Genomic DNA, 72,089 nt, shown 5'->3' on the forward strand with positions numbered 1-72,089 from the left:
TCTCTTTCACTCTGTTGTTCCCCACTCCCATGTTTTCCAAGAGAAATGAATGGTAAATCTTTGGAGTATATGAGTACCCTTTAATTTGCCAAGATCCTTAACACTGAATGATTTCATTACTTTAGTTTGGCCCTTAAGCTAGACCCCAGGGAGTGCATCACGTCAATAGGGAACACTAAGTCCATGTTTGTTTGACTTTAACGCACAATCCCTGATCCAAATGTACACATATACCACCACTGCACCAAAACTCATTATCAGAGCATGAAATCTAAAGTTTAGCATCAAATTAAATGCATTAACGATTTCTAATCCAGTTTATGGTTTGTCAGACAAAATAATAGTAACTTGAAGGTTAAAAGATACTTGCGCTTTTAAGATCTCACATTCACACTCTTATTCAGAGAATGGCCCTGGAACAAGTAGCATCAGTGTAGATCATCAACTACAAGATTCCATTTAAATGTCCACAAATCGTTTTCGGACCTGTGAGTTGAGAAAGACACACAAAAAGATTTGCGAACATACAAAAACACTTTCTCCTTATCACCAGCAATATGGGTTACACATATTGTCATAAAGGTTAAAGTTATATGTTGTGTTTGTATGTATCAGTAGTGATTTATACAGAAAAAGTCAAGTCAAATCTCAAAGAGTTCAATAATGATAATTCAAAAAACACACCAAATGCAGATTTGCCAAGCAAAGTAAACTTGAATATTTTAGCCGCAACATAATTTTCCAGAAATCTGTATTGCTTCCTCAGGATAATCCCCAGACCTCACTCCAAAGTATTCTTAAGGAAGTATTTCCTTTCAAATGTAGCAAATTCTGTCCACAGAAAGGGCTGTGAATTATCAAATATGACAAGGGCCTGTTTTGGGAACGTTCCTTTATTCAAATATAATTGTGCAATACTGTAAGGACCATAAATAATCGTTATGATTGAATTATAATTCCATTTACCTCGAATGACCTGTAATGGGATGTCAAAATCAAACGCAAGTACCCTCAAAAGTTCACATTTCTTTAGCTGATACGGCCCTTTAAACTCTCAATGTATTGCTCAAAATGTAAAAACATTGTTTGATTGATAAACATTTATATCTTTGTTGTGTATCCAGCTCCACTATAATGCACAACCTCAATGACATAATTCTTGCAGGAACCTTTAATAGATAGATAGAATCGGAGGGATGAAACCCTCTTTAATGGTCACACATGCAGAGCCCACAGCACACACAGTGACATTTGGCCTCTGCATTTAACCCATCCTAGTACCAGGAGTCTAGTACTAGGAGCAGTGAGCAGCTAATGGGAGTGGGGGGGGGGGGGGGAGGGGGTTGTCCGGTGCCTTGCTCAAGGGCCCCACGGCAGGGGCCCAGGAGGTGAACTGGGACCTCTCCAGTAGCAGTCCACACTCCATATTTAGGTCTGTTCGGGGACTTGAACAGGCAACCCTACGGCTCACAGTCCAAGCCCCTACTGACTGAGCCACTCCCTATGATGTTCTGTCATCAGCCAGCTGAAGAGGAGCTCTCGGGTCAATGAGGTCACTGGAGTCTCCAACCGAGTCACCATCAGCGCCAGCAGCATCTACTGGGCTCTTCCCTCCCTGTGTAATGGCTTCCAACTCTTTCAAGATTAGCCTTTGGAGAAGTCCTGTCAGCATTTCCACTGATCCGTGATCATTTCCATCTCTGGATCCCCACAACCGTCCTCTCTCTATGGCTTGAGATCAGAGAGGTTGAATCTGGAAATCTACAAAGAGAAAATGTCTTTTTCAATTGGAATACAATAAATATTAAAAAGAATTGTACATCAACACTAAAAGCCTAGCATGTTTGATCTGCAACAGATATCTATAAAAGCAGGGCTGCTAAATCAAAATCAAAATATTTCATGTTTCGGCGAAGCCAAGACTCCTTGTGAGAGAGATGGATCCACATCTGATCATAGTTAAAAGAGATAAGTCATTTGAAATGGACATGTGACTAAGGCGAGTGGTGTAGTGGGAACATTTGGTAAACCAGGGTTTAATGTTCAAATGTTCAAATGTTCATGAGAGATTTGCTGATTCATTTTGCAGTTTCTTCTGTAGCTGACTTTATGTTTGTTGCTTAAAAGGAAGAAAGGAAAAGTAGGATTTCCCATAGAGAAGCTATGATGTATCAAGCTATTTCTTGTAATAAGCAAGTGGAAAATCCTGGGTTTACTTGAGAATAGCAGCATACTTAACAAGGTTTAGTTGCTATTTGCAAAGCTTAATTCAACCCAAATGTATCTGAGGCTCAGGAAAAGGTCAGAGACTCCTCATGCAGCAGAGGAAAAGTTTGGAAGACATTAAGAAATGGAAGATATGATTCTTGATAGGTTCTGCCCCCTTTTGGAAGTTATCAGTACTGCATGTGTGTAAACTGCATCAAACACAATGTGTGTGATACTCTCTAACTATAATTTATTATAATTTAAATCATTAGAAATCTCTCCATATTATATATGATTATTTAAAATGACTGAGTTTTTAAAATGTAATACTTTGATTTTAGCACAGTCTATGTATACAGAATTTATTTGTACAATTTATCAAATGGAAAGATAATGCATGTTTATGTATTGGGTGTAGTTTTTCGTTTTCATTTTCTTTTTAAAAATGTCTTTCCTTTTCTTTCTTTTTTCAGCAACATTAGTAATGCACATTAACAGTATGTATTCAAGACTGGAATCAATGCATTATTGTTCCTAACTCTTATATCTAATCCCAGATGTCATGACTTTAAATACAAAATGTAATGATATCATGAGTTTGGGTAAGGGTGGAGGAAGGGTGTGGATCAACAATGGTGTAGCGTTTTTTTAATAGTGTGAAGGTAGAGATATTGGAGTCAGGGCAAGACAGCAGTTCATGTTATGCTATTAGTTTTATTTTCACAATAACATCTTTTTGATTGTGGTTCTCTCATGGTGGAACACAGTTGCAATACAATAAATAACCACAAGAGGGGGCTATAAAAAAGGTTAACAATTCAGATTGGCCTGCAAACCAGCCATTAGTCTTCAACATATAACATTATCATGAGCGTGTCAAATTGATCAGAGGGCTGCTGTTTTATATAACATTAAACACTTTCAAAAATAATTAATAAAAGCTTTCCTTTACTTTCGAGGGGGTTGACTGAAGAGTTTTGGAAAGTTTAGCAAAGCAACAGAAATGATAAAATATATAAAATTAAATCATTCGATGATAGAAGTGTGACTGACATTTTTCTTATCTGACCATCATTATACATATTCCTTAAGTAGTTTTGTGGTAGTCTTTATTTTACCATACCAGTTTGTGAGAAAAAGACCTGCTCCTCAAGCGGTCAGTCAATACATCTGTGAACATTAGGAATATGATGCCATCCATTTATGTCTAGATACTTCTATAAACTCTTCTCTCAACCTTTAATACATCATCTCCAACATTTTCCTTTCCAAGTAAATCAAATCTCTATGTTCTTGCTTTTTCTCTTGCAGTCCAAGTTGCTTTTCTGAACAGGGATCAGATCAATGCTTTACAAACTGTTGAAGAGCTGCTCTTTTTCAATGCTAAATCTTCTCGACGGTTTGAATTACAGTCAATCATGGTCGATACACTCCTCAAACTTTTTGCATACCAAACATCTCATCTCCAAACAACTGTTCCATCGGAGCTGCCCAGCTGCCAACAGCCGAGGACTGCAGCTATACTGGGCTGCTCCTGCAAGACAAGTGCAGGAATACTAATGTGAGAGTGTTTTTTTAAAGCTTGAATGCACCTCAAACTGCCCTTCAGCCTCAAAACACCTTTGTTTCATAAACACAACCAATTCAAACACTTCCTGTAGTATACACACTTTCATTGACAACCTTCAACCCTGATTAAGCAGCAAAGTAATCAAGAGGTTTCTCATTCCAGACAACAGCTTTGGCTCATTTCATTCGTCTTTCACCGTCCTCACTGCACACACACTGTTGGCCTGATTGTGACGGCTGTACTCTTTCCTGACAATCACCAGAGAATCAGTGAAGTGTGATCCACGCTCGGACTCAGCCCATCACCTTCTTTCACCTTCTTCCTGCAACTTGAGTACACTTCACCATTAACATCAAAGTCAGGTCAAAGTTGAAAACAAACCCTAAAAATAAAATCTAAGACCAGTGGTGTCAAGTAACTTTATAGATGTATTCAAGTCCTGTACTTGAGTATAATTTAGAGGTACTTGTACTTTGTTTAAGTACTCAAATTCTTGATTCTCTCTGTAGTTCTACCTAATACAATTCAGAGGTAAATAGTGTAGTTTTACTCCACCACACTTACTTTATACCATACTTAACAGATTACTGTTTTGAAATATAATCAACAAAATAAAGAATTTAGTTTAGCAACTCTGCATAAAGATTACTTTTGGTATTTCAAGTATTTTGATTCTAATACTTTTGTACTTTTACTTGATTCTCATTTTGAATGTAGGACTTTTACTTGTAACAGAGTATTCCTATACTCAGGTACTACTTTTACTGAAGTACAGGATCTGAGTTCTTCCATCTCTGTTGAAGACATATCTTTATTTGTTCGATTCCTTGAATAATACCTTCATTTCTGCCAAAGTTTTGTTCTAACAACAGTTCAAGTTGAGGAAAGCATTTAACATGTATCTCTCAAACTGAGCTGAAAGACCAAGAAGAAGATGTCAACTGAGATAAAAAGCTGTTGACACAACTCTCGTTCCTCTCCAGGAACAAATAAGCTTTCACAGCATACTTTAGATTTCAGGCATTATATTTGTTAGGATTTTCGCCACAGTAATTCTGAAGAAGGGCAGAGATATAAACCACAGTCAGACAATGGATCTGACTAAGATTCCACTGTCTCGAGGATGTTCAAGCCTGAATTGCTTCATAAGAATTCATGACATTCCTACACTCCCACATTAATGAACCGCTTTACTTACACACAACATCAAACCCCAAAAATCATACAAACGTTAAGGGAGGGAGATATTGGCAGTAGAACAAACATAGTGTCAAAACACACTAGAATGTGTGAAATACATTGGGTGTGAAATCAAAATTCAATGCTTATATACAGAATATGTCCTGCACATTTAAAGGCAAGAGGGGATTTCCAACAAGCTTTTCTTTAAGTAGTTGTGAGTAGTCTAAGGCATGTATGTGGTCTGTATATAGCTGAGGTGTCAGGTATGCTTTATGAGAATATTAAATGTGGGATTAGGATGCTGTCCAGAGTTGCAGCTGTCATCACTCATGCGTCAGGATAGGAGGGATTTTATAGTGTTTGGATCAGAGCGGTGGACACGTCCGACCCTGAACTGTGGAAAAACAAGGCCTTGTTTTCCTGCTGAGAACACTCATTACAAGACAGTATAAGAGCTTCCCACAAACAAGCACAACTCCTTGACCTCAGATGTGAGTGAATGGAGAGGACGAGAGCCCGCGCCAAGCCACAGAGGCTCCAAACTTCGCCAGCAAGCACCAGCCCCGGGAGTGTCAACTAGGGACACGTCGTTGTTTTTTACTTTCTCCATCCACAGGCCTTCAGTACGCAGGGAGCCGCTACAGCTGGCGTCTGTTGTGGTACAGTACTACATCCCAAGGAACACAAATCTAGTAGATAACAAGTCCCTCTTGGTGGTGCATTACTGCGGAGGGACTGCTGAGGGATGAGAACAAATAAACTAAAGTCCTCCATCCATATAATGCATGTTTGCTATCTTAGTTTCGCCGGTTAGTGTTCGTACAATTACAAATAAACACCAAACACATTGTAAACAAGTAATCTTTGAACAGATACCTCAATATATATTTCTTAAAACTTGGGTTTGCAGGTAACTTTTTCCAATTTCTTTGCTTATCGAAAATAAATATCAGTACTTGATTTAAACTGTAAACTGCTTTGTAATTTTCTGACCAATCCTCCAGCTTCTCCAGTAGCAAACATACAGTTAAGTATATTTACTGAGGTATGCTGAATTACCAGTGACAGTATAATCCCTCAGACATTTGGGGTTAACCCACGTCTGCTGAGGTCACAGACTACAGACGTGACTGTGGTGGACCAGTACACTTTGTCAAGTGGACACCTAACGGTAAACTGAGCAACAGCACAGGCCAAGGAAGAGCAGGAAGAAACTAGAGGGCCAAGGAGCTTCACTTTCCGTGGTAGCGCCAATGTTCCTAAATGGAAATTATTTAAAAGGTTTATCAAAACACCTTTGTCTTTCAATTTGTATAGAATAAACAGTTCTTTGTATTCGTGTGATATTCGAACCGGGTACTTCTTTCACTAGCTCTGTTGTTTCTGCAAATAAATACTCTTGCACCCTTGGGTCACAAAAGATCTCTTTGTTTAATCCGAGTGAGAATTTGACCGTGAGAATTAAAGTTATCCATTTGACAACACAGAGAACATCACCAATGTGTTGCTTCCCAAACAAATCAAACTTGTCTCGACAATCTTCATGGATTTTTATTGCATTTGCATATAGTGACTCACTCACAAAACAGAAAGCGGTGACGTGTTTGGTGTAAAATGAGATAAATTGCCCCCTCATTGATTATTTTATAGTTTCTGTTGCGTCACTGCCGATGAGTTGGCAGTAGACTCACACTTCCAATTACAAATGTGTGGTTAAAACTTTGAAGGGATTATAAAATGTCTTATGAGAGTAAGAATGAAAACAAGTTCTTCTTGGATTCAACATTGTTTTAGGATAGCTGGTAACACTTTACAATAAGGTACACAAAATGTGCTTAGTTACTGAGTAGTGAATAAGGAACGACTAGATAGTTAATAGTTAGTTAATGAGGAGTACCTCAGTGACTGCGATTGAAGAACTGATGGTTAGTTACTGGTTAACAGACTGGGGGGTACTGTATTAATGAATCAATCGTTAATGGTTAGTTAATGAGTTACTCTTTTTGATGCATTACTTTACTTGAAGGGACACAAACTGCTTAAGTAATGGTAAGGTAATCATTAGGTAATGGGTAACTACTGTTTTTGATGCATTACTTTACTTGAGGGGACACAAACGGCTTAAGGAACGGTAAGGTAATCATTAGGTAATGGGTAACTACTCTTTTTGTATGCGTTACTTGAGTTTACCGTACCCAAACTGCCTAAGTAATGGTAAGGTAAATAATGATGACTTAAGCAGTAACACGTGAGTCGGATCCACCTCCACCAGTCGGTCCAGTGTGGGACCCAAGCCAGCCGAAGATGGCCGGTTTAAAAGTGCCCTGCTGCAGCCGACCATTGCTTCAATCAAAGTCACCCAGGAACTCCTCATTAACTAACCATTAACGAATTATTCATTAATACAATACCCCCCAGTCTGTTTACTAGTAACTAATCAATCAATCAATCAATCAATGTTTATTTATATAGCCCAATATCACAAATGTTACATTTGTCTCAGTGGACTTCACAGTTTGTACAGAATATCAGTATGACAATACGACACCCTCTGTCCTTAGACCCTCACATCGTACAAGGAAAAACTTCCAGAGAAAACCCCACAGTTTAAAGGGAAAAATGGGAGAAACCTCAGGGAGAGCAACAGAGGAGGGATCCCTCTCCCAGGACGGACAGACGTGCAATAGATGCCGTGTGCAAATTGAAAAGATAATACATTTGCAACATAGGTAGTCCAAATGTTTTGAAATGCATGTGTGTATAATAAGAAGATGAATCCACGAGGATATCCATCCAGGACTTATGATCCAGGACCGCAGCCACGACTCAAGATCCAGGACTCGCAATCCATGACACAGGACCGCAGGATCATCCATGACTCCGGATCCCGGCGTATATAGACACCAAAAAGAAAGAAATTTGGGGAAGCTGGGTTAATCGGAACATGAGAGTACACAGGTATAGACAGAGAGAAGGAAGAAGTAAGATGTCCCCCGACAAACTAAGCCTATATCAGCAAAACTAGGGGCTGAATCTAATCAGCCCTAACTATAAGCTTTATCAAAAAGGAAGGTCTTAAGCGCACTCTTAAAAACGGATAGGGTGTCTGCCGTCCGAACACAAACTGGAAGCTGATTCCACAAAAGTGGAGCTTGATAAGAAAAGTCTCTGGCTCCCATTGTACTTTTAGAGACTCTAGGAACAACCAACAACCCTGCATTCTTGGAACGCAATGCCCTAGTAGGACAATAGGGTATAATGAGTTCTTTAAGGTAAGATGGCGCCTGCCCATTAAGGGCTTTGTAGGCGAGAAGAAGAATTTTAAATTCTATCCTGTGTTCTATAGGGAGCCAGTGTAAGGCAGCCAGAACAGGAGTAATGTGGTCCCTTTTCCTAACTCTGGTTAGTACACGAGCTGCAGCATTTTGAATCAGCTGAAGCGACTTGACTGACTTCTTGGTACACCCTGATAATAAGGAGTTACAATAATCCAGCCTTGAAGTAACAAATGCATGGACTAGTTTCTCTGCATCGTTTTGAGGCAAGATATGCCTGATTTTTGCAATGTTACGTAGATGGAAGTAGGCGGTCCTTGAAATGGATTTAATGTGGGTGTTAAAGGATAAATCCTGATCAAATATAACACCAAGATTCCTTACAGTCTCACTGGAGGCCAAATTAATGCCATCCATAGTTAATATATCTTTAGATAATTTGTTTCGTAGATTCTTCGGGCCAAGTACAATAACTTCAGTTTTGGTCGTGTTTAACATCAAAAAATTTAAGGTCATCCACGTTTTTAAGTCCTTGAGGCAGTCTTGAATTTTATTTAGATGATTAATTTCATCAGGCTTGATTGATAAATATAGTTGAGTATCATCCGCATAACAATGAAAGTTTACAGAATGATTCCTTATAATATTGCCTAACGGAAGCATATATAGGGTGAACAAAATAGGTCCAAGCACTGAGCCCTGTGGCACTCCATGGCTAACTTTGGTTTGCATGGAAGATTCATCGTTGACACGTACAAACTGAGAGCGTTCAGATAGATAAGACCTAAACCAGCCTAAAGCAGTTCCCTGTATGCCAACTAAGTGCTCTAGTCTTTGCAATAGGATATCATGGTCGATAGTATCAAATGCTAACTGGTAACTAACCATCAGTTCTTCAATCGCAATCACTCAGGAGCTCCTCATTAACTATCTAGTCGTTCCTTATTCACTACTCAGTAACTAAGCACATTTTGTGTGCATTATTGTAAAGTGTTACCGGATAGCTTATTGATGAGATATTTGGCTGCCATTATGTTTTTACGAACAGTCCAAACCGAAAAGGTTTAAATTATTGAATGTTGACAACACCTAATCATCATGCCCCAGACTTTATCTTGCATGAGGAGTTCCCATTTCAAAAGTACAAACAACACACCACAGGGAGGTGTTAATAGTTGGAGGAAATTCCCCACACTGCTCAAACTCATCTATCAAAACCACATCCAGGACAGGGGCAACAAATAAAGTGTTTGCAGGAACCTATGCAGTGTTTTGATACTGCTCAACTTCCTCGAGCAGCCAAAAGGGCAAATGACACACACACACACACAGACACACACCACTTTATATAAACACCAGATCACTGTCCACAAGTGTATTTCCCAATCAGCAATCACCAAGGTGAGACAATCACACAATTATTTCTACAAGGTGTGTCCATTGCTACCAATGCAGGCTAATGAGAGTCAGTGGAACCAAAAACAAAGCTCCAAATAAATAATAAAAAAACAAATAAACATTGTTTTATTTGCTTGAATAATATAATGTGAAACATTTGTGGATTAAAAGGTCTATCAATTATTAAAAGTCATATTTAGTTTTGTTATACGTTTAACCCAAATGTTTCCAAAATATAAAGCTAGAGACAAGATTACAAAGTGCTTAAGAAATGTACAAATTTCCCTGATAGCAAAAGCCTTACAGACAACCTACAGAGAGCCAGCAATGGTTTCGAGCTACAACTTAGAGCATATGGAATCAAAAGCACAAAAATATAACAGGGGGCCGGACCATGTCGAGCCTTAAAATAATCTTAAAATCCACTTAATTTAAATGGAACCATTAAAGGTAGGTATGAGTTAAGGGTAACCCTTGGTTTTAGTTTAAATGTAAGCAGCAGCAGTATGAAGTAGCTTAAGTTGAGCCATTGACGACTAAAGCATGGAAATTGTGTATTTTAGCATTCCAAGTGCAAAAAGGCCTTAATCTCCTTTCTAAGTCAGGAAAGGAAACGCCGATTTAATTTTGGTCGTATATCTTTGGCGGAAGTAACAAGATTTAATGAGATTTTTTACATCCACATTTTTGTTAAATGTTAAATATGGATAAAGCCATCCGTTATTCAATAGCAGCTGTCTTGGCACTCCATTAGACTGCCAAGACATGCAACATTATATGGCTTAAAGAAAAAGTGGATTTGCAGAGACTACATTAAAATGACTGATTATGTTTACCTAATGGCAGTATGTAAAGGAAAAACAAAACAGGACCGAGAATAGATCCCTGGGGCACACCACGCATCAGTGGAGCTGAAACTGGAACATGATTACAGATGGAAACTCTCATCTTTATTTGAGTGATATTTTTCAAACCTTTCAAGAGGAGTCCTTCAAATAACGACACACTGATTTTGTCTACTGATAAGAAAGCTCTGGCCACAGGTTAAAAGGCAGCACTGTATCTGAGAAGTATTCAAATAGAACATTAACCAGGATTGAAACACAGTTTTGGTAGTTTGTTGTTGCGAAATACTTTACAATTAGCTTATAATTGATAGAAAAGCTCAAAGTTGAGTTAGCGATACATTTTTAAATAACAGGAGTGGAAAAAATGGGCATTTATTATGTGGGATGTAATAAGGGATGCAGCCAGAAGCAAGGGAACAATTAATAAAGTCAAGTAAACAATAGGGCCAATTGAGGAGGGAGTGAGGTGAGGAACTGAATAGCAGGGCATGTGAGACAAAGTGTCAACAAGCTAAGCTAATACATTTGGTTGAATTGGTTTAGGACCAAAAGTTTGATCTGGAACAGTAGTGATAACAGGATATCCAATGTCAGTGACTTCTTGCTTATAAAAAGAACACATTTTCATTTTAAGATGCTGGCAATGCAGGAAGAGCAGGGTTGATAAGTCTAATCATGGTATTACATCGGAAACTTGGATCATAGTGTACTTGGTAATAAGTTAGAGAAGCGATTAACTGTGGTCGTTAGTCGTCTGCAAAGTTAAATATAAAAAATACTTAAGTAGACAAAATAAAATCATACAAAAAAAACCAACCAATACAACATTAGGAGAGCCAGTCCCACTTGTACCTTGGCCAGCAGAGAGATGTCAAACCAAGAGAAAAGACAATCCTAAGACAAAGTCCCATGAGCTTAATTTAGTTTACGACGCTTCCAAAGCTTTTGGTATTGTGTTAATTGAGAGGACCCCAGTGGCAGAACATTGAATATTGTGCCTTGTTGCTATGCAGTAATGTAGGGGATCATACCAAATTCCTGTCCATGAACGCATCCCGATGAATAAAACTGATAAGATATGTTACCTGGGAATTCATACAGCAGGCTGTGAGCAGTAACGTTGCATAACGGATTAATTTCACCGTGTGATTGTCTCGAGACATTGTGCAAGACGTGACCTCAACATGATGCAACACTCACAGCAGCTAGTTACAACTTGATCATGTTTTTTCTCTTTATGTGTGCCTATACAACATTGTTGACAAATAAAAAGCATGAGGGCGGTCATTAATTTATTATTTGATTAAGTAACTAATTCAGTGTCCTTTAAATGTCCTTGGTCACGGGGTAATTGTAAAAAGATGAAGGGTACAGCGATAAACTGTGTACGTCATGTCAGAGTAGAAACTGACAAGGTAAGAGATATTTTATTTTAAACCAGCATTGGCTTTGCTCAGTTAGTTTCTCATATACTAAAGTTAAAAGTATATAGTAAAGCATATTAAATCAGCTGATGTTGTATATGTATGAAACTAAATACGGTATGTTGTTAAACTCACCTGTGTTCTCCACAAGTTCTGTACAAGACGAGTGGAGGAAAATGTTCAGCTTACATACTTTGCAACTTCAATACATTTTCTTTTTGGGGGTACTAAGGTTATAGCATACCAGAAATGTTGTCCAATTAGTGTGTATGTATATTTGGACTTAAGACTTAAGGTAGGTTTGTTGCAACAGGCTTTTTTTGGACAATTCCCTGCACACCCACTCAGGTGATCTCAATTGCTGATTAGGCCACTGCTTTGTTTGCAACTGGGTGAAGCTGCTTGGATTTACCTGAGGTCCCTCAACTTCATGTCCAAACAGGCTCACTAAAACAAAGAGGGCAGGAGAAAGAGTTGCAAAGACATTAATTGCTAAAGCTTTGTAAAAGGGAATTTGCTAATACACAGCTCCTTATATGCTCACACAAAGAGAATTTGTGAACTCCTCGCAGCAAAAACTGCATGTTGTAAAACTAGTTGCTCTTAGGGATGTTGATGTTTTTTAATGGCAAAACTCAAAGTGCGCTTACTGGACACTACCGATTTCCAGTGTATATCTGGTTAATCTGTACAGATACACATGGATCCAGTTCAATTTAATCTAATCGCTTTATCAAGAAAAGGTCAGACATGCACAAAATGTTCTAAAATGATCTAAATTGAATCAAAACTTGTGAACATGTAATTATTTCAAATGAAACAACAATCTGATTAGTCCACTGACGACCAAACATGGGCACATGCAAAGTATTATCATATTCTAGATCTTAAAAGTTTTAGATACTGAGGATTTACTTACAGCCTGCTGCAATTTATGATTCAGTGCTAGTCAAGAAAGTAATACAGTTTTTATGTTAAGCAAGCACAACTTAGCTTGTGTTGCGATGAAGTAGCTAAGCGTTCTTTTGGGTTGCCATTTCATTGAAATGTTACAGTTTAAATATGTATTTAAAGACACAGTATTGTAAAAGAATGTGAAACAACTATGCTTGTTTGCAAACCTTTTGCCAAATGAAGGCCTTACTTTCTAAAAGATTACTTTTTTGTAAACTTGGTTCTTGGTGAACGTGATAACAAAGACACAGGAGAAAGTCAAGGAGAAAGAAAACATATTGTTGCTAAAAAATAAAACATAGGACGGGAAGCAGCTTTGAAATGAATCCTAACAGCTGTAAAAGTTTAACGTGTGTGTCGCATATGATACAGTTAACGTCTCCACAGCTCTTACTCTGACCCTTCCTGCTTTAAAACGCCACCTCTCCACCCGCCCCCTCCTCCCAATAAATCCAAAGGGAGCCGTGTGTGGAGCTGACCAACCCCCCCCCCCCCCCAGTGAAAGTGCAATGGAGTAACTCCAGATGTGAACATCCTCCCTCTCTCTCCCTCTATCTCTCTCCCACACTCTTTTCTCTCCCACTTCCACCACGAGTCCACCCCCGCCCTCCCCCAAGCAGCTACGAGTTTTCCATTTCCTTTTTTGGTGAAAAAATCTCAAACGCAGGCAGGGAGGAGGACATTTCACCCAATGCCGACAGGAGAGTCTGTGTGTGTGTGTGTGTGCTTCATCAAGGCGATGAAACAGTCGACTCAGCATAAACAACGGTGTGTGTGTGTATATACACATTCAGGCACACACACTTCTACACGAATGTGCACTCACTCTCCCTTTTTAACACTGACTTTCTCTCTCTCACTCACACAATATCCTAAACCTACAGACACACACTCAAACACTTTTTACCGTCTTTTATTACACACACATGGTTTCTCTCTCCAACACTCTAACAAACTGTTATGCCCGTCCCACGGTGCACTCACTTTCTGACACACACACACACACACACACACACACACACACACACACACACACACACACACACACACACACACACACACACACACACACACACACACACACACACACACACACACACACACACACACACACACACACACACACACACACACACACACACACACACACACACACACACACACACACACACACACACACACACACACACACACACACACACACACACACACACACCTCCAGTAAACACAAGTCAAAAGAAAGTGATGACCTCGTAAACCAGAGATTGATATTTCCCTTTAACCACACATTCACACAGAATAAAAAAAGTGCCAAGCAAAGATCAGTCAGTGTAAGTTTATTTAATAAGACTTCACAAAAAAAAAGTAACCATGTAGCATGTATCATTCTTTTTGTTATACAGTAAATCCATACTGTTTTCGCCTCAATGCCATTTGTTCCACCCTAAGTGTCCTTTGGCCAACTCTGACTCACCAGCATCAAAGCTGAAATAAAGAAATATGTATTTTTTAATGACTTCTCACATATGAAAAAATAACAATGAAAAACAAAAAAGTAACAGCGTTAAAAGCAACACAACCGTTATTAAGGCGAATCAAGGCACACATGCATACTCCTGCAAGACGTTTTATTTTAGCTTCTTTTGGGTTATACTGTACATGCTGGCTCTTTGAGCAATGTTGATTTAAAATAAAAAGATTCATAACAACAAATAAAAAAGCACAAGTATATTGAAACTTTTTGCAAGTAGTATTGCAAATTGTAACAAAAGCAGATGACATAAAAGTGGTCTGTGTGCCATGTTTTTAAGTTGTGTTTTTTATGTGCACATAACATGGTAGCAAGAGAATATCTTATCAAAAGTGCAAATGACTTTATTGATCATAACTACCATAAACTGGCTATCGCACTGTAAGCACAATCAGCAACGTTTTTTAAATGTTCTTCCTGTTTTTTAACTTTCTGACATTTTTTAATTCAAATGCTTAACCTTTCGTTATAAGAGCATTAAAACAGTACCTCCACCATACTTCGAAAAACAGACTGTAGGGTTTACATACCATACTGTATCAGTTCTCTGTATCCTCTCTTTTTTACCTGAAGTTGCAACTTTTGATATAAAAACATGAAGGTTGTTTTTGCAAAGTGACTCTCATTTTGCTTTTCTTTGGTAGGAAAGTACATAACATATTGGTAATGTTATTTTAAAGGCACTCAATAAACTTTGTTTAACAAAATCATTAACTCTTTGGTTAAAGAGGAAACCTTTAAGGGGTTCATTCAAACTTTGCAGAAATCAGACCCAGACAGTGAGCACGAGGAACTGATCTCTATATAAAAACAACCTGAGAGGCAGCATTTGTTAGCCTGCGTTACCGTCCTGGGTAATAACTCTGGGTTCTTAAAATGCTTTGACGAAGGGTGACAGGTATGTCAAGGGAAAGGTGGAGTAAAAGACTGTTTATAGGTTGCTGTTGCTGTTGCATTCGCGGCACAAGATCTTGTCTCCATCGGGGAAGAAGCCGGCGCCCACCAGTGAAGCAGAGCACTGGGAGCAGGTGAAGCAGGGCTGGTGCCACTGGCGGTCCTCAAATGAGATGTACTTCCCTCCTCCAAACCCTGGGGCAAAAAGAGCAATGACACAGAGATAAAACATTTTGGTTGCGCTTCAGAGGACTCAAGCATGCTTCAAAACATATCTAACTGGGAAAATAAGCTTTTTATTTTTGACAAGAAAAGAAGGGCTATAAGAAATGTTCCATACATTTATCGCTTCCTAGAACTGTGTGTATCATTCTTTAACTGGCTGTGTGCGTTACGATTTACGTAAATCCAGAAGACTTTGAAAGAATTCAACCAGGTTACACACAGTGTAAAATGCAGAAAGTGGCAGCCAATCTAAGTACTACAAGTATTTCTAGTGCTTAACCCTCCCCCAGTCAGTCGATCAAAATAAGCACCTGGGGACGCACAAATCAATATCATAGTGTGGAATAGTGATGTTGTCTTGCCTGTGATTGGTTTGCTGCAGGCCTCACACTTCTTGGAGTACAGGCTGCCGAAGCACTTGATGCAGTAAGGGCTCTCGTCTCTCGAGGTGAAGTGCTGACCCGCCAGCTGTGTCTTGCAGCTGGTGCACACAAAACACTCCTTATGCCACGGCTCGTCCCGATAGGTCACACCGCCTTTAGCCAGGGCCTGGAAATAAGAGAGGTCAAAGGTCAATTGGGCATCATTTTAAATCACTTCTAAAATGTATTCCCTTGCACGTGTCAGCTTAACAAGGATACATCCCACTTATGTTATCCTTCGGGTTGTTTCTGCTGACCTTTTTACAGTGTGTGCAGCGCGGGGCGAACTTCTCCTCGTAGCAGGACACGCAGTAGTGTTCATCCTTGTCAGGGATGAAGGACTTTGAGCCAATCGGCTGGTTGCAGCTGTTACAGATGAAGCAGCCCTCGTGCCATGTAGAGCCGCCGTACTCCAACTTCCTCGTACCTAGCAGAGAGAAAGAGTGATGATAGGAGGCAGGGAAGGAAAGAGAAAGATTGACTTACTGTAACTTATTTGAGTATGCAGCTTTTACGGTTCTTCATGGAGTTGTAATGGCCATTTGGGAATTTGACAGTATGGTAATTTTATTTAACTATGAACTGACTTCAATTGCTTAAAGGCATATAAAAATCATTTTGTTTTACTAAGATGGATTTCATTTTACATCATAATACCACAAGCCCCACACTTCTTTCCTACTGATGGAAACTGGCGGCAGTCCGTTTAGAAAGGGGATAATGCCATTTTCCCCTCTACTGTAAGTCCCCAAACAATCCATCTTCTATCCTTTAGCTGTTGAGTTTTTTATTATACTGGTTGGGTTTATTCTATGGTGACGCAGTGGTTTGTGTGGGTCTGACATTTTAAACGTTTCACGGCTTTAGGCTATGTGCTGTTGAGTTCTTGAGTCAAAAACTGCCAAATCTCCTGAAAAAACATTCTTGGTTACAAGCTTACATGAATTATAGTGACTCAATAATATTAGCCGTTTCTTAGCAAGTATCTGACAAAAAGAATAAAAGTTAACAAGCTGAATGTTGGGGTCTCATGAATAAGCATTCCAACTTTAAAGAATCTTGAAAAAATAATACTTTATTGAATTGGTGCACAACGTATTTTATTCATATCCTCTTTGCATATAGTCCAATTTCGAAATGCTCACAACTGTCTCTTTCCTTTTAGTGCCTTTATTCCTTCCCAGATCCTACTGTATTGTTATGGAATATATTGTAGGTTTTCAGTTTGACTTTCCTTACAAGAATTTCATTTGTATATTTATTCTTGAAAAAATAGTTTGTTTCAAATGTCAGTGTTTATCTCAAATAAGATTATTCGACAGAGACATGTCTGTCGTAGGGGTTTCCAAACTGAATAAACTGAGTTGCAAAAGAAAAGGACCATTGTCTGCGAGACATACAACAGCCTTTGTGACCAAATGTTGGTCATGCATCGGGATCAAAGTTGCAGCAATTTTATCAGAGAAATCTTCTAACCAAACATGTTGAGAAATCCAATTACACTGCGTTTGTATTAAGTTTCTTCCTTCCTTGAGTCGCCTACATAAACAACTTCAGCCTAGCATGCAGTCTTTAAACAAAGACAAGTGTGTGTGCCTGTTTTTTGAGGGTGTTCATACTTTTATATGATGACAAAGCTGCTGTTCGTCTTTAGTTTAAGGAGAGGTCACACTTTTTCGAATTGAAACCAAAGTGCATCAGAATTGTGGGTGATACAGTGAAATGTAAAATGCTTTACTAGGAAAAGTGAGGAGAAATGTTTTTGAGCTGAAAACTTTATCTAACTGTTATTCTTCTCAAGGTCTTCTCATCCCTGTATAATGCAAAAATAATGTATTTATGTACTTCTCCAAACAAAAGGGGGATTACCTACAGTTGCAACAAAGGGAAATATCACATTTTCCTGAACTCATTTACTGCTTCGTCAGGGCTGTGTAAGCTGGAATAACTGACTCTCTTATCTCCTGTTATCATCAGTCTGCTGGCAGCCCTCCAGTCCTGAGGGATCTGGCTTCAGACAACAAGTCAAGCAGACTGGCAATTACTCTGTCACATTCAGAACTGGCAGCTGCTCAATCGTGGACCCTCGCCTTCTCTTCTCCCTTTTTGAAAAAAAAAACATTTCTACATATGCTTGATCTGTTTTCATGTGTCCCTGCTGTGTCTGTTATGTCATCATTTTCCATAGTCTTTGCCTATCCATCTTGACATTTTAATTTGTATACTACATGGAAAATAACTAACTAATGTTTAGTGGGCCAGTGGAGTACCATTATATATGGCACTGTCAAATGCATTATGTGCAAGGTATTTCACATGTCACTCCCTCTTTCATTTCATTTCCTTTTAATCAACGCTCTGTTTTGGAAAACGAGTCGTTTAGAGTGCCTTATATTTTATTGCACGATGTTTTGCAGGTTTACCTGGCATGACGACTTTGTCGCAGGCTACACACTTGGAGGAGAACTCATTACAGTAGCAGTCATTGCAGAGCAGCTCGTCTTCCTGGCTGGTGAAAGGCTCATCTGCCAACGAGTGATCGCAGCGGAAACAGCGGAAGCAGTGCTCGTGATAGTGCCGGTCCTCATAGAAGAGCTCCTGGCAGGGGGGAAAAGGGGAGACAAGAAAACAAATCAGAAGTCATCATTTACGTGTATAATCATGTATTTGTATAATTTAAAGTAGGCAAATAAAGAAAGGACTGAAAAACTTTACACCATCAAGTATATCTGGTTCAACAATGAGAAGTTAAAACTGACACATGCAAGGTCTTTAAGGCCTAAACAAGCATGTGGTTACTCTGTGTACGTTATCAGACTATACTCTACTTGTGAGTATCTTCTGCATTAAATTAAAGTCTCACAATGTTACATTTATTGTCGAAAAGGAAATGAGCTATGAAAATGTTGTCTTTATTAATCACTCACTGCCCATAGGGGTGTTCATAACGTATTGGACTACTTAGCTAAGCAAACTATTACACATGCCCTCATCCTGTGAACTCTAAGTAGCTAATGTCAGTCTTAAATGATCCACTTCATGTTAGTTCTTTCCATTAAGCAAAGTTTGAATTTGAACTTGATTGTGGAGGAAAGGGAGATGTTCCCTCATGCTGCATTTGAACAATCATAGACTAAATTAGCCTGTGGACCTAGTGGAAATTGTCTGTGTAATTGCAAGTTAAATTGGTCTTTACTGTGTCTCTCCACACAAAATACATAGAACACGCCTAATTTAGCACAAATGATGCGTCATTAACATGACATAACTTCTGTTTTAGCTATCCAAGACCATGTCAAATGAAATATGCTTTGTTTGAACTGCAACGTGTAGCTCAAAGTGCGGAAAGTCTGAAGTCATACCTGCAGTTCAATCCAATGCATGTAAAAAAGAAAGACGTTACACAAATCTTTTGGGTAGAGGCCCCACATTTCTTTCTTGAAAAATGTAAGCTAGAAAATTGATTGGCTCCATGAAAAGATTTTCGCCAACAAACATACAGTATTTTGTGAGGTCACACTGACCTTTGACTATTTCTATTCAGTTCATATTTGAGGCCAGGTGGACAATTTTGCCAACTTTGAGTAAATTACCTACAGGAAATATTTGGTCATGAGAACCAGACAGAGGAATAGAAAACCTGAAAACAAAATGCCTTAGGCCTCGGCAGTAACTGTCACAGGTACATAAATATTATGTTGTTTTATTCAAGTTGGGTATTCTCTACTTGTCACTGCAGCAGATACATGATTGCATGTCTGATCATGAAAATGAAATGCCTTACCCTTGCGTCATGGCCGATCAGCTCTTTGCACTCATCACATGTGTTTGAGAACAAATTGTCATAACAGGGGATGCAGTAGGGTCTGTCATCTGACTGGATGTACTTCCTGCCGTACAAGGACTCCTTGCAGCTGTCACAGTCAAAAGAGTCAGTCATTGTAATTTTCTGTGAGCCTGAAACACAAGAAAGGAGATACTTGAGTCAACAGAATTTCAAAAGCAAACACCAACAAATCAATAAGAGATGAGGACAAGGAGATAGGGGGAACATGAGGAGGGGCAGAAAAGTCTTTAGGAATGATTTACTGTAGCCACCTTTTTCCGACACAGGGGTTACAAATCAGTGCCAATATTTACGCTGTAAATCCCTAGGCTTGTACCATGGATGGAGCTGAGCTCAAACAAAACACACTGTGCAAGTGGGAGCAAGTGGAAAAAGAAAGAGTGTCAAGGAAAATAAGTGAGAGAGAGAGAGAGAGAGCGATAAGAGAGGTGGCCCAAAATGCCTATTAACTTTTATTACTGTGTGATGAAAGTGTGGCAGAGGGAGGGGACAAGAAAGGGAGCTGTCACTTGGCTTTCTCTGGGTAACTACCAAATTATTTCCTGTCGCTGTCAACCGCCTAAAAATCTGCGACATAAATATTAAAGCGCTAATACAAACTGAGAACTCCTTGGGAATACAGCAGTGTAGGAACCACACATCATACAAACCTGTAAATATGTATGAGGAGTGTATTTGCGAGGAGAGCGTGGACCACCAACAGATACAGAAACCCGATGAAGCTTTTCTGAGCGTTTGTGTGTGTCAAAAGCACAGACACTTGAAGCTGTTTGAACATGAATCCCTAAAAAGTGTCTTCCTGTCAGCATAAGGATACAACTACAGTTACATGCATATACAGACACAGGAGGCATACTGTCTCAGTACATGGTTTTCACTGCGCAATAAGGCCCTTGATCATGAATGTTCACACAACAAAGTGACAGAATAATATTGAGAGAGCATTATGGCAACAATATCAGGTAGATTGCCAAAACATTACAGCATGGCTGGAGGAGATCCCAGTGATAGGTGATACAGCCCTCTGGCATGGTGTGCTGATGGTTGTTAATTCACACCACCTAGTAATAATAATAATACTCATCTCTGATATTATAATCAAACTTAAAACTCGTCCTGTGCTTCCTGTCTTACACACATGCATTAAAAGTCCTGCTATGCAAGTGAGAACTGTCACGCACTGAAACACAGGGTGACACAGAAAAGGGAACAAAGACTAAAAGCCAAATCACAGAGGATCCATCATCAAAGACAACATTAGTCTCAGACTCTCACGTTTCTTCTGTCTCAGCCTTTTGCGAGACCAAAAGCTCTTAATGAGCCGGGGTGAGAAAGTCAAGATCCAACAGACTTCACCTGCTCACAGTTTTCACATCTCAACCGGTGACAGGCTTTTTGCCATCACAACACCAACTCTCCAAACTGGAGACACACTTTCAGCAACCTTTGAAGACCTCAAGATGAAAAGTGTAAAAGCTTGACAGCCCTGCAGCCATGTTTGTTGGCTCGCATCACTAGACAGCCATATCTGTCTATCTAATGACTGAATAGACACACCTTTATCACCTGATGTCTCGTATTATAGTATCCATCTGGAGGTTATGGCGAAATATCAAAGTAAGCAGCTGTGGTTGGTCTGTGTAATGTACAGCAAGGTGCTGAACTCATACTCATACATACATCTCTTTACATTTGACAAACCATCAGTCAGACGTTGCCAACTGCCCGCATAACCACAACCTCAAGATTAGATCAACAAAGTAAAGAGCTGAATAAGAGCAATATGACCGTAATGTTATCTGCCGTGCTACGTAGGTATTTGCTCCCTTTCCTTGCCAGGTAAGGAAACGAGACGAGGCATGACTCACAAAGCCGGGAGGGCCAGTGCTTTGACGTCTGATGTCAGCTTTAATTTCCAGAGCATATCAGCCCGTTGTTTATTAACCCTCCCTGAATTCATATGCATCATCGACATATCCTCATAATAAAAAACTGTTGAAAGTAGGTCATGAAACATCTCAAACGCAGATGTCTAACTAGCCAATACCTTTTCCCTGAGATGAATCACTCATGGTGTCCCTGATTGTATTATATCAGTCGTGGTTAGCCTCTTCCACAACAAGTTTTTCATGGTCTCCAAAGAGATGTAGGTTTGAGCAAGAATGAATAGTTTGTGAGCAATCCGGTTGATATTAAGTAACATAACTCACTAAAGCACAGATGGAGACCTGATACTCAATTGCAAAGATTCATAAGAATGATAAATTAGTTTCAAAATCAGAAGAAGGGTTTGTTTTGCATTCCAGGTCTTGTAGCGTGTCCTTTTAAGCAATATTGGCTTTGTGTATCATTGTTTGAGTGGCCAATGCAGAGCCAGAAATGAACTCCTGATGGCACAGGCTCTCACAGAGAGGGGCATGACGTCAGTACACTGACCCCGGGGCAATAAACTAAGACGTGACCACATGAAGAGAGGAGAAGAGAAGAGAAGAGAGGAGTTGGATCTGGGTCATAATGAACTTCAGTTCTCACAGGGCTTTGTATCTGCTACTGTATTTGCCACTTCCCAGCAGAGGTCCATCTCCTTTCTGACCAGAACTCAATGACTAAGAGCTCCACTCTGGGTTTATAACGTTCCCAAATACCAGAGCTGTGAGTGAATTCAGCTTCCTGGGAAAATGTGGGCTCCATGAGTAAAGCTCCTTTGCTTCCACATAGAACAATGGTCCAGATATATTGTTTATCATTATTATCTGCTTAATAACGATATCCAGGAAATCCATTCTCTATAATGATCCATCTATTTGTCAAATGCAAGTATTACCAAAACAGATGGATGAGTTAAAGGTTGTTATTCCTTTTCTTGGGTCAAACGTTAAAATGTTAGCCACACCATGGCTTAATAAAGACCCCAAAATCCTCAGTGTGTTGTTCACAGGAATGTTGACACTCTGGGAAGTAAAAACAAGATCAAAATGAGTTGTATGTGCTAAATGACAACACATGTTTTCTTATGACATATAACCTTTGGTTGGCAAGTGGCCATAGTATAAGCAGGATAAGGAGTGGTGCCCCTCATCCATTACAATCATGTGACTTGTCCTGAGTTATCCTTACTTAGCATTGTGAGGTGTGATGACCTTAACAACTTCCCAGGGCTGCAAACATTTAGGCTTTTTATTTGTTTTCACACAGTTGTTAGATAGCGGAGGAATGTCAATGCTTCGTTCTACGGGTGAAGTGCATGGCCAATAGAGAGACACCACAGAGGAACAGACCAATGCAAGCGAGCAGGCCCGTATGTTGTTGCCGGGCAACATATTCATGGTTGGTAGATACTCTGTCCAGTCGGGTCCCACAGCCTGTTAATCCCCAGCCCAAACTTTGCTTACGCTCTGGTTGATACCAAATGAGCAGCTCGCACAACCTGCTGGGAACAAGCCTGCCAGTTCCCCCCCCCCCTCTTTCTCTGACATCCATAAGAAGAATCTGCTTGTTAGATGTATATTTAACCAAGGACAAAGAACCTGACATCATGCTACATCAACAGAGGAGAGATTATCTTGGACACAATGGGCAGAAACCAATGTACTGTACAAGCATAACTATACAGCCACTGTCCCCAATTACTTTTGCTGTCATTAAGTTCTACCATACACTATAGGATAAGAAGACTGTGTGTGTAAGTAATGTTCAGTAGGTTTGGAAAGTCATTAAAATGCATGAAAAACAGACAGAATGAAGATGTATTATCTCTAAATGTCTGGTTAGAGATTCATAGTTTGTAGTCACCTACTGTCGATCAGTTTGTGTAATACAATATTGAAGTATTATTTTTATATTGTAATATTGCATTCGGCAAACGTCTATTTACAGTAAAGAAAGTTAAACAAAAGAAAAAGAAAGTCTACAAAAACAAACAACACATTGTGTGGCTGTGAAATTGCAGGAGCATTGTGGGAATGCCATATCTTCAAGATAAGATGAAGTCACAGAGCGGAAGTGGTGTAACTGTATTCACCCTGATAAGACAGCATGACCGGGGTGGAAATAGCCTCAGTCGGCCAAATGATGTCTTGGCACATCATTTCAAACAGTTTGGTTAATTGCCAAGTGGGAGACAGTACAAAGGTTGTAGCAATCATGCTAAGAAGAAACCATTTCAATCCCAGGGCATCTGCTCTATTTGTTAGGTCTTCGTTTATTGTGATAGGTGGACTTTTATGTCCAAGTAGATAGATTTTATGTGCACAGTAAGGTCTGATTTACTTTAGGAAAGTAGCGGCAACAAAAGCCACTCAGTCACCTTTAATGGTTTGATCGTTTGGCAGCAAAGATCTCATACAAGAGGGGAAGAGTGTGGCTCACACATTACTCTGTGTCCTTGTATTCAAACTCCAAAGAGAGTGATGAAGTAAGAGTGGGACAACAAAAGACAGAGAAATAAAAATAAAAATGTTGACTTTCAGTAACTAATGAATGCTGGAGCTTAAACCGATGACATGCCTTAAATCAATTTAGAGGAAAAGTAAAAATGGCTGCGTTTGGGTAAACACATACCATCACATGGCCTTATGTCTTGTGTCTGGAAATCTTCCAGACACAGTTAAGCTCCTTGGCTGGCGTTGAGATGGGGAAAAAAGTACAGCACTGGACACTTGAGTATATCATTTGAGGGCCTGGTTGAGCATATCAAAAATAAAGCTAAATGTCAAAAACACACTTGAAAAAAAAATCATTTGTGTCTCAGTCCAGTGGCCACTTGAAAGGGGCCTGATGGAGAAGTCGTCTGATTTTATTTATTTCAGTGCCTCACGACCGTGGAAGACTTTTCCATGTGGTGACCGAAGCGAAAAGCCAAGTAATGAATTGTAAAAGACTTTTGTAATGGCCCACAATGTTTATGACACAAAGTCAGAGGGATTCCTTCATGTTTTCTCTTAAAAGACTGAACATCGAGGTCTGGTCCTTTGGTTAAGTTTCCAGATTCAAATATTCTAAGAGACTAGTAACTCCACAAGTGTTGCGTGCATGAACAACTGGTCAGCACCAACAAGATCACAATAAAACAGCTCAAGAGTTGGACATACAATTGTTCTGTGTTATATATTAGTCAAAACATTTGGTGTGCAGTTCCTGTTGGCTTTTGCTGCATCAGATAAATTAAGTCCAGTAACCGTAAGGACACGCCAAGGCAATGAATCTTATCACAGGAAGCGGAGGAAATTGCTCATGAAGGAGAGCTAATGTTGCAGCCCCATTCATAAACAGATGTGCTTAATCAAACAAGCATACAAGCTAGCAATTGACATACACAAAAAACATGTTTAGAAAGTATTTTGCCTAATAAAAAGTCCTAATAAATGGCAGTTTAGTACAGCATCAAGCTGTTTAGTGCAGTTGTTACACCGATTCCAAGCCAGAAAAAACAAAACTGCAATCATCATCATGACATTTACTGCTTTGAGTAATCTGCGGTCACCATTTAACCGATGGGGTCAGCAAATGTTCAGATGAAGTTGGTTAAAAACAAGTGGATCTACTATGAGTGTGTCATTTTGTAATCCCCCGTCTTGTATAAGAGGAGAACCTGGGCCACCCATATTCTCAGGACATTACTACATGACCATCTAACCATAAAACTACCGATAACAACTGAATGTACTTTTTTAACAACACACTGAACGAGCTGTTGCAGGGCAGGGGGGAGTAAGGTGTGGGGTTGGATTTAGGGTCGGGGTTGGTAGCCCCTGAGACTGTTTCGCTGTGGGAGCCAGGGTCAGACTTGACGATACAGAACAGGCTGCAGGACCAGACACTGGGAAGCTAACCTGTTATTGTCCCTGAGCGTTTAAACACCGCTTGGTGAAGAGTAGGAGGTGACAGAGGGCTCAATTGAAAGCCAACATCATAAACAGGAGGAGGAAAATGACTACCTGCAGCAGAAAATGTTACCGCGGCCTTTGTAATTTGTCCCTCCTTGGCAACGTATAATGACCATGCAAGTGTTTGGATATGACTTGATGTCTCCTAATATTAGCCTTGATGCTGTTGTGTTGTACACTCTGCAGCATTAGAGGAAAGCTACAAGTGAATAGCAGCTGGCCTGAAATAACTGTACGTCAAACCTTCTGGACTCAATTATTAAAAGGATTTGATCTGGTGATTTAAATGTGTTCAAAAGATAAACAATAGCACTGCACAAGTCTGTACTGAAGTATGTTTGGTTATACTTAAAACATACATTTGTCATAATCTGACTGTTACTTGGCACACTGAGATTTGAGGACGTGTTAGCAAGGAGGACTACAAGTAGATGTAGAGCAAAGCTTTCTGAAGACTGAAGCTGAAAATGTAATTGTCACAGCTCATTTGTCCCCTTCACAAGCCGCTCTCAACCCCATTGTTTAACCAACACCAAACAATAAGATTGCAATTATTTTAAATCATACAGTACTGCCCCAACCCTCAGGGAAAGCTTGGAGCTTAGGAATGAACCTGATTTTATTTTTATATCACTGTGACTGGATGACCAAAATACTACAGTTTTGGCCTACATTTTTCTTCCTTTGAAGCAAAAATGCTGCCATACATTAGTGCTTCACATCTGGTTTGCATTGGGGAAAGTATGCAGTCAACTCCTGTGTGCCAGTGAAGGTTTTGGAGAGTCACTGCCTGGAGAATGCAAGAAAGGTTGCTTTTTTTCTCTCTTTCTGTGCTGGTATTTGCCGGTAAATGTTAAGATGGCAGACAGGAAAACTGGAGCTGCAGTGAGAAAAGAGGAAGCAAATCTTGAAAGTGAGCAAGAAAAACTTGTATTGACAGCCTGCTAGCTGATCTTTGGATACACTTTGAGGCGGTAAATATTTTTGATGAGAGAATAGGAAGGTAGGGAATGCAGAAAAAAGCCAAACAGCCTTAAAGCTTGCTGAACAGAACTACACCGTCTCCACGATAAGCAGCTGTATAATAAAAGGAACACTTAAAACTGAAAGATTTCAGGCTAAGTCGCATTTTCTGGCTCACTCAGTGCTTTGGTGTGGTCGCTAGATTCAGAACTGATAAGTGGAGTAGAGTTGTTCTAAGGCCTCTGTGTGCGCATAGCATATTATTTGTCTTTGAACAAACATTCCCATTAATACCAGAGAGCCCCTTACTCCAAAGTTTCCCAGGGCTAATTTCTGCCCAAAAACGGATATCTTATTCATTATCTTGATATCCTTGTCATCCTCTACCCTGTGATCCAAGGGATAGGACATCCCTTTGAAATCTGAAGCCCGTCGCTGATTACTGAAAAGGGCAGCCGACTCTGGTCTGACACCTGCTTTGTTTTGGAGAGGATGCAGGACCTGCACATTGTTTAAATAAATGTATTCAATTGAACAATTAACATGTGTAACTCAGTCCAGTCTCCATTTATATCTGAGTAGAATGATTTCACATAGTGAGGTCAGGGAGCTTCGACTTGCAAGCTGGATGATTCAGTTACTGGTTTGCAAGCCCCTGGAGAGGATGTTGTTTTCACAAGACCAACCTCCAGGGGGAACAGAAAGAGCTTTTCGGAAGCAATATTTTTAGTAATAAAATTGAAATATCCACTCTGTCTTTGTGCCTTTGCTGAAGGCCAGGCATACACAGCAAATGTCACGTAAGACACCACAATGAAAAATGACCTCTGGACTTCTTCTATAAATAAAACAAACGTATTCTAAACTGCCAAAGCCAAGAAATGTAGAGGACAATTTGGCCTCCTTTACACAAGTCCTAAAATGGATTTGAGTCACATGCCTTTGAGCTGTTGCTAAGGTTATTTACCATGAAATATGACCAATGTGTATGGAGTGCTTTTACCTTGTCATTTCTGTTTTAGATAAGATAGCAAATCTGTCACAGACACATGTCCCTCTTTTATGCCTATTTGTTATGGCTATGACTTGTATGCTATAAGTGTTGTAGAGTGTGATGTAAATATATATATATATTTTTTTATCAGTTGTACTTTAGGAAAACTAGGAATTTACTGCAGATCTCACAGACTTAAATAAAGAAACTGGAAAAAAGGAGATTATATGGTTAAAATAGATAACAAAAAAGTTGAGGAAAATCAATGAATCATCATCATTGTTTTTCCTTCAACTTGCCTGACCACTGCTGTTTACGGACTAGCTCTGTGGTGATTAGTATCCCACGGGTACTTAAAACCAAGGCTAACTGTAAACCAAAAGACTCAAAATGGCTTCCACAGACTGGTCATTCCCAGGTGGTCTCCAAATGTTGCTTAGTCAGCGCAACTAGCAGGACATCAAGGAGCTGGGATAAGGTTTCACAGGCCGCACACTCAGCAATCTGAGCATGCCACACACAACTGTGCTGAACACACCCACAACTGCTAGCAATTATTTATAACTCATTCAGACTCTGGGCTCGTGGCTGCAGTGATGGCACCTGACCCTGAGGTTAATGCCCAGACAAGACGTTTACTTTTTTTTTTTAAAGCATGCATCCCAACATCCCCAGACATGAATATTCAGCATGTGGTCATAAGCAGGCGGAGGTTTCCAATCATTGTGTGTGTGCAGCTAATGTATTATACATTAAAGGAAAGTAAGAATAATCCTATATCCTAAAACCGCATCAGAGCACACCTCTCTCCCTGTCTGAGAAGATCGGAAAAGATGGGCACGCATCAAGAAGGGAAAAAAAACATTACATGTGCTTCAAAAAATCAAGGTGGGACTGCCAGCTGTGAAGAAAACTGGGGTGAATATCGAAGAAGTCATTTCCAGTATAAACAGCCATTTTTTCCTTTCCCAGATACATCTCCCTGGCAACGTGTAAACAGTGCCCTCATTCCCCTGGTCCATAAACCTCTTGGCAGTGACGCGTAGCTCTCCTTTCATCCTGAGCAGCGCTGACCGAGGGTACAACCCAGCATTTTATTAGGGATGCTGTGGCAATGTCAAATGTTCATTTGTTGTGCCAGAAAAAAAAACATTAGTTTTATTATTTCACCAGTGCACACGGTTAAATGTATCCTATTATACATGTATTTTGAATTACTTGACTTGGAAAATCCAACAGCGTAAAACCAGAAATCTAAAAATAGATAATGTGAGTTGACCTCTGAACATCCCATTTTCCTGTCATAAAAACCCGATGCATTCCTCCTTTAGTCTGCTTTGTGCTGCGAGAACTACATGCAGATTCATTTCCTACAACCATCCCGTTCAACAGTGCTGGGTTGATGACAATGAGGATGTCAAATCAGTATGCAAACACACTGTGCCTCTTCCCGTTACTCCAAACAAAGACTTCTCTGGGACTTCTCAGAAAAGCGATCACACACATCTGCAAACACAAGGTCACCGTGGAAAAAGCAGGCGTATTATGTCTGAACACACATACAGTCCTGCAGAAGGACAAAGTCACTGACACACAGTCACACCTGCACTCATGTGTATGAGTATTGAAAAACATACAGAAGTGTGCATGCACACACACATGTGAATACATGAAGCTGAGGCTGGATAGAGGGATCAAACACAAAAATAAACACAGCAGCCAAACTGGGGGACAATGGGTGACTTGTGCAGGAAGAGCAGACACAGTGAGCAGCTGCATACACACACCCTCGGTTTGTTTAAGTCCCTTTGTGGGGACTTCCCCTTGAGTGTAATTACTTCTAATATTCCTAATCCCCAGCTTTTCTGCTCACATAAATGGCGCTGATAAGATCAAACAATTTGATGTAGTAAGGAAATGAGTTTCAAACAAAGTGGGGAGAGCTTGATTATGACAATCCAAACACATCCAATAGACAATGAATTCAAACCAGCCTGAAGCACTGGGACTGACTCCTGCCAAGCGCACAGTCTTAGTCCTCAATCCCCCAGAAGATGGAAGCTTTACCTATTTAAACAATGATGTCACCATTTGTTGGAGAGAGAGCTTTAACATCAGTTTCCATTCAGACTCTTTTTGAGAAACTTCACATTTTCCCTTAACATTCTGCATACTACAGCAAGAAAAGGAAAACTAGCTAGACTCTCTAGGAACAAATCCCTCGACCCAATTTGTATGATCCCAGAGAGGAACCACCTCTTTTTCCTCTTTGTCACCCTCCCTGTTAGCTTTAACCTCTAAATAGTTTACTGAGGAGAGAGTCAGGAGTTCATTGGATGCCTTGGCAGCTCATTTATGCTTGTTGAGACCAAACAAACACTTATGAATTGCCACATAATGAGGAGGTGCATATGTGAGTAGCAGTGGAGGAGTGTGCAGTGGAGGTTGATGACCTAAGGGTCATTGATCCCCCTCGCCGTGCCGCCAGGAGAAGGTCCCTGCTCTTTAATGCAGCAGGCAGCCGTGTGGCTGGAATGAGCTCACTTCAAAAGGTGTCCATAAATCATGCTGCCACGCATCCGAGGGCCGCCTCCACCCTCCACGCCCCCCGCCCATCACCCACCTACTCTTTTTCTCTGCGACCTGGTAAGTCCAGGTTCACCTAGACCTTGAGCCTTTGTGTGTTACCATTTCTTGAGATTTGCAACCATCCACACAACCAGAACAGCTGAGTTTGATCGTGTTGTAACCCGAGGGTGAGCAAATCATGTAGAAATGAATCAAAGCAGAAGGAAACAGGAACAATAGAGTGATAGTTGTAGATGTAAAAATGCATTTACCTAAAATCCAATTAGCATTGGTACCAAAAAGCAATACTCCCTTCAACAAGGGATGTGAATTTCTCTGAGGTTCATTTAAGTCTCGAGAAGAGCTGCAAGTTCACAAATCCTATACCTAGTTTCTCGACTTTGCCAGAGCTGCAATCCGTCAGGTCCTTATCTCCCAGTGTCACACACTGGGATCTCTTTATCATGCAGCCATGCAAAACACCATTCATCTTCCCCACCTAATTCATTATCAGTGATAAAATGCAAAGTCCTAGCTGCAGTTGTTTAATAGAGAGCTGACGTGAAAACAGGTGCTTTGGTAAACACTGATAGCGTGGTTGAATTATGTTGCTTCGCAAGCAGACCAGTCTATCTCTTTCAATCTATTAACCAGTACTCTCGCCCGATTCTTGTCTGAGCTCATTCTGCTTTTATCCCGCTTCTCTTCCCTATGGAGGAGTATTCTTGGCTTCAAGGGACGCGGGGACATTACTGAACACAAAACAGACACAAACAAGTGAGAAGCTTGATGTAGGCACGTAGCTCCCGTAACAGCTCCACGGCCTTTTCATCAAGTGAAGTGTAAATGTATGTCACGCCTGGTGTAAAACAGGATATATGGCTCTGCCTTGATTATTGGACAAGCAGAATCCGGTGGCACTGGGAGATGAAGGTTAAAAGCTTCACTGACTGAGACACAACGCTGTGCACAGGCACTGTAATAAACCCCTGGAAGATCTCCATAAGCATGACGTGGTGGCCAATGACCATCATAATGCATGACTTTTAGTACGATGGGACCCTTTTTTCTTCAGCAATCATTAAACCTTGAACAGTTTCCACTCACCAGTGTTGAGGAAGGGATGAGGGATGTTTTAAGGGGGGTTGAATACTTCCACAGTGAAGTCATGCTGCCTGTGTCATTGGCCCTGTGCTGTTCTTCGCTCACCGTCTGGCCCCCATTTTACCCATTGATCTAATTTCCATTGCCAACATTGGATGTGGTTCTTTTTGAAGCTGGATGTTTAGGCCCCATTAAAGTACTGACAGAATTGCAAACGTATGCTGGACCTTAGGAAAAGTAAAGAAGAAAACAAATCGGTGATGTTTACCAGACTCTATAGCGATGATCAGAGTAAACTGAATATGAAGTTTTGTGAAGCATTCATCCAGTGAGGTGGGACAAAAACCATGCCCCTTTTAACACCTCGTGTTGATGAGTTTCTTGCATCCTAGCTCTTAATTGAGCTGGTTTTTAATAAATGTCAATGAATGGCTTTAAAATGTAACAAACATAATTTCCCCCTTACTGTATGAAATGAAAAATATGACCTTGCATATTTAAATCTGTATTTCTTGATTGTATTTCAATGCCTGAGCAGCCAGTGAGCTTTTTGTGTCAGCATGTAACAGTTTTTGTGCATTTATAGCACGTTTATGTAGATCGATGGCAGATAAATGTTACATTAGTTTTTTCTGCTGCTAATGCAGTCAAGCATCATTGCGTGGGTGGTTTGGCTGAATGCCCTGGATATAGACTACTTCAAGCTGCCAGTTGTAATGGGGTCAAGGGCTGAACGATATATATCGTGTCGTGACGTCGCGTGGACGTACAATCTTTTTTTTTTTTAGGACTTATGATATTAAGCAGGCAAATTAACTCAAACACGTCATGTTACAATTATTTTGATGCTTGCTACAAAAGGAAAACTTGCGCGGCTCTCGTCAGGGGTAGCCTACTTGAGTGAGTGACATGCAGGCTCTACATGCACAGCAAACCACCGATCACAATCAAATCTCCAAAGCAAACGGACCCCGTGATTAAAGGTAAAAAGACTGAATAAAGTAGTTTCATGTGTTTCTCCAGGGCAGTTCGGCGCTGCTAACTGAGCTAGCTCAGCCGGTTGCTCTGATAACTTAAGATCCAGACGTCCGTGACTAAAATCCTTCATCCGGTTTTATATACAATTGTAGAGCATTAAAGTTCAAGAAAGGATGGTTTGCAGAAATAAAAACGGTCTTTACTTCAATTCCTGTATTTTTTCATATCGCAGGGGGAAAAAAACGCAATGTCAGTTTTTTCCAATATCGTGCAGCCCTAATGGGGTCTGTCACATAATTTCTCCGACGTCATACAACACGCTATCGTTAACTTAATCTACACCTGACTGAAGACTCATAAAGTGCAGTATCTGTTTCTCCGTTAGAGATGTTCCAGAATATAAAAGGTTTTGATTGGCACGATGAAAGCCTTAAAAATGTTTTATAGTTGAAGTTACCGCTGATGACAATAAGATCGAGATAGCTTTAGTTTCTTTCCATAAAATGAAATTGTTAGAAAGTACACCAAGTCGCTGTTCTTCTACTTCACTGTACCATCTGTAAATGTATTGCTGAAACACATGGACTGCAGCGAGTGCGCTTGACTGTACCTCACTATGTTTTTCCAGCTGTGGAAAAGAGACAGGAGACTATGGTCTGGAATCTTTTTCTGTATGTAATAAAGCATATTTATGATTATGCATATGTTTTTTTGTAATATCTGTAAACTGTGCTGACAGCTCAACCAGAAAATTGTAACATCACAGGACTTTTAAGTATGTATTTCCAAAATCTTTATTGGTCTCTGAATTTGCCCAAACTAACAGCTGTGGTTAATTCCTTAGCATAGAAGTTTCAATCTGCAATTTTAGAGGAATACTGTATTTGGATAATAATTATTTTCCTTTCAATATCTCAGATACCTATACATAGTAGGAAAATGCAGAGGATGGAAGCTTAAACCGGTCCTCTTGATAATTGCCTTGTTGTTCATTACTGCATGTGAGGAACTTTGGAGCATTATAAAAAAAGGAATTGATCCGTCTACAAGCCCCAAAGGTTTTTTTCTATCACTTTTCTACGGTCTTCCAACATAAGATTGTTACACTAAATAACAGTTAAGGCAAACCAACAACAAAAACAACAGTATTCTATGGTTCTGGAGGTCTGTGAATCATTTGGTAATTGTGTTGAATGCTCTGATCTCCCTCTGGACTGAGTTATGTCTAATTACTACAAACATCCTGATTTCAATATGATCTGCTGGTTGTAAATACATTGTCAAACAAAGCAGTGCTTTGCTTTTATGTTCTCACTGCACCAATTTCAACAACTTTGATTACACAAGGTGAATGAGAGCTGACGCGGGATGCTTTGGGGGAGTCTCGACATGTTCCTTCTTTTGTGTAATTTTGTTCTATTAAAAAGGGAAATAGTTTGTGCATTATAAAACTCACTTATTTCCCAAGATGGAGGGGTGATACATACAAAGTAAACTTTACACAGTAGGAACTTGCATTTGTCTTCAATTAAGCCTTTCTTTGACAGCCCGTTGACACATGCGGCCACAGGCAGTAATAAGTAGCACTACTCCTCTCGCCATCCCGTCCTCATTTAGTCTGTCTCTCTTAAACTTCACCTGAAGGAGCCAAGAATCCCTCCTCAGTTCTCCGTTACTCGTCTTTCTCGTAAATTACCCTCATCTTCTAATCGAGGAGCTGACATCCTTTTATAGCCACACTAAGGACACTTTCTGCCATTTATGGCTCCTCCAATGCACCGTAGGAGGGCCATGCAGTGTCCCATGAAGGTGAGGGAACAGAGGGAGGTAAAGGAGGCCAAGAAACAGCCTTCCCGCTTCCTACTGTTATTCAACGCAACTTTGACAGCTTTAAATATTTGTGCCAAAGTGTACCAGAGCAGTGCCAAGTGCACTCTTCTCTGTGTATTTTTGAAAAAGGTGCAATGCTGTATACAGTTGAATGTTCAGACTAGTGACTGACATAAATTTACACCACAGTGTACGCAGCACGTCCGACACGTCTAAGCCTGTCTCCGCTGTAGAGACTATTGTTTCTCCAGCAGAGCCATAGAGATGAAAATGAGAGGGTGGGATGAGAGAGAGTGTGTGTGTGTGTGTGTGTGTGTGTGTGTGTGTGTGTGTGTGTGTGTGTGTGTGTGTGTGTGTGTGTGTGTGTGTGTGTGTGTGTGTGTGTGTGTGTGTGTGTGTGTGTGTGTGTGTGTGTGTGTGTGTGTGTGTGTGTGTGTGTGTGTGTGTGTGTGTGTGTAAATAATATTGAGCAAAAGACATAGTGGAAAGAGCGACGATGAGAGAGGGATGGTGGTGTAAGACTTTTTGGATAAGGAGTCACATTCTTTATCGCTCACTAGTTTCATCATGCAGAGAGACATGTTAACACTGTTTACTTTCAGCGAGGGGAATGCTCTCGCTCACAGCTGCACCCCAAATAAACAGTCTTGTATTTATCAGAGACAAGATAATACACATCTAATCAGAAGAAGTAACTGCAGTGCATGCATGTCCTTCTGGTTCATTCCTGGAAGACGGTTGTGCAACAACAGAGAACATTAGCACATATGAATAAAAATGTGCTAATGCCAAACAGCAACACCGCCATACACCCACACTCTCATGACTACATTTCCTCTGCCATGATGTCACAGTCTGGGATCATTCTTTGCAGATGTGGGAAGTGGGAACCAGCCCTATTAAGTGTCTGGGAAGCAATCAACACTAATGCAGTTGGCATCGTGGCAAACTGAAGTTACTAGCCATATAAAGACACAACTTGCACAGCAGCAGGGGGTGAACGTGGGGATACAGTAGTGGCATGGTGGAACTAACAAAGCATGTACACAGTGCCAAGGCTTAATTACCTCTCTAAGACATCTGTTATGAGAACAGAGTCCTGCAAGCATGTTGTTGTGGAGAAATACACCGTTAACGGCCAAGTCTCTCAGGAGTTTACGGTGTTTTGAAAGGTGACATTTTGAGCCTTAGGCATTGTTGCCTTGTTTAAGGCCTGCTGTGTATCACTCCCTGGTTAAAGGCTGCATGCCACATGGTCTGAAATGATTGGCCAATTAAGCCAGTGTACGAGAACATCCAATGGGAAGGAAGACGACATTGCTGCTCCCATAGAAATAAAACAACTCTGTACATATCACATATCACATATATGCAGGCAGATGATTGCTGTTATCCAAGACATACTCATACTATAGTTTATTTTTGATTAAAAGTTTAAATCCAAAGATATCACATTGGGTTAGGAGTGTCAGCAGCAGGTCAACAATTTGGTATAAAATGTCTAAAATTAGTAAATAAAGCAAACATCATAATTGTAGGTCAATGGACCAGTGTTTCCTTCTGGTCGATTGACCTACAATTATGATGTAGGTAACAAGGTCCTTCTATTTCCCAGATATAAACATGTGGAGTTCTAGTAAAAAACATAAGCCTTGGTTCTTTACTTTGTCATTTCTCTTTGAAATGATGTATTGGGGTGAAATAACATCTTATTACCTTGCGTACTGGAGAAACTCTCCTCAGCCCACACTCTTCGGCTCAAGTGCCTCCATTAACCATAGCTTATCCTATGATTTAGCCATTAGCCACAGCTCAACATAGCCATTAGTTATATGAATTCAATTCGTAATGCACATAACATTACCAGTTGTATAAAAACCACTTCAATTTGTCCGCAGACTTGTGCAGGAGGCCAGTTTGCTGACAAAATACCTCCAGCTGTCATGGAGTCCATGCTTATTAATGGACATTTGCGACATTTAGTCTCTATGTAGCAATGTTTTTTTTTCCATGGGATATTATTTTATGGCAATGTATTTGGAAAGCTGTAACGTTAGACACTCCGAGATAGATTTCCACACATTTTGGCAATTAATCTTCCAACCAAAAGCACACATGAGGGAGTTTCCCGAAGATAAGGACAGGTTTGTCCAGGATTCAGTTCCAAAGAACAAATAGAGGCATGTTAGGCCCATGATGGAAGAGTTGGTAACCACAGCGTGTTTTGCATCATAGCAAAACATTCCTTTCATCAAGTCCAGTGATACTGTGTGCCTACCCTCCTGCTCTAGGCAAGGGTGTAAGGAAACCGTCACGCCTGACTCACACCTTTTCTCAGTAAAATGTCATAACATAAACTAATGTGATGATGCAGCAGTGAATCGACAGGACTCCTGCACCCAAACAACATCTGTTTCAAACTCTGATAATGTAGACAGATTCATGTGTCATATAATGGTCGCAAAATGAAGAAAACCAAGGGAAAGGTAAAGCCAGTTTAAGCATAACTCCATTCTTCTCGTAATTAGCTTGTATTAAACTACGTAGTGTGTATTTAGAGGGGCATCTGCATTTCTGTGCTGACAATTTGGAATTTCCTTTGAAAACAGGACATCCTTTGAGAGTAGCAGGTAAGTGCTAGTTATGGACCTGTAGTTGTATCCCTAAAGGAATGTAATTACCCCATTAGCACCGAGTCAGTAGCCTTTTACACTCAGCTGCCTATACGAAGTTTATGTTCTCTCTATATACACAGGAACATGGAGTGAAAGCTGTGCCACAGAGTGTACAGACAGTGATGAAGAAGAGAACGGGGAAGGATGACTGGATTGTGATGGGGGCATATTACCTCCCACGGGGGCCCTGGCTGAAAGGATCAAGTTTCAGACGTTTACCAACAAAGCATCCATGGAGGAAGTCCTGCGCCCCTCACAATAACACCCCAGCACCTGGCAAACCCCACACAGGAAACCTGAGGTCACTTCCTCCCTCTCAGGGAATTCAGACACACTCCTGCTGCGAGCCACGTGCCCCCACAGCCTATTGAAGTATTGAAGAGGGCACTGACTACCAAGGGGAAAACACAGAGGGATACTGTACAACAAACTCAAGTGAACTTTTAAATTAAAAAAAAAAGATTCAGCCAAAATCATCTTCTAATTTCCCTTTTTTGGTCTCACATGCAGCACAGATGTTTTTTTTAATTAGGCTGAATAGCTAAAAGCTGGATTTGGTTGCATTGTTTGATTTTGGTTATAACCACATGAATAAGACGATGATGAAAACAAACTATGCACTCTAACAATGTGTAATCATTCAGGTTGTCAAAAACATGCCTCGAGCAAATGTATTTGAAACAAGCACAAGTCAAATTAATCAGATATGACCAGCCGTTTGGTTCTCATCATGTAAACCTCCTATTTTAACGTAGCCTTACGCAGAATTTGACAAAAAGTCACGAAAACAACACAAAGTGTGTCCTTCGAAACACCATGGAGGGGCAGAGAGCTGCAGAACATCAACAGAAAACTGCTGCAACAAAAATCTAAATTCTGCTCCCTAACCACCTGCAACTACTTGACCGCCGATCTCCATCATTATCGTTGGCCTGGTTTCAAACGATGCCAACGCATAAAACCAGCCACAGCCAGTCCAAGTCATTTAGCTGCAGTCCCACTGCAGTTCAGAGCTGGCCGGGGTCCAAACACCACGTGGGGCTAACCTTTGGAAAACACTGAGACCTCCGAAGAATGTGACCATGGTCAATGAAGCAGAGAGGGAGAGAGGAAGAGGAAGAAAGCAAACAAACACATTATACAGCCGTGGGCTCTGTCGAGGCAAACTTCCCGGATGCTAAATGGGATAGATTGACTGGCTTTTGGCAGCAAATTAATTATTTGTGCTTGTTACTTTGACAAACAGTTTGTGAAAGAATAGTATGAGAGACCAAATTCCTCCAAAATGTAATTTCTGTAGTAACAGATAGAGAGGAGATATGCATTATTCAAAATGTTATTTTTAGCAAGTGTTATAGCATACAGCTTAAGGAACCAGGTAGTTTAATATCAGATATGTTACCTCATCCAAAACCAAACCTGCATGAATCTCTGTGTGTATCAGATCAATTAAAGCACTAATCAATATTTTTATATTAACAATGGATCAAATGACTTGATGGAATGTCTAATTAATTGCTTATATTGATAAAAACTATCACCCGACTCTGCTATTCCCCTCATCTAAGCCTTTATGCACTTGTCAACAAGCAGCAGCAAAAAGGGTTGTACAGTGTTGTAGTGAAATCATACAGCCTATTATGTTACCCTCCCTAAGATTATGAAGACTAAAGGGTGATCCTCTTGTAAAACATGTAAGATCTTGATCAAATGTTCTCTCTTTTGACAAGCCCCAACCCTTTACCTTCCCACTGTGCCCATTGCGCCGAGATGACGCAACAGGTGGATCACCACACATTTGTCATGAAGATGACACAGCTACTATACGCTGTGATGTGATCATGTACGCCAAAAACAAAACTAGAGGCTGCAGCACAGACACACCCTTCCAATATGCACAATTCCATATCCCACTTCCTGCAACCGAAGAATTGACCAGTTTAGCCTGCAGGACTTTGCTCTCTGAGGCCTTCACACACTGCCCAGCTGGGAGCTTCTGTAACACAACAGTTGTTCCTCCGTCCTACACACCGTTCAATGGGTCACACGGTCCAATGCAGTCTCTTTCTCCACTGACTGGAGGCTGTTTGTTGTTTTTACCTTATTTGTGTGTGTGTTTTTGCATTACTGAGGAATATGGGAGCAGGTGTGATTTTGTGATTAAAGTGATAGGGAAGATAGAAATAACGTCATAAACAAGGGAAGCAGACAAGCAGGCAGACTTCAGATTTCAAGGTCCTCTCACTTTGTACAGGAAGTGGTTCCACTTATGTCCGGGATTTACTTCTCCCCAGGTGACGTGTTTGACTAAGGTGTGAGGCTTGTCCTAATTTCCTAATCTAATCTTCATACTCACAGATTTTTTACCAAAGAGCAAAACAGTTAAATCTCAAATTATAAAGTAAATATGTATTATATGTATCTCATATATCTTATGATATTAAATCAAATGTGTATTGTAATCAAAATGACTGCAATTAACCATACTACCACTACTACTAATAATAAAGAACATATAGATTCAGGAGAACTTCATAAATTATTGTTAATGGTCATTAAATATGATATTGCTATCATAACGCTTCAATTAACACTAGAGTGTATGTCATTGATTTTCATTGATAAGCCTCATCCACAATCATAATGATGCTTTCAATGACAATTGGGGATACACTAGTTTATTTCCCCATCACCTAATACACTTTTTCTAAGTAGTTTCCGAATATTTTAGGTGAAATGTATCCTTTACTGAAACCCCACTGAAGAGGTGGGCAACATAAACGTTAACACGAAAAAAAAGAAGAAAAAAGAAACTAGATACAAAGTCTTACCAGGAGTATGTCTGAAGTCTGGAGGTATCTTCTGTAACTTCCCCGAGGTTCCGTTAACCCGCCTCCCTCGCTCAGGTCAGATAAGATCAGTGTGCAGGTCGCAGCTCCGGTGACTCTCGTCAGCTGTAAAACTTTTTGCGTTGCTTCTGACAGCAGTCAAATCTCTGCGGCGAAGAGTGATGCAGCTAGCCGGTTACATTTGTCCTACTACTGAGGAAGTTGCTGGTGAGTCACAAAACCCCGCCCCCCCAAAACCCCTCCCATCCTCTGTCCTACGACTTCAGACGAACCCAGAAAAGTCAGTGGAGGCTGTGATGGGAGCTGTGGTGCCGTTTATTTGCGGGCTATTCTAATATAATTCGGTTTTATTGGTTAAGTATCTTATGAGTAGGAAGGTCGAGCCTGTTTATTAATCAGATTCCGGAATAATGGAGAGCACACCATTTGGTACTTTTAGGTTTCTAACAATCAGCCAACAAGTAAAAATCAAACATCTACAAAAACAAAAAGGTTTTAGTGACATAAATAAATTTCTTAATAGATACATTGCAACTTACAAACTGCATTTCAAAATAAAATGACATCTTGATGCTTTGCGCTCATTCATGTTTTTATTTTGTTGGTAAATGATACATCCTTTAATTCAACCTGTGAATCAGTGACAGTGAGTTATTAATCACATCTTTGACTTTAACTATATATTTATTTGTTGTTCCTTTCTTTTCTTTTCACTATATCTGTAAAGCGTCTTTGAGCACCTGTAAAAGCGCTAACAAAATAAATCTATTATTATTATTATTGTTATCTTCACTATCGAGTGACCGTTCATTGTGCCATGTTTAAACACATCTTCAGGGATTGGATTTAAAATAAGTAATAGTTTGTGTAGGAAACATTAAATACATCTAAATGTTTGAGCAATAATTACTTGCAGTCTCAGCAAATACTTCCATATAAATTGTCATTATGGAGCAACCTTGCTCTAAAGTGACCTTTGTTGACTCCCTTTTATCCACTCTGACCTTACCATACAGGGTAAAGACCAACTCAGCTGTCAAATTCCACTTCCCTTTTTTAAGGGTGTGCACCCTTTCTCCAGTCTTGATGGGTCATTTTCAAGACTCAACCAACCAGAAGTGTTGATTATCCTGGATGCAGCTGCTGTTTTGTCCTTGAATGGATTCTTTAAATATTAATAACAGTGTGTGCTCACAACGTAGTGGGCAGAAGCAGAGGCACCTTTATTTAATCAAGGAGAAGAGTCACTGATAGCAATGTTCCCTTTTTTTAGAAACACCCTGACCGTCAAACAGTTACACAATCACACCTGGAAGCTGTTGAGTACAGCCACAGTCTGATCTTGGCCTTACTTAATGACACATGGTTGGTGATAATGAAAAAGGCTTCTCACTTTTTCAAACCAGATTAATCCTGATGACACACGTTAAAGCATCTTCCCTATAACCTCTAGGCCACCCCAAGCAGTGTAATCAAATGTTTCTATTTACTCCTCCATTCCAACTTAACAAATGCATTATACAGTGAAGGAGAACATTCAGCTGTTCAAGTTCTTCCTCGTAAAGAACAGCTGAAAGTTTCACACCAGAGCAACCTGACCTGTTTAACTGACCCTCAAGCTGTAAAAGACCCTTTAGACAAACAACTCTAAAAAAGTGATGTTGTTTTTTCAAGACAAGGGAGCGAAGGACGAGAACAGAGAGCTGGAAAACGACTCCCTTCATGATTTACACAATGTTTAGCTCCTTGAAGACGGTTAAGTCTTTAAGGAAAAGCTCTCCTCTATTTTACATTCAGTTACATTGAACTCATCTTCAAAGGAAAACAATTTATCATTTACATATTTAGCCTAGCCACGGCCCCGACTTTAATATCTTCAGACGCTCCACCGAATTTGGTGAAAAACCACTAAGTACAGTAATGGGAACACTAACGGAGCGTCCACACAGCAGCGTGCGTTGACGCTTGGCGGTGGGCGTGTCTGAAGCTTGGGGAGTCAACGCGAGCAACGCGACCAACAACCAATCACATGAATCTCCCGCCCCCGACATACAAAGCAAAAAACATTCCATGCTAGCTATAGGCTACTGTCTATGCCTGCTATCTGTCCATTCAATGTTAAAACGAGGTACAATGGATATAAACTCCCCAAACAGGCGAAAACCTAGTTTCCCCCACTATCTCTGCCACCTCCCTCCATGCCTGGCTCCTCCGGTTTGTATCCCGGTAGATGAACAGAGACTGATCATACAGCACCGGGTGATTCACTACCGCAATGATTATTTTCTCCTCCATTTTATGGAACATGTAGAAATGACCTGCGGTATAGCTCTGGCAGCATACACGCGGTTTGATTGGCTAGCAGTTGTACTGGCAGATTTTCATAAACGGGATTTGATTGGCTGACGCTTCCGTCGAAGCTTCAAAAGTTGAACATGGTTCAACTTTTGACGCGAGCAACGCGAGGGCGAAGCGTGACGTCACCCCATTCAAAGTGAATGGGCAGAAGCGTTGAAGCTTCAACGCACGCCGCTGTGTGGACGGGCCGTAACGGCTCCTACACACGGCGGCGTGCGTTGAAGCTTGCCGGTGGGCGTGTCTGAAACTCGACCAACAACCAATCACATGAATCTCCCGCCCCGGACACACAAGCCCGCGGTTTGATTGGCTATAGCTTGCATTGGCATATGATTCGATTGGCTGACGCCTCCGTCGAGGCGGCAAAAGTAGAACATTGCTCTACTTTTGCAGTGAGCACCGCGAGAGAAGCTACGCTTTGCTCCCACAATGCAGTTCGGCGAATCGTGACGTCACTCCATTCAAAGTGAATGGGAAGAAGCGTTGAAGTGGCAACGCACGCCGCCATGTGTAGGGGCCGTAAAAAGGCCCGTCCACACGGCGGCGTGCGTTGAAGCTTCAACGCTTCTGCCCATTCACTTTGAATGGGGTGACGTCACGCTTTGCCGAACTGCATTGTGGTTCCGTCGCTTCGCTTTGCTCACGTTGCAAAAGTTGAACAATGTTCAACTTTTGAAGCTTCGACGGAAGCGTCACGGCCCGTCTACACTACAGGCATCAAAAAATCTTGAAGCTGGGCGTGTCTGAAGCTTGGCGATTTTTTGCGAGCAACGCGACCAACAACCAATCACATGAATCTCCCGCCCCCGACATACAAAGCAATAGCAATGTTAAAACGAAGTAAACTGGATATAAACTCTCCAAACAGGCGAAAAACCTACCAGTTTCACCCACTGTCTCTGCCACCTCCCTCCATGCCTGGTTCCTCCGGTTCGTATCCCGGTAAATAGTTCTGGTCGTAAAGAACCGGGTGATTTGCTACCGTAATATCTCGTTTGGAATATGAGGAAATGAACTGCGGTCTGGCTCTCCCAGCTTGCACGCGGTTTGATTGGCTAGCGCTTGCACTGGCGGGATTTGCATAAACGGGATTTGATTGGCTGATGCCAAGCATCGAGCCTCAAAAGTTGAACATTGTTCAACTTTTGATGCCGATAGATGCTCCTGATGCTTGCAAAGCCATGCCATGCTCCCCACAATGCAGTTCGGCGAAGATTAAAAATCTTCTACGTCACCCCATTCAAGTGAATGGGCAAAGTGTTGAAAGCATTTTTCGATGCCTGTAGTGTAGACGGGCCGTCAGCCAATCGAATCATATGCCAGTACAAGCTCTAGCCAATCAAACCGCGGGCGCACCGGCAAGCTTCAACGCACCCGCCGTGTGGACGCTGCGTAATGGACCCAATTGGTTATTTGAAGCAATAGTTCAACGGTTTACATGTTAAAGATTACCATTATTTAACAGCTGTTAAAATTATGTGTAGCACTCAATTAAAAGCATTTTAACACTCTTATGTAATTGTTAGTTATTTTTCTGGAAATGCAAAAGCAGTTGCGAAGGCTTACATATGCAATAACCCAATAAACATAGAAGACCTCCAAACATGTGACCCTTGTCTTTCATGGTCCTGTGACCCTGTAGTCCTCACAAACCCTTAATTATAAATCCTAATTTTACACTCTGAGGCGTGGTCTTGTCAGACCGCGTGCAACAAATTAGAGGATAGATGCTTGTCAATTCATCATAGGACAAATGGCCTCACTGTTTCCGTTTACTTGGTTAAGTGTAACTCTTTTTACCTAATTCATGAAATATCTCTCTGTTTTAGTTTTGAAAAACAAGTTAAAAGGGTAATAGGGGTTACATATCTAAGTAATCAGTACAAAGTGAGAATGTTTTCACTGAAGAAAACAGATACAAGATTTCAAAGTGAAAATTGAACAGATTGATGTGAAACTTAACTGTGTTTAAGATATCTTCAACCCTAGGCGAAAAACACCATGTAATTCAATTTTAAGCATACTTTTACCTTTTGAAGCCAGAGGTGATGACCTCTCAAGTGACTGTCATGCTGCTTACTGAAACTCAAATTAAATTGTAAACCTTCAACTCTTTTCTTGGATGTGTGGTTTTGGAGAGAAATGAACTCTAATGAGCATCATGGCAGCACACTAATGAGGCAATAAAATGGTTAAAAGTCCCACAGTAAGTAGTTATGGCTTGTTCAGAATATGTCTGTTTTCCTCACCTACATAATGGCGTGTAGAAATAGTCTTTTTGTAGCTTTAGCTTATACGGAATATGCAGAGAGACATCATGTGCTAGCTTTTAAAAATACAATCAAAACAAACCAGCAAAACACCATCACCTGGAAGATCCTTTTGATGGTATTGGCGATAATAGCTTTTTTTTACAGTACAGACAAAGCATGATTTTCCTCATCTGAAACACATCCAATTGTTGCCACTGCATTGCCGTGATTGTCTGGGATGGAGTATAAAACAAGTCATGCCACAATGTATGAAAAAAACTCCAGCAGAGAAAATAAGCACCGTATTGGCACTTAATTGTAGACATTTTTGTTTTACAAGAGTTTGTGGTTATGGTGAGAATCCCACCCAGGAGTGCACCACCTACTAGTATATGGCTGGGGCAACGAGTAGGGGATTATTTGAGGTAGGAATGTCCAATAATGAGAATACAAATATTCCAAGTAAAGGCACATTGTTAATACTGAAGCATCGTAATGCAAGGACTTCATTGCTGCTCAAGGTGGAGGTAATTTCTACTGGCTACTTCATCTGAGTTCGGTTTAGAGGAGACACAAGAAAGGACTTTTCTTTGCATAGTATATAATAAGCATATATGTTTCTTATTGTACATTTTAAATATAACAGATATGATAACTCTAGCTGTCATTTAATGCACTGGAGTACGAAGTGCAATATTTCAGTCTGAATGTAGTTGGTTACAACTATAAAGTAGCATAAAACTAGTAGTTTTACATACATTCCTCCACTTCCAACAACAATGTATCAACCAGGATGACTTTTTAATCTGTATAATGTTATCATGCTACCTTTGATAATTTTAAGAGATGAAGCTAAATTAAGAGGAAGGGAACTTCTGGCTCATGCATTTTTAAACTGGGCTAGCCTGGCGTCAGATGAGGAACAACCATGGTCAGAGGAGACATACCAAAGTCCTGAGCTCAGCCCAAGTGCAGCAGTCTTACAATATGTCAGCAATGTTATTTTTACAGGGTCATATAAGAAAACCAAACGGTTCTGCATGTGCCCCACAAGGGCATTCCTCCATTGCTGACCCTGAACCAACCCACAGCCTCTTGTCCTCCTGCTCTTGCATCAGCTTCTGATTTCCAAAGTAGTATTTACCCCTGTCATGGCTCACCAGGCATTTCACTTGTAATGATAAATACTCCAATGAATTAAACAGCATGGAGCCAAGTAAGTCAGAACGCAGACATTTTAACCCATAAATCCTGGCTGCCGCCTGTGTTTGCCTTGTTAAACACGTTCGTGGCTGAGTGGACCAGTCGGGCCTTGGGCTGAAATCTTCACAGGGATCGGTGTCATTAGCCATCAGACTGATAAACAAGCCAGTGACATAATGTGGAAACACTGACCCCATTCATAGGTCTAATCACCCGCAAAACAATCTGCATGCCGGGCAAATCTCACACATATAAAACAAATTCCTTGCGGTTGGTGAGGGAATAGTGTGTTGCCATTGAGGGAAATTACTGTTTCCTGGAATATCTCTCTCTGTCCTAAAGGCTACTTCTCATGTCCACAACAAGTTGGGAGTCTGGGTGAGATTAGGGGACTGGTGCCATTACAGCTTTCTCTCTGTCTACCCACTACCCAAAACATCATGTCTGGAAATGGATAGCCTATTGGATGACCCCCTTGTTGTCTTTGTTCCTGCAGCACTTTTTTTCCTCTCAAAATATAGAAAAGTTTGTGAATAATTTGCTAGTAAGATTACAGAGATTCAATGTAATCTCCTTTAGTCTCATTGGTCTGGACATAAATCAAAACAGTCTGGAACCCGAATGGAAACATGCAATAAATGTCCATGTTGGAAAAACAGAAACTTGTTACCAATTAGAGTTAACTCTGCGCTCTGGCAAATGCAGGCCTTTATTATAATAACCAAAATGATTTCATGTATGAACAGTGCAGCCAAAACATATTTAGTCAGCAGCACTGTGTGATGACCCTCACTTGTTCTGTGGATCCTGGGCCAAGTCTGGCTTGTATACAACATCTAAATGGCAGATGCCAATTGCATTGGTCTTATACTTGGATGAATATAATTAAACCCATTTCCCTTTGCCATTAAACCACATAATGTATCATTTGTGGTCTTGAATATTCAAAGCCAAAATAAATGTCTTTCAAAATCAATTACATGAGGTAATGAGATAAGAACAATTATTACGGAAACTGGGTGATTAAGTGGTTAAAATCTTATTCTATAACCTTCGCCACAGAGGTTGTGTTTTCTGTTTGGTTTGTTTGTTGGATTAATTGACAGCAAGATTATAGGAATACTACTGGACTGAGTCTCATGAAAAATGGAGGATCTCACCATTTTCAAAGAAAGAACCAGTTGAATTTTGAAGCAGATCTGAATCACGGACGGATACATGCATTCATTTCATTAATGGAAACCTTGGTGGAGCTCGGTGTGCTCTGAGTGACCTTCCTTTTCAAATGAATTATCTAACTAATACAAATGGTGGAAGAAGAACTTCCTTAAATTAGGTAAAAGCAGAATAAAACAATATTCAAATACTAAAAGTAAATGTCCTGCATTGAAAACTTCACTTTACTAAAAATAAACTTGACTTTACTAGAAAGTTATCATTGAAAACGAACTTCATGCATAAACCTGTGAGATGCATTTAATTGTTTTACCTGGTGAAAATGAAACAAACTACTAATTGTATACATGCTTTATTTTAAATCCATAACAACTGTTCATATTTTATACACTTGTTTTTGTTAGTATAAAGTAAATAGTCACCATAGTAGTAGAAATACATAGCATTTGTATAAATTAGCATCCGATCGAAAACTCAAGTAAAGTACAAACACTTCAATACATTTACCTTATTACTGCCAACAGCTGCACAATACATCTTCAATGTGCTACCAAGGCTCAAACAGCAGGAATGTGCAACAGGGTGCTCACATCACATAGCATTTTAATGTGAACAGCACCCTCTACTGTTTATTACGCGCTCATACAACACGTAGTATGACATTCACAGCACTGTAATAGATCGAAACAAATAAATGATTATGTGAACGCGTCTTGTAAAATGCCAAACAATAATAAAACATTGTTTTATTGTTAATACATTTTCAGTCACGATTTATCACTACTTTGGTATTTTCAAAGTAAGTGGAGTTGCGAATCTGCGGTACGGAAATAAAAATCTACTCGCTGTGATACAGGCAGGAACCCACGTGTGCAGCTAGCAGGAGGAAGCACTAAGCAGCAGGGAGATTCAGCCTTTAGTTGTTATACATACCTGACACATATCTTCTTTTCCTAAATTATTTAGCTTTATTACGCCGGACGACATTCGCCATAATGTCTTCGTTCAGGAAAGCGTTGAAGTCCCGACAGAAAAACCACCATGAAAGATCTCAGGTGAGCATTTCAGTGTTTTGTTGGCTAACTTGCTAGCTTCCTAGCCTGCTGCTATGTTATGAACTACTGTTGCCCTATAGAGATGTCTAAATATCATAACCAACCTGATAAATGTGGTGTTATGTAATAAATAGTGTGGTGTATACCTTGTCTTAACTGTATAATTTGTTTTACACAGCCTGGTTTCAGGAAACATTTGGGATTGCTGGAGAAGAAAAAGGACTACAAACTCCGTGCAGTGTAAGTTGTATCACGTAAAAGATACATGCTTTTGTTTCTATGCTTTGAATGTGGATTTTGAAATGTAACATGGTTGTAATGGCTTGCTTTGCTTTGTTTTTTAGTGATTACCACAAGAAACAAAACACTCTTTCTGCTCTGCGAAAGAAAGCTCTGGATAAGAACCCAGATGAGTTTTACTACAAAATGATCAACACCCAGCTGCAGGTAAGATAAGGATCACCATTAAAGCAACACGAAGAGACAAATAGCTACGCTATGTAAATCTCCCCTGATCTCTGTGGCTGAAGTATTTCATATGGCTTATTTTGTGTTGACAGGATGGAATTCATGTATCAAAAAAAGAAGGTGAGGAGGACGAGATAACAGAGGAGCAGAAGAAAGTGATGAGGACGCAGGATATCAAATATGTGGAGATGAAAAGGGTGGCAGAGGCCAGGGTAAGTGGATTTGCCACAACAACACAACCAAAGTGGACTTGATTGTCTACTGAAAACTCAGGCCCAATTCCAAACAACACCCTACCCCTCCGTTCGCGCGGAGGGTCCGCCACATTAAGTGCTGTTCCAAACCAACGAGTGTGGAGGGGGAGTGGGCTATCAAGCCCTCAAACAGCGAGTCTGCATCGGTCCTGATTTCCCCTGCTGCTTATTACGCTGTGTGTGTCCGTCAGGAAACAAGCTGTTTACAAACAGTTCCGTGGCAACATTCACTGATAAACTGCACCACAAGAGCTATTTAATATCTTCATACAGATGTTAACAACTTCATGGTTACCTCGTATTTGTTTACATTTAGGATAATTTACTCACGTCTAGTCTAGAAAAAGGTAAAAGTGATGTATATTTAGACAGACTTTTGCTAAAACTAAGCAGCTTATAAGCATCAGATTTTAAAACAGAAATATGTTTACAAAAGATATATGCCATAAAACATTTTTAGAGTTTTATTTTTGTTATTTTTAATCCAAGAGATGCTGATTTGAAACCGTTGTTACGAAAAATGATTGCATTTCCTGTTTCCGCCGGAGAGAGGGGAGTTCGTCCCAAAGCTTGCCGCTGTATTTACACCCTCCAGCTGGAAGGAGGGAGCCTCGTTAAGCTGCAAGTGTGACTACAGACGGAGTTCACTCCATCACGGAGGGGCAGTGGGTAGGGTGTGGTTTGGAATTGGGCCTAGATTACAGATGCGCTCCAACCATTACCTAACCTCCTACTGATAAAGGAATCCTCCCTGAAATAGAGCTCCTGTTGTTGCCCACTGTAAATCTTTGTGTTTTTTATCGTTTGATTTCAGAAAATTGAGAGGATGAAAGGAGAGCTCCATATTCTGGAGGCAGATGGCAAACAGAAAAACCATCATACATTCTTTGTGGATTCCAAGAAAGAAGGTAGATGTTAATGCACATTGGTTAATTATAATGTGAACAGACATCCCTGGCTTGTTGGGATTTGATAGTTATTAATAATACGGTAAGTTTAAATGTTTTACTCAACGTTTTATTGTGTCTCCTCAGTGCAGTCGTTCGATCTGGCAAACCACCTCAACACTGTCCCTGAGCTGGTGGACAGAGTGTTCAACAGACCAACTCTGAAAACTCTGGAGACGAAGAGCATCCAGGGAGCTGTAGAGCCTCGCGCTATGATGGTTTGTGCTCATGGAGATCAGCCTCATTTAGTGTGTGACCAGGACTTCTGTAATCTGAGTTGACATTGGCTCACCTAAAAAGTGTACATCGAAACATTTGTTAGCAATATATTGCTGTCAATTTAAGGTTCAAAGTGCATTCAAACCCACTGATGGTTCTCTCCTCATTCTAACTGTAGAAGTTGGCCAAGCTGAGGAATCACCAGTACAAGATCCTTTCCCAGAGGATAGACAGAGAAAAGAAAATGTTTGTGATCGGCCAGAAGATTCAGACCCGCAAGGACCTACAGGTGAGGAAACAGTGTCTTATATGACAACGAGCATTGTCGAAGTACAACTGAAAAATCAACACGTTTCCTTTCCTTTTTAACCCTGTGCACCAGGATAAGAACAAGAAAGTGAAGGTAAAAAAGGAGACTCACAGTGCTGCAGCTATCTACAAGTTTGATGTCAAGAGGAAGCGCTGAGGGGGATGTTCTCGTCATGCTGAGAAGAAATCACCAACTTTGCCAATCCGATATTGGTGAAATAGTGGACTTCAAGATCACACCATAGACATGGGAGCATTTTTATTTCCTTAAAAGATGTTGCAGCAATGCAGTTTTGTAAATATTTATCTACAACTTTTCGTTTCTTTCAAATAAATATCAAAAGAACATACACTCGTTGTGAGTTGTTGTCAATTGTGCATTATAACTTGTGGTTGACCTCTTTTTTTGGGTTAGTAGTTTGTTGACTTTTACTTTTTTATTATTAATGTGTTTCCATTAGAACAAGTCGAGAAATTAGAGACAACAGCATAATTAGTTTATGAGGCCTAAGGCTGAATTTGAAATGAGGAAGTTATGTGCTGAGCCGTCAGACTGCAGTTGAGTGTATTTAGTTCTTGTACCAGTAGGTGGCATTAGTGTCCTTCATCACTGTCAATGGCTGAAGACACAGGATATGAATATGGAATAGACAAAGCTGGAAGTCTATAGCATGCAAAAAAAATGTAGACTTGAGAGTTAAAATGTGGATATGACATTTTCTGTAATTAGATGTCACCGACTCAAGCGCCACAAACTACTTTCTTGTTCAGTAGGTATTAACACGAGGAGCTGAACCTCATTCACATTTCACACCTGTCATAACACAATGTACTTTTCGAAAAGTTCTATAAAAAATATATTCATCTTCTGCTCTGAAGAACAAAACTTTAGCCTCATCCAGTATCTCTCAGCTTATTGTGAGTGTGTCAGCTATGTTCAGGTTGTCCTACCATCTCATAAAGATAGGAAGTATCATGTCAATGTCATATTCGTTGGGTATTTTCATTAAAGGTGGACTGGTAAATGACATGATGAAGAGGCCTTTACAATGTATAACTGATGGAAGCGAGCGATTAACGTTTATTTGCCGCCATGAAATTAACTTCTCTGAATTGACTCATGTTGGGCCGTTTGTTGGGGATTTTAGGGAAACTTCCTCGTGATAAACTTGGATATTTGTATCTAAGCATTTTACGAGAAATCCACAGAAACACCAAGTTGTTGGTGTCCGCTGCACAACTAAATCAGTTGAGTGGCGGAGGCACAGGTTTAGCTTATTTGTTTGTTGCAGCCCTTGAAATAAAATGCAGCAACTCCTCAGAAAATGCATTTTCACATGTCACAGCAGGGTAACACACAGCTGCAGCTAGTACAAATGTAGTTGTCAGATAGCACTAGTAATTACAACAATACTACTGTCAATGCTCGCTCGTTAGATCACTATAATCATAATTAGCATTTTTAATTGTATTAGCTGCAGCTGTGCTTATGCAAAAATACCTGTTAAAGACACCCTTGAGAGGCAAATGTAACTATTGTTACAGCTACATCCTTCTCTACAGGTTATTCTCATCAGTCTGTTATGGTGTGATGTGTCATCAGATAACCCAATGTATTAACCATCACCTGTTCCCAAAGGCCCTTTTTACAGCAGATATTTCGACTTGTCATGGCAGGTGTCACTAATAGTATGTAAGACGGCTCTGTTCCATTCAGGCGTCCCTTTAAGCCGTGACAATCAGTCAGCCAGCATGTACAAAAAGGGATTCAGCCATTACGTATTAAATCATTTACACCTGTGCTTTTTCCACTGTGACATATCAGAATGTATTCCACGATAAAGGCCTATGTGGGCTATCATGTTCCATGTCTTCCTCACATCTGCTCTCACAAGACTACCCAGCTCATACAGGATCATCGTCTCTGGCTAATTAGACTTCTCAGTAAAGTGTGTGTTTTTGTGTGTGTGTGTGTGTGTGTGTGTGTGTGTGTGTGTGTGTGTGTGTGTGTGTGTGTGTGTGTGTGTGTGTGTGTGTGTGTGTGTGTGTGTGTGTGTGTGTGTGTGTGTGTGTGTGTGTGTGTGTGTGTGTGTGTGTGTGTGTGTGTGTGTGTGTGTGTGTGTGTGTGTGTGTGTGTGTGTGTGTGTGTGTGGATCAGAGTGCCATGGTGGAGCTGGGATTAGCTGATCCCTGGTTTGCCACTAAGACCAACTCTTCTGTTGATCCCCCTGCTGATCAGTCCTCGCCAGGTCCCTGTCCTCAAAATTGAACTTTGTTGAGTCAAGTACCTGCACTAAAGCCCCATATTTCAGGTGAGGCAAGCAGACTCAACTTGCATTCACAAAATCTATCTCCTTCCACATCTTTCATAGTGCTCTCTTTCTCCATCAACCTCTTTGTGGCTTTGTATTTGCATGTAGTGAGTACTAACAAACTGTATGTGTGGTTTCTACAGCCTGTAGTGTGAAATAGACTGAGGACCTGGCGTCCAGCAGCAGATCACAGCAGCCCAGGTTTGATTGATCACTGTGGTGGCAGCAGCTTCATAAACAGAGCCCATCCATCAGCCTCTCCTGGGAGCCACTGGAGGGGGAAGAGGAAACAGAGGGAGCCAGGCAGAAATGTCACCAGGCACAGTGAGAGGTGGAGGAGCTGGAGGAGAGATACCAGAGGCCTTGGCCCAAACACTGCTGACCAGACCAAAGGTGAGCCAACACCTCAAGATGGGCCAAAACTGGGAAAGAGTGATGGTCAGTCCACTTGGACTGATTACACTCATTTAATACTCGGTCCAGAGCTAACAGCTGTTTTCTAATTGTAGTAGAAATGTGTCCAGTAAACATACGATATGATAATACTCTATTGTCACATCGAGTCTTAAATGTGTCTTTCAGCACAGCAGCTCCATTTGCAACATCAACAAAGACAAATATTTAAGAAAAGATACAAGGAATCAAACATGTAACAAAACATCACAATCTCTGAAGAGAAAGACCTTCTAATGTACATTTGACCTGGGATTTAGCTCTGTATTTAATTTAAGGATTGACTGGTGCACAAACAAATGCTTCAGTCCAACCTTATTAAATCATGGGACCCGGTGTCTCCAATTTGATGTAACACAATTAATATTCGCTGTTATGGTTGGGGTCAGAGATAATGATGTTGGCCAACCTCAATATGTAGTTATGGTAGGCTGATCCGTAGAGTCTCTCAAAAAGTTGACCTACAATCTTTGAGCAGATGTTCAACTTGTTGAGCAGTTTTGATTTTAAAGTGGTAGACAGTGAATTTGTCTACTCTCCCTGAACGGCGGAGAAAATAAATAATTAGTTTGTGCTTTTATAGATATATTTTATGGGGTCTTTCCAACATATGAAGTGAGGATTTTAACATACACATCTGCACACGGACATGCAAGGTCCTTCAGAGGCATTCCAATGTTGACCATTCATGTCAGAATTGAGTTGTACCCAGTAAAAGAGTGATTGACGTCCCTCCTTCCTCACGCCTTCCTCCCCCCCTCCCCTGCCCTCTGCCACTGCGTCACAGCGCTGAGAGAGCGTGCGTGTATCGGGACCCTCAGGCCCAACGTCCATAAGCGGAGGGGGTGGAGGTCGTTGAGGAGAGCCCAGGGGTCAAAACACTGTGTGCGCAGTTCCGGGACCCCTATCTGACTGTGCGACCCAAGTACAGACGAGCCACTGTTCCTCCTCAAGCTCTCCTTTCATTCCCCCCAGCAACGGGACTCTTACGCCGGGATGCAGTGGCAGGGCTCAGGGGTGGGCAATGGGCGACCTTCTGATTTTAAAGATATAGACAGGCATTTCTCTATTGTCAAAAGCCTCATAATTCATGTGACTTCTCGCATAGGCCATCCTGTTGCCCGACACGCCATCTCTAAAGTTAATGACCCTGGAGGTCCGCTAACCAAGAGTCATTTTAGGAATGGGGGGAGCTGGATGTGGAGTGCTGTGTGGTCACACAGCTGCAGGGTTTGACATTGACCCCGATATATAGTAACTGAGAGTAAAAGTGAAGCCTGGTTAAGAAGGGGTGCAACACAATGGTTCTTTGTTCTACAAGTTTAGTTATCACACATTTTATAGAATAAAAACGTTTAACTCAGGTGGAGATTTTCTGTTCTGGTTATTTAATGTTTAATTAATGCTGTACTATATTTAACATTTCAAATAAGTATTGTTCGTGACAGTCAGTTATAGCAAGAGTAAAACTTGAGATTAAAGGAGTTTTCTAATTGTTACATTTATCTGGGGGAATTTATCATTTATCTTTTGTTCCCTTAAAAAAATATATATACACTAATTTACAATTTATTTTTGACCTATTCATATTTTTGCTTTTACTAGCCTATGCTTTAGAATATCCATCCCTTAGATTTCAGCCACCATCCCATACAGTATTATGTGTAACATCTTGTGTGACCTGCAGTATTGAAAAATGTAATTGTAAATTACAATGTAAATCTGCTTTTCAGAGACAATAAGCATGTTACTTTGGATCATCTACAGGCCCTAATGTAAACATTTTTAATTAGAAATACTTTCTACTAAATAAATCTCCCAATGAAAACTGTTGACAGTATGTTCTGTGCATTATTAAGAGTGACCGGGACACTGTTTCTTGCAAGTGATCTACTGTATGTGTTCAATGTATGTTCCAATGCTTACTTCAATTGGATTGGGGTGGCAGCAGAAATCTCTCTGCAAATAACCAAAAAAAGAAGACTACAGAATATTTATGGCAATTTTAACAATAGCAGGTTATCACATTTTCTCAACCACTGAATGATACAGAAAACAAAGTGGTTACTATCCCCTCCCCACACAGTTTGAACCTAGCACTTGATCCTCACAAACCACAAGTGCTGCACCTCCACCCTCCTTATCCACAAACACAGCTCTGCCCTGCTCCAAAGCCAGCGCACACCGCCAAGGTTAAGGATGGTTAAGGACAATACTAATCGATCCCCCAATTACGGAGAGCTGGAGAGCGAGAGAGAGGTGGGGAGAAGAGAGAGGTAGCCTGGGGTTTGAGTGTTGGGAGGGAGTCTCAGAATGCGAGGGGTGGGGGGATGAGAGGTAGTCTTTATCTTCGGATCCCTCTCTCCTTTAACTTGAAGCTGGGTGTCATGGGGCTTTTGAAGTAGTGGATAGAGAGGAGGGACAGAGAAAGGGGGAGGAAGGGGGGGGTTAGGCTTGCGTGCAGGCAGGGTCTCTCACCATGCCAGGGGGAAGACGTCTGAAGGAAAATCTTTACAGCCTTGACAGTGCCCCTGACGTGTGTGCCTTTTTGTGTACTTGTGTGTATTTGGATATGTGTGTGTATCTTAGCATGTTTGTGTGTGTGAGTGAGTGCATGTGTGCCTGAGTTGAATGTCTGGCTCATGCAGTGAGGTGGGGATCACAGAGCCCCCTTTTTAAATTGCCGCTAATGAGCCCTGGCTGGCGAGAGGTACTCGAATTGATTAAATTTGCATGGGAGCCTAAATCATGACGGGGGCCTTATACTTGTGGCCCCCACCTCTAGGTACACACACACACACACACACACACACACACACACACACACACACACACACACACACACACACACACACACACACACACACACACACACACAGAGACACACACACACACACACACACACACACACACACACACACACACACACACGCGCACACACACACAGGCGCACACATACACAGCACCCCAAGTCCTACCCCCCCACCTTCACATAAGACCTACAGGGGGTATCCCTCTGCAGGAAAGAGGGACAGGATAGACCAGGGGGAGGGTGTGTACATGTGTGTGTACATGTGTGTGTACATGTGTGTGTACATGTGTGTGTACATGTGTGTGGTGTTGAACGGGGCGTGGAGGGCACCCATCTGCCCCGGTATTACTGTCAGTCCATCATTCAGGGGAATGCCAGTCGCGCGCCTGGGGGACGTGTTCATTACGCTTTAACTACCGGATCTGTCCTTGTCTCGCAGCCTCCCAGTGTCATTGTCTGCCAGAGATTGCGTGTGTGTGTATATTTATGCATGTGTCTGCTTGCATCACAATTGAACGCACCCACTACTTGTATACGGGGCGGTAGGGAGGGGGATGTTTGTGTGTTTGGATACTGAAGAATATTCAGTCAATACACACACTGGACACTGATACTGCACGTTTTTAAAACTCATAACTTCCCTTTTGTGTCAAGCTCATTTTCATTTCATTATAATATTCCCAGCCTCTTAATTTTTTACTTCTGCCTTTCACACAAACACACTCCTGCTGTGCACTTTCTGTCTCCCATCAAATGTGTTCATCACCCGATGGTTACCTCTTTAAAGTCCTTATCTTACATTAAAAACTTTTTTTGGCAGTTGATTTCTGGGGGGTGTATGCAACAGATAGTCAATGTATGTTTCTTTATTTCATACTGAATAATATGTAAAAAAAGGAAAAATATTAGGTCCAATAAAAAAACTTTGCTTCTGGAAGCAGGCCATTTCGTGACGTCACGTGTGGTTCCCGGCTGCCGCTGTCTGGCTCCCTGCTGCCGTCCGGATCGCACAAATCGCTCCCATTTCTCCCGTAAAACCTTCTCTTTCGGGAACAAATGAACGGTAAAACCATCCCGATTGGTGTTGCTACACCCGCCAACGACACACCTCTTCACCATGATCCGGAAAAAACAAGACAAACTCGGAGATAAACACTGATACACAAAGTTGACATGCGGCTATACCAGCAATGCTACACTGTGTGATGCTGGGACGGGCTGAACTCACCAGGATTCGCGGAACCACACGTGACGTCACGACACAGCACCAAGCAGCGGCAAGTTTGAATCCAGACTTTTCTGGATACCTCTGAATTTGACCCATTTTCCCGATATTAACAAGTGATTTACAGCAAATAGGAAACGATATTCGATCTATATCACGTGTTACTGGAATAAGACCCAACAAGTTAATGCATTTTGAAACAGTTCTATGATCTTTCAGCTACAGTAAATTACGCAAGATAAGGACTTTAATGGCAACTACGTGACAAACAGAGAGAAACTTTGTGTACTTGTGGGCCTTACATCTGCTCAACAGTAAAGTGTTAAAATGCGTGTGTGTGTGTGTGTGTGTGTGTGTGTGTGTGTGTGTGTGTGTGTGTGTGTGTGTGTGTGTGTGTGTGTGTGTGTGTGTGTGTGTGTGTGTGTGTGTGTGCTGCTTGGGGACAGTGCCTGTGCGTGGTTAGCCTGGGTGATTGCAGTAATCAGATGGGGGTGTTAATCAGAGTTTGTTCGTCAGTGGCCTGATGAGGGGCGATGAGGGCCGCTGATTGTAATGCGATGCTTCAATCGGTCTCTCTGACGACTACAGAGACAAACCGCTAAGAGAATCATTATCATGCCGCACACTTTTTACCCGCACTTTTGGAACACCGCGACAGCCTGCCAAAGTGTAAACAAACAAGCAAATAACAACACTGCTGTACGCGTGGAAGTATGTCACTGGGAAGATGCAGACTCAATTATTATTATATAGAGGCTGTTTTCATTCCAGTGCACACAATGAAGAACAGTCGCACGATGGGTTATATATCACTATTTAGGAGTCAGTGTCACCCCTATTGAATAACAAGAGCAGGGGGAAGGGATGTGTTGGGGTTAGAGGGGAGAAAAGATGTAGCCGAGACAAAGGTTGGGGGTGGGGAGGTAAATGTGACCCCGTGGTTTATAGTCCTGTCTTGTCACTGACAGGCTTGCATCAGATCTTTTTCCTCTTTCTTTTCTTTTCCTTTTGCAAGAGGGGGGCTATCGCTATTACGGCTGGCTCATCAGCCAAGTCCCTACAAGGGCTGATACAAATTAATTAACCTAATTAGGGGCTGCGATTGCGGGTGTGATTATAGGGGCTGGAAGGGGAGGGAGGTAGGGAAGGATGGTTCATGGAGGTGGGGGTGCGCTGGCAGCCAGGGCCCAGGCGATGATGAGCCGGGAGGTGTGGGAGCTCAGCCAAGATGCTCTGCATGGCTAATGAGAAAAGCTAGCTAGCTTCAGCCTCCCCTCCCCTCCATCTTTCAATTCTCCACCTTCTATTTACACTTTCTCTTTTGTTTCAAGTATTTATGATGCACCTGTTATGTTTCAGTGTTAGGCTGCTCTGCTAAAGTGTAACTTAATAATCCTTTTTCATTGTCTCTCCCTAAACTTTTGTAGATTTCCTGCATGTTCTTATCATTATTTATCTCTTGTTAATTCCTTTGCCTGTTGTTTTGATGACTTATAGGCTTCCAAAACAGACGAATGCACCTGTTGGAGTTCTCAGTAAAACCAAATACATTCTGTTGTCTATTTCAAGTATAGAGTTAAAGCTATTGACCTCTCTGATCCACCTGCACTCTCATCTAGGTTTATTATTTATAAACTATGACTTCACTTTCGATAAAGTGCAGTCATAGTAGGAGCTAGGTTTTCAGATTCCTCTACAAGGCTTGAAGTCTATCTGTTTTTTGAAGTTCTGTAGTATCACACTGCATAGGGTGCAGTGCAGCACTGCCTATTGTTCACTTAAACTGTACTCCACACAAGGAACAGAAACACCCTCTGGGAACACACAGTGGCACACACACATACAGGCTCACACACTTTCTCATCCTTTGGTATGCACAAGCAATCGTGCCTCATCACACAGATGCACACAGTACATGCAAACTCTCTCTCTGCCTCCTTCTCTCTCACAGGCACACTCCAGAGTAGCAATATTTTAATCTTCTATTGGTATTGGAAACAGAACAAAGATATTCTTCAGACCGAAGCAGAATGTGTTTTCTTGCCGGCATCAGCAATTCTAATGTTTCTAATGAGTTGTAGGAGAAGAAGAGTGACTGGAAGGATTAGGTATCGGTAAATAAAAAGAGAATAAAAAAAAAAGGAAACACCGGAAATATCCTCAACGTCAGATTTTGGGCCTCTATGTTCCTGAAAGTGCGGGAACCCGTGCCAGCCCTGTCCAATGTCACCTTTGAATATTGGCGCTTGTATCTCGGCCACACTGAGCATGCAGTGGATTGTGCCATTTGATTTCCAAGATTGTGCCTTTAGCTGTCTCTCTTTCTTTCTCTCCCTCTCCCTTCTCTCCCTCCCTCTCACGTCCTGTTTCTGCCTCAGTATCAGTAGCAGGGATGTGATTAGGAAGCCACTAGCAGACAGTGATAGGGAGGTGTTTGTATCACCGTTCTAATCTGGAGCCCCAGGAAAAAAGGCCCCTTTCTTTTTTCTCTCTCAAGGATTCTGCATTTTAAATGGCTGCAAGGCTTCTGTTCATATATGGAAAAAATGCAAGACTGCTTTTTTTATCTAGCATAATATTACAAAATAAAGAAAAATTGTCTAATAGAACATGTATTTTTGAAGCTACACTTAACAATGTTTTTGTATTAGCAAGGGATAAGACCAATGTGAATACCATCTGACTGTCCTCCAGCTTTATGAAACATTTGAGCATCTTTTAGCTTGTTGTTTTGGTTTTATTGCTGCAAAATAATACAGTTTTGGTTCACTCTCATTGTCTAATCTGAATTTGTTCAGTTTTTTTCCAGCTGCAAAAAAGCACCTGCTGTGCAGCAAACGTCAGACAAGATTATTGACTAGCTGGTGAGAATCGTGAAACATTTCAAAGGTGAATTAGACTGTGATCTCACCGTGTTTCTTGCCGCTTTCTAATATCTTTGCATATCTGGCAACGTTTTCGTTAACATCTGATTTTGCATTGCTTTTTTTATTGCTATGAAGCACATTAACAATACAACAGATACATGTTATGAGCTCTTACACTACCCACTAGTGAACATTTACAACAATTAAAGTTTTTAGTTTATTGGATTGAGTTGAAGAATAATTAGGATGTCTGGCTACAGCCACTTGACTGAATATAAGAAAATCCCTTTCATACACTTTTAAGGTTGTTTTGTATTGTTTTAATTATGAGTGTTGGTTCACAGCTCAACTCTTTTGTACTAACTTTCATTCGATAATTTCAAGTCCTGAAGTTAACGAGAACCAACGTAAAGCATTTGTATTCCATATGCACGAGATAGGTAGGAAAAGGGGCGTCACAATATGGGTGATGCTTAAATTTAGAAAGTGTGTGTTTGTGTGTCTGTGCACTGTATGTGTTGAGGCAGAGAGGCCCGAGCGATTACTCAGGCCTTTGAGAAGTCCCTGTCCCTTGGCTCTAGTTCTCTTGCCTTACTGATAAGCGTGAGCCCTGTCAGAGGGAAGGTAAACACGGCACTTAAGGATTCCTCTCTCATTTTGTAGTCACACTTACACTTTAATTAAAGCCAGAGAGAGAACGAGAGACAGCGATAGCCCTGCAATGAGGTGATGCTATCTGGGAGCCAGGCAGGTAGAACCACAGGGAGATGTGGGGCCGATATCTGGACTCCGACCAGTATATACATGTGTGTGTGAAAGAGAGAACATTACTTACAATTTAAGCTTTTGTGTATGTGCACATGTTTGTCCGGTCAAAATGTTTGTTTGTGTGTATGTGCGTTACGCTTTACGTTGCTTTCCCAGCTAAACAGCTGTAGCGGAGCTGCTATCAGATATTTATAAGCGGCTCATGAATATGGATGGGCGGTGTGATGGGACTGATGTTTGTCCTCTAAGAGGGGATGAAAGGAGACTGTGCTCCCTTGCCTGAGAGACCCAGTCAGGGCCGCTCATAGAGCAGGGGATGGGAGCTCTGGATTGGGGGTAAATCGAGGATTGGGGTGGGTGCTGGTGGTCGGGACAGATGGTAAAATGTAATGAAATGTGATTTGGATACCCAAGGCAAAGTATCTCCCTTATGGATTTACATATTCCAAACTTGCAGTGAAATATTAACACTGTCGTCATGTCAGTATGACTGGTAGTTCTTTCCCCTCCCTTCTCCATTCAACATTAGAACAACATTTAAATTACTGAGATATAGCATTACACTCTACATTTTTAAAAGATATATTTGAAAGTGTCGTTGATCAGTGCTATCACTTAGAAATTATACATTTGTTTAAATAAGGCTTTTAAAATGTTTGACCATGGGTGTGTTGTACTAGAGAATCAGAACCCAGGATGTACAGTCTTTACATTTACATGTGCATCTTAAATCCATGTTTGTTATGTAAGGTAATGAGGTTGTGCTTTCCCCAATTTCTAACTGCAATCATGTCTGCCGATTGGAAAGTATGTTTTTTTTCAGACCTCCAAAAAAAAAACAGACATTTGTTTGTAATTCTCTCAGTGAATAATGAATGTCCTTGTCCGTAGCGGTCATTCTGATTCCTAGCAGCAAACATTTGGTCAGGGACATGCATAACTGACCTAAGTGTCCAAAGTAGAGGTCAGTCCATTGAGAGACAGGATCAGAGGACGGCAGGCACGGGGCAAGCAACAGCGCTGCACTACAATGTACCTTTCAATGCTAATCACTGAGTCATCTATCAGAGCTAATACATGGGCGCTAAGCAACCTGTACATGCATTAGACCTCCCCAATTACCATAATGGCTCGGTGTTTAATATGGCTAATAGGCTGGCACGACCTTGCCCATTCACTCAGCAGGTACATGCACCCAGCCGATGTGAAATGGACATATTTAGAGACTAAATGACCATTAGGGACTTTTAGCTGTTCTGGGTCCATAGTTATGCATCTGAAAAGGGAAGGATAGATGGATGGACAGATGAATAGATGAAAAACAGGAACATTTGTGGGCAAAAGACAATTAAATGAAGCTGAAATGGTTATGTATGCAGAAGAAAATTGATATTATTGTTGCTCTTAGGAGTACAACACAGGAAATTGCTATTTTATGGCAAAGTATGTTTCAGAGTACTTCTACATATCTGAATGTGCTGGTGTAGGAGTGCCCTGTGGGCTCTGCTGGGAAGTACGTCAGTGTAGGCGCAATGTGGTTCCGAGAGGGCGGTTGGGTGGAGCGGGAGAGAAGGGGCAGAATCTGAAAAATGTGCCTCCGCAAAACCCTGGAGGGTTAACATTTTGGTTTTCTCTGAGTCTTTGTGGTGGTGGACAAATGATCCCAGGAGTCGGACAATAATGTTTTTATGGGACTCTAAATGTTGAGCTCAACAAGGTCATCGTGGGAGTGTAATGGCCAACACGTGGCAAGTCTTGAACTCCAGCACTGCTGGATCAAGAGGGGAGGAGAGGAGGGGAAGCAGGGAGGAGAGAAGGTGGGTGGAGAGCAGGGACTCACCCCTCTGGGTTTCTCAAACAAGCCTGCACTTTGTTCTGATGAGAGACAAGAGCCACTCAGAACATAAAGTACCTAGATGACCAAACTATGCCTGGCCCGGCCAGACTAGGTCTTGTAAACTGGCCCAGAGAGATAATGTTTCCCTGTGGCCAATCTGCGCCTGGATGCCCACGCCCTGGCATCTAGTGAACAATAACCCCTTCCTGCTTCAAACAAGAATTCCTTTCTTGGTCTCCCTTGGGACAAGTCGGTCTTTTACTGTCTGTCGTTCCCCTGTGTGTGTGAGAGTGTGTGGGTTAGAGCTGAGTGATTTATCTGTTTGTTAGTCAGGATAAAGGACCTCACTGTAGTCTAGCTGTCCACTTCACTGTCACTAGTAAAATAAGGAGATGGGGGCTAAGGTATAGAAACATAATTTCATCAAACTGAAACATTTAACATCTACTAAATACTTTGAAAGATATTGCATATGCATGCCTGGTTTCAATTGTATCTACATTTATGTTTTTCATTAGTGTATGGGCTTTTTTCCCCCACTGATGTGAACTACTTTTTAGTAATGTATGTATGAGGTTTTCACTACTATTCAGGTCTGTGTCATCTCACACTGTTTGTACAGCTGATGGTAATTCATGTTTGTTGTTTGGTTTAGTATTTCGAGGACATTCACTCACTAGTAGATAATTACTGCAACCTACAGAAAGACTGGCATGTGCTGTCGTTTACATATCTTGAGCGAACTCATCGCAGATTTACTCTTTCTTCAGAAAATGTGTTTTGAACACACATAGTCAATTCCGCTTCTGTCTTTTATCAATTGACTACCCGTCGCACCATTCCATCTGAAAAATGTGAATATTTGTCAATACATTGTAAGATGTAAACAGCCTTTGAGTGACAAAACGTGTTTGTCCAAGCATCGACTTCTTAGATTTTCTGAACAGATGTTTAATTGGTCAAAGCTAAAAGAGGCAGCCTCATCGTGTCTCTCCTTTGTCTCACAGTCCTGATAGTTGCATTGTTAAATAGATGGACCTCAGGCGTGTGTGTGGGTCCCTCTGAGGCCCCTGTTTTCTGGTCCCCTGAGTGAAGCCTTATGGCTGCTGTTAAAAAGGGCTGGAGCACCAGACAGCTAATCAATAGATCAATCATAACATTTCCACTTCAAATCAATTATACCGTGACTTCCTATCCATCTTTGTACCTTTATTCCAATAGATTTTGCTTCAACCTCTACAAATAATTTGCTTCATTTGAATAATAAGAAATAATCATCTTGCTTTAAAAAAATGTAGTCAAACGGTACAATTATTTTTGATGTCCAACAACTATTTCAAAGAACCAAGATTATCGTCACAATGAAACCTTCAATACAATGACAACTATAGCTACATTTAGAGAGAGGGAATGATTCAAAGGCAAAGAAGAAAGAGTGCAAGTGGCAGAAAGAGAGTTGAGAAATCGTAATAAAGAGGGCACATTGTCTCCAGTCTGCACGCATGAGCTTGTCTTTTCGACCAAGATGAATTCCAGCCATTCAGATGACTGGAGTGCGTAGGCCAGGCCTCCAACGCGTTTCCCCGTCACCATCACAACAGTTGCCATTCATGAGGCTTCCCTGGCTTTGGGGACATCTGCACCACAACTCTTGTCACCTCAGCGCACCCCCCCCCCCCCCTTTCTTAGCCCCGCTGAAACAAACACACACACAGGCAGAAGCATAGTATATGCACACACACTGAGCTTATGCAGCTAAATGCCAAAAGGGAGAATCAGAAGGGCATCAGAGATGGCTGTTGTGTGTGTACACCCATGTGTGGGTTTGTGTGAATGGGAACCAAGGGTGGGGAGGTCTCTGATACCACAGGGTGCTGGCGGGGGTGGCACATTGCTTGGCCGCTCGGGTGTGTCACGATGCTTGGTGCGGCTGACAAACCCAAGATTTTCGACCAGAAGGACCCGCTGGCATTCCTCACACGCTTGCTACACCACAGTGACGTGGGTGGGCCAGGTGACCTTTGAGCCTATAGAGTTCTCTCATATGTGTGCATTGTGCCATTGAATTCTGTATCAATTTCACACATCTACACAGCATGGATCTGATTGGTTTCCTATACAAAGCTTAGTGTCCAAACCTATTCAAAGAAAATCTGGATACAGCCAAAACAAAGTTATTCTAATTACTTATTATTTTACAATATGTACAATGCAGTCAAAGTTCCCATTCATGATATTTCCCGAGCTGGCTCTCCTGCTGGTATTTCACACTATTGGGTACTGGGCGTCAACGCAGAGGTTTGTTGGATAAACATCCAACACTGAGTAGGAGCGCCAAGCATCACTGTTATTGTTACTGCTTAATGCCATGCACAAGCATTGTTGTTTTGCAGCAATCAACACATACATATGTAATATCGCTGAGAGGCAGTGGGACAATACAAGTTATTGTAACGCCCAACTCAGATTAGCACAAAGGCCCCCGCTAGTCCAGACCCAAGCAGACACTAGATATGCATAACTGTTCTCCAGCACTGGAAAAAACTGTTTCTTGTTGAAAGTGCAAACTAATGTAATTGGTCCCTGTTGGGAGTTACCTGCCCTTTCTCAGGTTCTCATTGGTTTTGAGCCATCTGTTGAGCTCGATGGCATTTTGTGAATGATGAGAGTTGATGGATGGTGATGAGGGTTCAATGGAGGGAAGGACAAGAGGTGACGGGACATTTTGGATTGACCGCTAAGATGTTTTATATTGTCCTATGTGTGCTTCAGTGTCTTTGTGTGCGTGATTTGGTGTGTGTGTGCGCGTCTAAGGGCAAACGTTGATGCCTGTGTCAGGGGTGAGTGATAACCGTGGTCTTTTCAGCACTGCGGGTCAGACGGGTGTGATGGATGGTTAGCAGTCTGGCCCCTTCTTCACGCCTCTCTCCAGCCCAGTGTCTGGAGCTATGGGATTGGGTGGAGGGGTTTAGGGGCTTGGCGGTTGGGGGTGAACACGTCTGGCCTTTGTGAGACAAAGGTTTTCTCCACTAAAAAAAAGAAAAGAAAAACGTATTCAGTGGTGCTTTATAGGCTAAATTGTATTAAATGGAACATTTGCTACTCGCTAAACCACTTGAATTTCTGAATGGATCTCTCAGTTTGACATTGACGGCTTACAGACAGAAACAGCTTCACATTTGTGTTTTTCTGAATCTGGTTTTACCTCCGCTTAGAACCTGTGAACTGATGAATCCTCCACCTGTCTATATATGAAAAACGGACATCACAAATGACTATAATAATGTCATAGGCTTTTATATATCACTTTTTATAGACGGATATGCTTTAGGGAACATTATAGGATATGCTTTTGGGAACATTATAGGACCAACATTAGAATCTTGTTGTGTACAGTGTAATATAAGCTTAGTGTTGTTTAGCCTGAGCAGCATAAAGGAAATTTGGTAAAGTAAAACAATTATAGATTGTTCCCACATTACTTTTTTCTCTTTCCTTTTCAGTCGTCTCACTGGGTTTGTGCTCTTCCGTACACTCACTTGTTTCCTATGATTTCCTTCAAAAACCTCATCCTTTCTTTTGTAAATAGTTTTTTCCTGCTCCTACTCATCCTTATTTTCTTTCTCCTTTCCTTTGCTTCAGTTTCATCCCCTTCCCTTTACTTACGTCTTGTCTTTCTGATCAAATCCACTCCTCTCTGCCTTCATCTTTTCTTTCTACAGTTTCTTCCACTTTCCTGTCTCGAACCTTTCATCACCTGTCTTTGCTCCTCGTCCTTCTTTTTTTTTCTCCTTCAACTTCTACCAACATCTGACATTATTCATTTACTGGACCTACACATCTCAGGGGCCAATCGTCTTTCTGCACTGGTAGAGGTGATGGTGTATCTGACACTGCCATCCTTTTCTGACGGAGTTTGGCTCTCCATGGCGAGGCCTATGTTTTCCCTCCTGTGTTTGAAGGCTCTGTGGATACTGTGGTCTGCTGCTTCAGGCCCAGGCAGGCATACAGAGGGGCAGACAGCAACCAACACCCCAGAGAGGAGCTACAGTAACCTGCCTCATGTCTTTTCTCTATCTTCAAACACGGGGGAGACAGAGAGAGGGAGAGAGAAGCAACAAAGGCTCATGTGAAAGAGCGCAAGGCCTTCTCACACCCAGGCTCACTAATTGACGGCTGCAGGGAGTGGGAGAGACAGTGGGAGAGATGAGAAAGCCACCAGACCCCGCTCATACTCTGCACATTGTGCATTCAGATGTCCATGCAGAAACACGGACACAAATAAACATACGGTAAGCACATAGCAGGACACATTTTAAAGTATGTTTGAATTCATTAATCTTCATGTTGTTAATGCTGCCATAACTGTAGACCTTTCCCCCAGTAATAACCCCTCATAATATAACTTCTGATGACACAGAATTTGTTTCATCTTTCCGGCATATGTGCGCACATGTGGGTAGAAATACGGAGAGAAAGGCCCAATTTGCTGCTTTGTCACCGGTTTAGTAACGGCAAACTGAAGGCCTAGGGCCACTATTTAATTGCTTTGGCCATGTGCACCAAAGAGGTGCCACACAAATTAATCTCCTCAGTGGCGTAGTGTCCTGTCCCACGCCTGCACCCCCTGGTAGTGTTGCCCCGCAGGGGAGAGGTAGGTGGGTCGGAGTGGGTGGAGAGGCACATGGGAACCCAGTACCAACAATGGGTGCCAAATCCATACCCTCTGCTCCACTTCACCACCACCACCCCCACCCCCCCCCCCCCCATCATCAAAGGATCACCTTTCATCTTTATATGCAAGTAACACAAGCTGATTGGTACGAGTGATCCCCGATTCACTCTTTTAAAAGAACATGACGCAGCTGCATTGATCATATTTATATTAATGTGAATACAGAAGGTTCACAACAGAGATTGGACTATTCATATTTCTTGCAAAAATATAATGGAAGATGTATTCTGATCCCTTACCTAGGTAAAAGTAGCAAACCGCCAGATACAAATATTCCAATACTTAATTCAAGATGTATTATTATTTTTAAAAAAGTACTCTTGTTAATTTATCAAACAATGTAATATACTTAGGTTAGTTAGATACATCCATAACAAAGCTTAAAGGTGTTCTGCAATGCAACTAGTAACTAAACTTGTTACTTCAATGTACTGTAGTTGAAATATAATAGTTGCTTTGTGAGTGAAGTAGACGTATAAAGTTGAAAATAAAATGTTTAAATATGCAGTTGCATAAAAAGGTAGTGCTTAAGTCGTATTTGCATAAATACATATGGTTAAGATCTAACACTGATAGTTAACTCTTAGAGAAAAGTGACAAAATGACCTCAAACTACCCATCATCCACTGTGATGTGAAGAAAGTGATAGATTCCCCTGCTCCTTCCTTTTCTCCGCCTACCCATGGGTCGTGAGTCTTTACCCCAACAAAAGACCTGTCACCTCCACCCATCATCCCCTCTTCCCCCGGCTCCTTGACTGTGGCTGAGGAGGTAAACTATGCTACTCTGACCACTGCAGGGAGAGCAGCAGGTGGACAGAGAGACACAGACACACAGTCACACACACACACACACACACACACACACACACACACACACACACACACACACACACACACACACACACACACACACACACACACACACACACACACACACACACACACACACACACACACACACACACACAGAGACACACAGACACACACACAGACAGACAGACAGACAGACAGACACACAGACACACAGACACACAGACACACAGACACACAGACACACACACACACACACACACACACACACACACACACACACACACACACACACACACACACACACACACAGAGACACACAGACACACACACAGACAGACAGACAGACAGACAGACAGACACACAGACACACAGACACACAGACACACAGACACACAGACACAGACACACACACACACACAGACAGACAGACAGACAGACAGACAGACAGACACACAGACAGACAGACAGGCAGGCAGGCAGGCAGGCAGACAGACAGACAGACAGACAGACAGACAGACAGACAGACAGACAGACAGACAGACAGACAGACAGACAGACAGACAGGAAGACAGACAGACAGGCAGATTAGAAGGGAATAGACAGAGAGGGTGGATTTGAGAAGAGTGTTTATTTGCCTCTCTACATGGGACGTTAAGCATAGTGGGGATGGAGAGGGGAAGAAAGGGGCGTAGGGAGGAGGAGGAGGGCTGTGGGTGGATGCAGCATCTGGCTGATATGAAGCCGTGTACTGAGGCGATGAGGCGCCTCCAGCCCCGGAGGAGGTGAAGGGGAGTTTGTATGAGGCCAACACAGATAGCCAAACAGATAGACAGTGACAACAATAGCCTCCTGTCGCTTCAGCTCCAGGCTCTCGCGCCACTGACAAAAACTCTCTGGACCATATCCTTCTGCAAACTTCCCTTTACATCTCACCTAAAACTTTATTCATCTTTGGTTTAGTTTCAAAACTAGGATCCAGCATGAATAAAGAAGAAGCGTCACGTTGAGGGTGGGAGATCCCTGCGAAGACAGGTCAGGACGCCAAATGACCTTTTGTCTTATTCAAAAATCAAAGGGGTGCCGCTGCCGGGCCCATAGGGGGAATAGAAGTGGGCTGGCTGGAGGAACCATGGTTAGTGGGGGTGTCCGGGTGCTAATCCATGGGACCATCGATGACCCTTGACCCCTGGGGGCATTGGTAGCTCTGCCGAAATGTGTCTGTGAAAGTCAGGCATCCCCTCTGCTCTTCAGGAAAGCCAGACCCTCCTGAGCCCCCCTCCCAGTAATGATTTATGGGGCAGGGTGCGATCGACACACGCTCAGCTCTAGGGATGATCCTAAATGGTAGTTTTGACACCGCTGAGAGACGGGGTTAAAGGTGATCAATAACAAGCCACTGGAGGAGGAGAGACAGAAGGACAGTGGATGAGGAGAAGGAGGAGGGAGCAGCTCTTTTTAATTGGCCTCTGCTCATTACTAGGGTCTTTGTAGACCATCGCCTCTTTTGTGCATGTCCCGGCCTCTGGCTGCAGGGCCCATGTGTTTTGGGGTTTTAGGTGTTTTCGCTCGATTCTTCTTAAGCTGACCTTTGAATGCGGAGCTCTCAAAAGACCGGTTTGAAGTTCGACCTGAAAGCGACTTAGAGTAGAGCCGTGACACATTTTCTTTCATGATACTCTCGAATCCTACTCCGAGTGAAATACAGAATTACTCACTGACTATGCCTTCTCCGAAAAACTGCATGACGAAGGCCACCTTTGACTCTATTTCTCTTTTCATTCTTCCCTTGTTATTATCCGTCATGGCAATCGGTTTCCTACATATTCGCTATTCTCCAATCCTTTCAGTTTTCATCATTGCAAGTCCCTGAGAGTGGCAGAAAGGTTGATAATGCACGCAACACATTCAGTTATAGCTCCCTCTTCTACCAATGATGGCCTTAAGTCTCAAATGGATCCAGCTTCATATGTGAATGTGTGTTCAAATGAAGTGGTGGCTCATATCCACCGCTATGACATTTCTCATTTCTGGATGTCTAACTTTAGGTGCATTGGTGTCTGTGTGCCAGTTTCTCTAGTGTACCCTTCCACTGGGGGGAGAGATACAGTACCTAGTAGTGAGTAACAACCACTAACTCTCTGCTACACACACACACACACACACGCACACACACACACACACACACACACACACACACACACACACACACACACACACACACACACACACACACACACACACACACACACACACACACACACACACACACACACTCATGCGCACACACACAGACAGCGGCACTCTTGGAGTATCTCTCAGAAGTGAGCTGATTAGTCCTAAGACTGGGGACTGCTTTGCCTAATCATATCGCTGCATCCAAATCATCTGTGTACATTTCTAATTAGAAAGTGGCACGCGGTGTCCTTGAGCACAGTGGCAGGTCTCCATTTCATCTCTGTGCTGTTTCTACCCCCCTCACTTGCCTTATTTTTTCCCTTCTCCCCTCTCCTCTATCTTTCTTTCTTTATTTCCATCCGCCTTATCTTTGTTGTTGTCTCTGTAGGACTGTGGACTGAGCAACAGCACTCATTTGCCGACCGATCTTCGTCCTTTGAACTCAGCATCGCGGGGCAAAGTCGACTGTCGGGGGCAGTGGGATCACCTTTGATGATCTGTTTATTGTCCAATTTACCGGGGTTCACAATATATTATCCATTCCAGCATGCATAAGACGAAGGATCAGTCATGGGTAAAGGCCCACAGCAAAGAATATTTCTGGGTTTGGATTATCGGGCTTGTACACAAATAGTATAAAGCAGAGCTGGAACTTCCTTAGTAACTTTTGCCCGACAAAGACCTTTGTGTGAGAGTCTTTGCTTTCCTTTCCTAGAGTGTCCATAAGTCTTCTTAAAGAAAGAAAAGAACTGCCGATGATGTTTAGAAAGGCGATATTTCCGCTGACGTGCCTTTACATTTGTGAATTCTGAATAGCCGTGTTTTTTTCATTTCATTTTGAATACCCTGGATGAAGGAAGGCCATCGCAGTGCTGTAGGGTTAGACGACCTTCCTATTGTCTATCTGTGTGTGTCTCTCTACTGCAAGGTCTTGTCTTGCCTTTGACTCTCCTCTCTCCCGCACTGAACCTTGTCAGGAGGCATTGCCATGCTTTTGCTACAGTTGACAAAAGCCAGGCTGGAAGTTGACAAGAGGGGACAACCTTTAACATAGGAACGTCAAGTCCTCTTAGGCGCAACAATTCACTTTGCAACCTTGTGTAGTAGTTTAAAAAGACTCCTCAGCACCTGGGCTGTGTGATTTCAGATTTGTCATCCGGAAATGACAAAAAAAAATGAAACCATTATTATTACTGCTTTGTTTGGTTAGTGTGTTATCCCTAATACGTGTCCTTGGGCTATTTGCAACATTTTATCAGACATCCCACAAAATGAAGGCAGCTTGTGCAGAGCTGATGATTGCATTTATCTTGCCTTTCCCACTGTGTGCTTATCACTGGTTAAGGTTGTCACAGCCATTGTTTAATACCTACCAGCTCACTGAATCAGTAGTAATTGCTGCTGCTGGAAGCCTCTAAAGTATGGCTTTCTTCTCATTGTATGCCACCAACAGTAACATCTATGTGCTGCTGCCTGGAGGCAAGTTCCTGAGATATTAGTTCTCCACTCTCAGAACTGTTAGTCACACTGACAGACACCTGAGGCGATATAAAATGTCCCTCAAAGCCATGAAAGAGGGAGACGGGTTACTTCTCTTCTTCAAAACCTCAGAGAGAGGAGCAAAGAGATGCAGAGGGGTGGGGAGAGTAACTTTCTAAAGCTGCACTTAAACCCATCGCATATGGGGGCCATAGCTTGGAGAAGACATGAAGGGGGAACCCATATAGCTACAAGGCCCGGTATCATAAATAACACAAGACTTCTCCTCTGCTGTCTCCGGCTCCTCCAGTTCACTGCTGGAGTGTTTCATATGGTAACTAGGTGTTCACTGTGTGGCCACATTGTTGCCCATCTTTCAAGTGGCTCAGAGGAGGAAACCTTGAGGTAGGGGAAGAGAAGGAATTTTTGATGAAAAAATGCATTATTCTGTTCTTTTTCCAGTCCCCCCCCCCCCCCCCCCCCCCCCTTTCTCTCCCACTCACTGTGGGAGTGGAGTATTTATTACATAAACGGTAAAAAGAGGAGACGAGAACTCGGCTGGAGGAAGACGTAGTAATAGAGAGTAAGAAAGCTACAGGCTCTTCACCTGTCGGGTTCTACTTCTTTCTCCTTCAGAGTAATATGGCTAAGCAGAGGGTGTATATTGAGTAGATGACCTCTCTATGCAATTGAATACGTTTCAAACTGATTTCTGTATTGATCCAAAAGAGCTTTAACATTACCTG

At 41.5% G+C, this 72,089-nt stretch overlaps 2 protein-coding genes across 3 annotated transcripts; one reads left to right on the forward strand and one right to left on the reverse strand.

Annotated features, from left to right (window-relative positions):
- Positions 1–14,180: 14,180 nt before the first annotated feature.
- Positions 14,181–39,808, reverse strand: fhl3a (four and a half LIM domains 3a). Of its 2 annotated transcripts, none has more exons than XM_079693388.1 (6): positions 39,607–39,808; positions 19,716–19,888; positions 18,355–18,529; positions 16,189–16,358; positions 15,872–16,058; positions 14,181–15,479 (listed from the first exon to the last, which is right to left on the reverse strand). In XM_079693388.1, exons 2-6 carry the CDS (start codon positions 19,869–19,871, stop codon positions 15,322–15,324), a joined length of 846 nt encoding a protein of 281 aa, XP_079549514.1. In that variant the 5' UTR covers positions 19,872–19,888; positions 39,607–39,808; the 3' UTR covers positions 14,181–15,321. The 2 variants fall into 2 exon arrangements, with proteins under 2 accessions (XP_079549514.1, XP_079549515.1); XM_079693389.1 differs by lacking the exon at positions 39,607–39,808 and adding an exon at positions 31,296–31,618.
- Positions 39,809–47,448: 7,640 nt separating this feature from the next.
- Positions 47,449–50,217, forward strand: utp11 (UTP11 small subunit processome component). The gene is made up of 8 exons (XM_079694507.1): positions 47,449–47,668; positions 47,847–47,908; positions 48,013–48,115; positions 48,229–48,348; positions 49,205–49,298; positions 49,425–49,555; positions 49,735–49,845; positions 49,939–50,217. Exons 1-8 carry the CDS (start codon positions 47,609–47,611, stop codon positions 50,020–50,022), a joined length of 765 nt encoding a protein of 254 aa, XP_079550633.1. The 5' UTR covers positions 47,449–47,608; the 3' UTR covers positions 50,023–50,217.
- The last annotated feature ends 21,872 nt before the right edge of the window (positions 50,218–72,089 follow it).

This window comes from Notothenia rossii, assembly GCF_949606895.1.
Source record: "Notothenia rossii genome assembly, chromosome: 7".
In the NCBI taxonomy this organism is placed as follows: domain Eukaryota; kingdom Metazoa; phylum Chordata; class Actinopteri; order Perciformes; family Nototheniidae; genus Notothenia; species Notothenia rossii.

Coding starts and splice junctions, on each gene's coding strand:
- fhl3a (XM_079693388.1), bottom strand. CDS start 19,871: ATGACTGACTCTTTTGACTGTGACAGCTGCAAGGAGTCCTTGTACGGC. Junction 16,359..18,354: donor CGACAAAGTCGTCATGCCAG/GTAAACCTGCAA, acceptor TCTCTCTGCTAG/GTACGAGGAAGTTGGAGTAC. Junction 16,059..16,188: donor GCTGCACACACTGTAAAAAG/GTCAGCAGAAAC, acceptor TCTTATTTCCAG/GCCCTGGCTAAAGGCGGTGT.
- utp11 (XM_079694507.1), top strand. CDS start 47,609: ATGTCTTCGTTCAGGAAAGCGTTGAAGTCCCGACAGAAAAACCACCAT. Junction 48,116..48,228: donor TGATCAACACCCAGCTGCAG/GTAAGATAAGGA, acceptor TTGTGTTGACAG/GATGGAATTCATGTATCAAA. Junction 48,349..49,204: donor AAAGGGTGGCAGAGGCCAGG/GTAAGTGGATTT, acceptor GTTTGATTTCAG/AAAATTGAGAGGATGAAAGG.